Source organism: Sus scrofa, chromosome 3, assembly GCF_000003025.6.
Source record: "Sus scrofa isolate TJ Tabasco breed Duroc chromosome 3, Sscrofa11.1, whole genome shotgun sequence".
Lineage (NCBI taxonomy): Eukaryota > Metazoa > Chordata > Mammalia > Artiodactyla > Suidae > Sus > Sus scrofa.
This window is the reverse complement of record NC_010445.4, coordinates 91,840,899-91,912,987: the sequence shown is the minus strand read 5'-3', so window position 1 is coordinate 91,912,987 and position 72,089 is coordinate 91,840,899. Positions and strand designations below refer to the sequence as shown.

The following is a 72,089-nucleotide window of genomic DNA, read 5'->3' as shown; positions in this document are numbered from 1 at the left end:
GCCTGCCTACTATGTCTGTGTTGGAAACTGCAGTTTTATTCCCTCTGCCCATAACCAAACATAGCTATGTGATGGCATAGGACATGTGATTCTGGGACTGTTCATTCATGGACTTTGACTGGAAAATTTGGGAAGCTTTGCATTCATGGACTTTGCTGGAAAATTTGGGAAGCTTTGGCTTCATATGTTTAAGGAATTGGTCCAAGTTGGGCTTCTACTTGTTGGAGCCTGGGTACCTACCATTTGAGGGGCCATGAAAAGACTGTAGCTAGATGAGGAGGAAAAGGAAACATGTTTTGCTAAACACTGTGGAAGAGGTAAGGGAAGAATAAGGAAGTTGGCACAGATGTGACATGGTGGAGCAGACAGAATAGAAAAGAGACTGCATTTAAGCCAGTGGGTCCAACAAATGCTCTTTATAGCAAACACTGTTGGTAGACATAGGGGTGGGCAGGGCAGAATGTCGAAAGGACCTTCCTGGTATTGGGGAAAGACATGGAGGAAGAGGGAAGACCTGGGCTGCACCTGAAGTTGTGGCAGTGGGGTGGGCAAACCACGTGGGTTGGGACTCTGCAGGAGGGAGGGGAATGCTTAGATTTAGAATCTGACTTGGTTGCAGGGCGTGTATCTGTGGAATTGGGGTCCTGGATTTTTCATTATTGTCTTGCTTCTCCTCTTCAGTGTGTTTTGGGGTGTCTTCTGCTTACATAACTCTAATGGGTGGCAGTGGAGAAGCTGAGGGCCGTGGTGACCTTGAAGGACACAGGCCTCCTTCAGGGGCTTCCTCTGTGGCCCAGGATGCCCAGGGCACCCATTCCACCATCCTTACCTCCTTTTGAGCAAGGAAGCCCCTTTCTTTTCCTGGAAGGGATCATCTCTAGGAGCAAAGAGGTAATTGGCTAGTTAAGAAACAAATAGGTTCTTCTTGGGAAAAATGATATTTAATCAAGGTTTTCAAGGAAATAACCAGCAGTTTGAAACTAATTAAATGTACCTTGCTATCTGTTGTAAAGAGTTAGTGCACTTCAAGGAACACAATTATTTTAGGGTCCCAAGGAAGCAGAGATCTGTTTGAAGCTTCATATTGGAGGTAGATCCAGAGTTCTCTGAGGTGATGGGGAAAGAGACCAAACTAAAATTTTTCCAAACTTTGTGTGATTCGTAAGGGGAGAGGGACTGTCTTATTTTATCCATTTTATCCTCAGGCTGGCTTGTCAGACCCTAGATGTCAGTTTGGGGATTTAATGAGTTGGCATTTTCAGGCTAACATTTTAAATTACTCTTTGCTCTCACCAGGGATGGTGTGGTCTTGTCCTTCCTTCCTGATCCAGAGCCAGAAGTGTGAGGTCTGAGTCTTGCTTGCCTAACCTTCCTGAGACCAGCACTGGGCTTTGAAATGGGTGCCGTAGGCTGGACCACAGAGGCAGTAGTTGGGTGAGGAGAGAGTTTAGCAGAGCCAGGCTGGCCTCATCAAATTTAAGACACTAATCCTGTGTCCTTGTTCTAACAAACCTAGTAGTTCCTTTATTCTTTCTCACCTCACCATGAAATATTCGTTAGAGAATTATTTAAAAAAAGAGAGATGCAAATATACATTGATATTTATTTATATACCTACTTATTTACTTACTTGGTCCCTTAAAATATTTCTTTTTTTAACCAGAACTTTTAGGTGAACACCAATCTGTTGTTGAAAGACCAAGACTCCTCTTTGAGGACATGGCGCTGATTGGAATTCTGTATAGTCGGTGTTGATAAACCAGTTCTCCCAAGTGCATCAGCTCTGATTTCTAATTTTAGGTTTTTAAAAAATGGAGTTAAAGTTGTATTCACTTGCAAAATAGAATCTTAAAATTTTACAATTCCCCCTCCTTCCCCACTCAGTCTTTTGCAGTTGTCTCACTCACATCTAACTCAAGAACAGTTTTTATTAGCATGTTATGATTGAGTTTTTTTTTAGCATTCTGCTTTAGTTTTTATAGAAACAACGCTTCCTTTTCACACTCATGTTTTATCAGTATATGCAGTATTCATTGAATTAGATACTTACAATTAACACTTTAAATTACATTTAAATGATACGTGTTAAATGATACACTTAAATGATACATGTTAAATATGTACATTAACAGCATAGATGCCAAACACGTTTGGGAACAATTTACTCTTGGAAAATATAAAACATTTGATGCAAGGAAATAGTGCATTGCTTATTACTTAATAGCTTTGATCTTAGAGTGTGGTTTGTTTTCAAGGGGATAGAGGGTTAGCAAACTTTTTCTGTAAAGAGTCACATGGTAAATGTTTTTGGTTTTGCAGATCATGTAATTTCTATCTCTGTGAATTCAATTCTGCCATTGTAGCATAAAAACAGCCATAGGCAATATATAAATAAATGGATAAATGTGGTAATTTTTCTTTTCTTTTCTTTTTTTTATTGCTTTTTAGGGCTGCACCCACAGTATATGGAAGTTCCCAGACTAGGGGTCAAAGCAAAGCTACAGCTGCCAGCCTACCCCACAGCCATAGCAACACTGGATCTTAGCTGCGTCTGCGACCTACACCACAGCTCACGGCAGTGCTGGATCACCCACCTGCTGAGCAAAGCCAGGGATGGAACCCTCATCCTCATGTATACTTGTTGGATTCTTTTTTCACTGCACTACAATGGGAACTCCAAGGTGTAGTAATATTTTAATAAAACTTTATGAAAACAAGCAGTGGGTGAAATTTGGCCTGAGGGCATAGTTTACCAACACCTTATCTAGAATATTTGCAAATTGGTAAATTTAGAGAGTGATTCGAGCCACCCAATGTTTACTGAGTGCCTACTGTGTGCCCAGCCTTTCATATCTGTGGTAGACAAGATAAAGATGTGGCTTATTTTTCCAAGTTGTAATGTGATCCATGCCTTTGTACTGACTCATATGTGGGCTGGATTACTTTTCATGCCTCTATCTTCAGTTGGCGAATTTCTGCCTATTGTTCAACCCATCTCAGAAATCACCTCCTCCAGGGAGTCTTTCCTGTCAGCTGGGCCAAGACAGCCCTGATTGGGGTGCTGAGGCATCAGCCAATGCATTCCTCCATCATAGGGCTTATAGTGCCGTATTGTAAAAAAGTTTCTGTCTTTCTCCTAAGCTGTGACCTTGTGAAGGCTGAGATTCAGTCATGCACATGGTCCTTTTGTACAAAGCAGGTATTTTCAATAAATGTTTGTTGAATGAATGACAAAATCAGTCTGGCGAAGCATGAAATAGATTACTCGAGTAGGCTTTGCTGTTTTTTATGTGTATATATTTTAACCTTATGATGTTTTCCCTCTTTGTGTTTATTGACTAAGAACGTGGAGGGAGGTAGCTATTCTTAACAATTTTTCCTGTAATTTTCTCATAGAATCTTAAAGTTATTTATTATTTATATACATTAAAATATAAAAAATAAAAGTAATATGCATTTGTATCTATATCTATATCTATCTATCTATCTATCTATCTATCTATCTATATATATATATATATATATTTTAGGGATGAACCCTCCACACATGCAAGTTCCCAGGTTAAATCAGAGCTGTAGCTGCTGGCCTACACCACAGCCACAGCAATGCCAGATCCAAGCCTTGTCTGCAACCCACACCACAGTTCACAGCAATGCTAGATCCTTAACCTACTAAGCAAGGCCAGGGATCAAACCTGCATCCTCATGGATACTAGTCAGATTTGTTACCATTGAGGCCATGATGGGAACTCCTGTGTTTGTAGCTTTTAAAGTCAAATTGTATTACAAGATTCATGAAACTCTGCTAGTTGGCTGTACACAGCCATCCTCAACCCCTTTTTGCTTTGCTTGCTTCCCACCACAGAGGATGAAAACCTAGACCTTCCCATTACCAGCCTCTCTCAGCTGAATGTGGTCATGTGACCCAGTTCTGGCCAATGAGATGCAAGAGGGACTATGCCAGGACTCTTCCAGGAAAGATTTTCCCTTTTTAATTGTGATAGAAACTGTGAGGTATTGGCTTTTTTGTTCTTCCCTTTTAGAATCTCATTTTTTTTTTTTTTTTCTTTCTTTGCATGCGGCTACCAGGAGTAAACATTATAATCTCTGGCCTTCCTTGTGGCTTTGTGACTAAATTCTGGCCAACAGGTCAAAGCAGAAGTTTTGTGGCGGCTTTCATGAAATTTCCCTAAAAGAAAGCTCTCCTATGATGCCCCTTTATTCATTCTTCCTCCTCCTGCTGGCTGAAATGCTGACACGATGACAGGGAGTAACATCTGGAACCATGAGGGGGCCTTGGGATTGGAGGCTGTGCCTAGCGGAGCAGCAAGAAAGAAGGAACCTTGTTCTCTGAGGAAATAATGAGCAGAGCCTCCACAGCAGCCCTGAACTACCTACCTGTAGAATCTTCCATGAAACAATGCTCTGCCTGTTCTTTCTTTGAGTCTCTGTTCTCATTACCCAGTTAATCCTGTCACATGAGAACAACTCCTCCCTTGGTCATTGGCTGCTCAGTTCTCCATGTCCTGTCTGTGAAAACACGATGTTTGGAGCTTCAGCAGCCATCTTGTGACCCAGAGTAAACAAAGACGAAAAGTAGCACATTGAGGATGGCAGAACAGATAGCTGAAAAGAACTGAGCCCCTAGTGATGTCATTGAGCTTCCAAATCAACCCTGGGACCATCTACTTCTGCACATGTTTTTAAATAAACAACAAATGCCCTTATGTAATAAGCCACCATTAGTTTAATTTCCTGCTAACGGTAGCCAAAAGTCTCTTTATTAATTTAGCTTAAACAAAAGAGTAGTCCTTTGCCTCATGCCTTCTTGTCCTTATTCTGCCTCTTACAGGGAAGCACTTTCTCCTCTTAGCTCTTTTCCTCCGCCATTCAACTAAATACCTAAAATAAAAAGATGAGGATTTTTCTTTCTTAAATCACTCCTTTTATACACTTCCCTAATGTATCTTTTTCCATTTCTCAATATAGCTAGCTCACTATTTTAAATCATCATGACTTTGTTGGTATGGTATTACTCACAGCTGAGTCATACAGCGTTCTAAAATTTCATTTTGTTTGCAACTTCTTTTCTTGGCATTGTTAATTGACTTGCTTTTTCATTTGCTTAGTGTTCTGTGGGCCTATCAATAATTCATTCCCATATATTCCACTGGAGCTGTAAAACTCTCCATTTAAACACATGAAGTGATTGTTCCTTTTTCCTTTTCCTATTGCTCCTTTGTCCTCTGGGAACCATCTCTCCTGGGCTTTCCATGCAGCTCCCTGACGTGGACTGGTTGTTATATCTGATTGCTGCACAGGTTGCTATCTCTATTGCTCTCCTGGGACTCTCTTGGCCTCCTTCCTGTGCTGGAGTCTCTGCTCCTGGGTCCCATGTTGTATGAAGTAGAGAAAAATGCACATGTTTAATCCGTCAAGCTTTCTAAGAAAGATACTTTTTTGGGGTGTTATTTTTTTCAAGATCTTCCATGTCTGGAAATATTTTTATTTGACCTCCCCACTTGGTTCATAGTTTGGCTGGCATAGAATTCTTGGCTAGAGATTATTTTTCCTCAGAATTTTGTAGCCACTGTTTTGTTATCTTTTAATTTCCTCTGTTTTTGAGAAATCAAATACAATTCTTTCTACCTGATTTTTGTTTTGTTTTGCTTTTTGTTTTCCTTCCTCAAAGCATTTAGGATCTTCCTTAATCCCCTATATTCTAAATTTTCATGAGGATAATTTGTGTTTTGTTGTTGTTGTTGTTTATTGCATGAGATACTAGTTACTTTTAATCTGGAAAATCTTAAAATCTAGGTATTTTAGTTCCAGGAAAGTCATTGTATTATATCCTTGTTAACTTTCTTTCCTCTGAACTTCCTGTGCTCGATTTCTGGAACTTATATAAGTCTAATGTTGTATCTTCTGGATTGAGTGTTTTCTCTTTTCTCTCCTATGTTCCATCTCTTTGTCTTTTTGTTTCTATGTAAAATGTTTTTGCAACTTTATTTTCTAATCAATTGAATTTTTAACACTCTGTCTTCACATTATACAGCATTTTGTTCTTTATTATTATTTATTTTATTTATTTATTTAATTTGTCTTTTTAGGGCCACACTGCAATATATGGAAGTTTCCAGGAGGCTAGGGGTTGAATTGGAGCCATAGCTGCAGGCTTACGCCACAGTCACAACAATGCCAGGTCTGAATCATGTCTGAGACCTACACCACAGCTCATGTCAACTTGGGATCCCAAACCCACTGAGAGAGGCCAGGGACGGAACCCATGTCCCCATGGATACTAGTTGCATTTGTTACCACTGAGCCATGACAGGAAGGAACTCCTGTTCTTTATTCATGGATGCTTTGTTTTGATTTTTTTTAGCTTTGGTTATCTTCTTTATTATCGGTTAAGTATAGGATAAAAAATAATCATATATAAAGACAATATAGGACACACAATCTTAACACACACACATGTGTATGCACACATGCAAACATGAAGGAAATAAAGGATAACTCGCTCTCTTTCAATTCCACTTTTACACTACTGTCCTGTGCTTTCTCTAGGTATGTCAGGAATGCTTGTATCAGTATCTTAGAGATAGTGCTTTTTGAGTCTTTTTCTTCTATTCTCTGTAATTTTTTTTTTTTTTTGAGTTCTTTTTCTTTTGTTGCGATCTCCTCCTTTCAAGGTTTCTCTCAAATGGCTTTCCATTTTATTTAAGAAGAAAGTGCTAAAAAAAGATTGGAGGATGTACATAAGGGAATAAGGATTGTACCAAGTGATGGCTAATCATATGGAGACTTAGCTGTTTCACTGGAGGAACCTAATATCACCATCTACAGCTCTTTGTTCTTGAGCTGTGTGGTTTCTACATAGCAATCTTCTGTACTTTCTGCCTGGAGGTATTAGCTTCGCTGCCAGAGTTTTAGGAATTGGGGGTGGGGTAGTGTCTTGCTATTTAGGATGCTAATTTCTGCTTAATCTCCCCCTCTTTTGTAGGGTGTGTGTGAGTGTCTGTGCTTTGCCTCTTCTCATTTAACAGATTTGCTGAGGCATAATGTACATAACCCCTAGAGTTTAGTGCAGGGACTCACCACATTCTCTGTTGTGCAAGCCTCTCCACTGCCCTGGAGGAGGAGTCTTCAGTGGTTCCCAGGAACTCCAAGTCAGTTTTTCTGGGGTCTGCAGCACAAGCCACTTTCCTTTTAGTTCAGGTTTTCACTTTTCTGGTCTGCCACGTCATTTACCACTGCCCGTCTACTTGTAAGCACCCACAGTTTAAGCATTGCCATTATGGGATTTGAGAAGTAGAGAAAAATGTACATGTTTAATCTGTCAAATTTAACCAAAACCCTTATTGGTTGTATTTTATTAGCATTAACATCATCAATTCCTACTATTTAGATGTGGGTGCCTTGAACTGTTTGGAGATTAGGGGTCAAGAATAAAGGATATAGGTATATGTGTGCATGTTTGTGTCTCTTTGAGTATGTTTGAGGCTGTGTGTGAGATTCTCTGTGTGTTAAAATGAGAACAAGCAAGGAGTTCCTGTTGCAGCACAGTGGAAATGAATCCAACTAGTATCCATGAAGATGTGGGTTCGATCCCTGGCCTGGCTCAGTGGATTAAGGATCTGGTGTTGCTGTGAGCTGTGATGTAGGTTGCAGATGTGGCTCAGATCTGGTGTTGCTGTCGCTGTGGTGTACACTGGCAGCCATAGCTCTGATTCGACCCCTAGCCTGGGAACCTCCATATGACATGGATGTGGCCCGAAAAAGCAAAAAATAAAAATGAGAACAAGCACGTTAGCTGAGGAACTATAAGTAGGCCTAGAGTGGTGAGTATGAGGAACTGGAAGAGAGAGGAGAACAACAGGGAAGAGGAAGGACCTGCAAGTTTTGAAGTAATATTCTGCCTCAATGGAATATTTCCTTCCTTTTCTTAACCTGGTTCTTCAGCTCATCTCTTTAAACCAGAAACCATGGGAGCAGGTGGAACACAGGTTCAGTATGACATTTAACCTTGTTCCCTCCCCACTATCTTTTAAGCTCTCTCTACTTCCACTGGCTTACTTTGGACTTTCTTGAAGTTCTCTGGTTGCCCAAACGTCCACTTCATTCTTACCTTCCATGCCCTGCTCTCTGCTTCTGCCCCAGACTTGCATAGAACCCAAAAGAACAAAATGCCTTCTTTCCTTGCGTGCATTCAGTATCTCATTTAATTTCTATACTACCTTATAGGTTGTGGGTTTGGTCCCTGACCTAGTTTTTTCCCATGTAACAGATAAAGAAACCCATGTTTGGAGGGACATGGTCTCTTTCCTAGAGTCATAGAGATAACAAGAAGCGCAACCATGATTTGGATTTAGCTGCTCCGGTTTTAAAGTCCATGCTGTAACCAATACACTACACTGCTTCTGTGTAATTAATTACATGAATATTCATTCATATTTCTACATTAAAAATTTTATATATAGTTTGGATGCATTAAAATCAATTTGATAAACACATATTGGCATTTGATTCTGTGTAATATAGATCCTCACTGAGCTAGGAGTACAGCTTTTAAGAAGAAAGGTATAGTCTCTGCTTTCAAAAACTTACCCTCTGGGAGTTCCCATCGTGGTGCAGTGGTTAACGAATCCGACTAGGAACCGTGAGGTTGTGGGTTTGGTCCCTGACCTTGCTCAGTGGGTTAACGATCCAGCGTTGCTATGAGCTGTGGTGTAGGTTGCAGACGCAGCTCGGTTCCCATATTGCTGTGGCTCTGGCGTAGGCCGGTGGCTACAGCTCCGATTCAACCCCTGGCCTGGGAACCTCCATATGCCGCCGGAGTGGCCCAAAGAAATAGCAGAAAGACAAAAAAAAAAAAAAAAACCAAAAGAAACTTACCCTCTGAAATATGATATTTCTCAGTGTCAATGTGCTGGTATCAGGGAAGGCAAGACTTTGGGATTCTAGGCATGATGTGAAATATGGGTTTAGAACATAGCTGGAGACCATCAGCCAAGCCAAACCTTTTGTTGGTTCACAGGTGTGAGGATCAAGATAGATGATGGAAAAAAAGGGTTTACTCTAACCTATGACATGTAGTGCAGTTATCATTATTTATACATTAAGCATAAGGAACATGAGGACCATGATTTTGTGAGGCTTGTCTGAGGTCTAGAATCCAGTCTTCTGAAGGTCAGCCAGAGCTTTCCCTTCTCTCATTAACATTCTTTTCAGTCCTATGTATTTTTTAAAGATGCCACAGCACTTTTGTGAGGGGGGTAGTTTAGCTAACATTTCCATTTTATAGATGGAGAAACAGATGTGAAGAATCATGTTCAAGGATGCTTTTAATAAGTGCTATTTTAGGATGTATCAATAGAACACTTAGTTTCTGAGCAGTTGGGGACCATAGGGCGGGAGGAGGGATATACATCTCTAGGAAGGAAAGGCCAACATTGAGCTTCTACCACACATCAGACAGCCAGAGACTATACCAGAGGTTATGTATGATCTTGTCTACTCCTCAAATCAGTACTGTGAGGTTGGTATTTTTATCTTTGTTCAGATTAAGCTCAGAGAGGCTGTGGAACTTCCAAATAGTCACACACCATCCAGCTATCATTAAATGGATCCATTTCATATAACACCTGACAAAATTAATATTTGACCTCAGGACTGTGAAATTATAGAGCTCACAGTTATATATGCATTCTTAACTTTTTCCTCCATCTGCAACTAATCATTGAAATGTCCATGGCTTCTTATTTGACCCCAAAGATAAGCATCTCTGAAGCCATTTCACAGAGATTCCTCTGATTTAAAGAGCTCACTCTTGTCTTTTAGGCTCCATTCTGGAAAAATCATATATTTGAGGAAATGTCCCTTCAGTGGCTACTTTAATAAAGGCTGTCTTTTCCCACTTCATTCTGAGTCCATAGACAATATTTGTAATTACCCTGGTTGTTTCCCTGAGTTATAAAAGCCATACTATGAAAGGTATAAATGTTAAAAATTTTATTCATCTGCTAAAATCTCTGCCTCAGAGTATATTCTGTTGGTTTGGATTTTCCCAAAAGTATTATAAATAAACAATTTAAATAGAAAATGTGTTTGATATGGAAATTCAATAGTTATGAGGCCCACAAAACTTGCCAGATGTTTGTGTGAGAAGCTGGCAGTTCAGGTGGGTGAGTATTTATTACTTCCTAAAGGGCAATAAGAGCTGCTGGGAAACCATGAAGTTAAAAAAAAAAAAAAAAGAAAAGAAACCCTCATCAGTAATGGGGAGAGTGTAGTGACACTTCTCATAATTAGGAAAAAAAACTAAATGTGAGGATGCGCCAACACACAGGTCTCCTGTTTCAGAATATCTTTTAATACTAAGGATAATGACTTTTTTTCTTTTGTGTATTATGCCCTTTTTTCCCCAGGGAGTTCAGACTTTATGTTTAGAGGGTGACCTTGGTGAAGTTCACTAGACAGTTTTCGAGTTGGTGAATCCAAGGTCCATTTCTGGAAGCACATATTGGCTGTTCTCATAGATGAAGTTAAGCAGTTGATGCCCATGTTCAAGGGCAGCCCGAGGCATGCAACCCCCTCGAGACTAGTAGCTCTTGGTTAGATCCAAGTAGAAATTCTGCTCCCTTCTTGTACTTCACAAACATATTCCCCAACTTATTGTATTAGAAACACTTTCCAGTGGGCTCATGTTCTTGTTTCTTCTGCTTTAAATATGTATATTTAAAGTATATGTATTTCTAATTTTTTCCCCTAATTGAGCTGAAATGATGGGTAGTTCTGGACTTGCCTGAGTGTTTGTGTTTTTCATTTTTTTTCTGGAGAACACCCCAGGCCTATTTTAATGTATAGGCATTAATTGAATCAATTTTGAGAAATGCAAAAGAAATGAAACAGTCTTCTGTGTTAAAGTGATGTGATAAATATACTCCAACAATCAGAGAGGAAAACAAGGAATAAGTACAAGGGTCACTCATGCGTACAGTTAGTAGGTGCTCAGAGGTGTTTGCTACTTGGGTAATTGAGAGAAAACAGTGATCCAGGGGTGTGAAATAAAGAAAGAGGTTCAGGGAGGAGGCAGGATTTAAGTTGGATATTGAAAGTTCAGCTGCATTTAGTTGAAGTCCTACCTATCAGAGAGGAACATTGTATGAAGTGAAGTGAGCAGTGGCTTGATTCATGAGGGAGCAAGTGAGGTCTGTCTGAACCAATTAGAGGGCCAACTTGGGGAGAAATGAGGGCTGATTCTGTAAAATCTTTATGTTCCTTCTCTTTCCATAAATTGCCCTGTCCCTTGTTAGTCACTGTTCTCTCCTGTCTATTGACACTCCTAGGCTGTGGGTAGCTCCTGGTTGGCTTCATCTATCCTATACATGGCAGGGTCAGAGACCACCTGCATAGAGAAGTAACAATATACATGTAGAGGAGGTGACCTTGGGTCCTATAGGGTATGTGTGTGCTAATGGAGAGAGGAAGTGTTGAGTCCCTCAATCCCAGCACCAAACACTAGACAGCTTGTGTCAGCATTTCCTCCACATGCATTTCCTACTTGCAGAGTCTTGCATTGTATTTCAAAATTTTGCAAAGAGGTTTTTAGTGGCATAACAGGAATGCTTAGTTATCCCTTTATTGGGGAGTAAATTAGATGGTTATAAAGTTAAATAAAACCCAGAAAGTTCCTACTGCATTTTCTTAAAATCCTTTGTCAAAACAAATAGCCCTGAAATGAACATAAACATTTAAATGGCATTGACTCTAATGAAACAACAAGGAGCCTAATGAAGTTGAAGTACTGTGAAAGTACCGGGAAAGCAGGGCTGCTTTTATCTTATTGGAATGTTTATGTCCTTGCATGTCCCCTAATCACACTGTGGTAACGTCATTCTGAGAAAATGCTTTAGGAAAGATTGCTAATAAAAAACAAAAATGATACAGCTTCAAGTTAACGGTTCCTCATGTAATCAGACAATCGGCTGTCTAAGATATAGGGCACTGGGCTGGAAAAATATGCTTGAATTTGGCTTCCACTGTATTTTGGGTATGTGGATACTTGGCATCATTGATAAAGGGCCTCTCAACTGTTACCAGGACAGCACCAGCAACTTCTATATGTTGGAAACTGAAGTCTCTACCATTCTCTTGGAAACCATCTTTCTATCCACTGTTTCTTATTTCTGCTAATGAGTCTGCATTTTTCCAGGCATCCAGGCTTGGGGCTTTGAGTCATCCTGGTTCCTTTCTCTCCTCCCATATCTCAAGGTTGCTAAAATTTACCAATTCTTCTCTCACATTCTCCAGAATCTCTCATCCATCCCAAAGCTACAGCCACCAGCTCAACTCCTTTTCTTGATCCTTATCACTGGTCTGGGTGTCTCTCTGGCTTCAGGCTCAACCAACTTCCACTTCATCCTGCCCCCAGTGGTCAGATTTATCATCCAAACCCCAGGTCACTGTGTCATTCACCTGAGCACTGCCCATAGCATAGTACTGATAGTCAAGGTCCTTTACCAACCAATTCTAACCTGCTTTCCAGCTCCAACTCTTGACATTGCCTTAGATGAGTATGGGGCCACTGCTATGGTGAGACAGGCATTGCTCATTTTCCGCTTAAATATGGCTTGTTCATTCCCTTACCATTCTTTTGTTTTCTTATTCTCTTATTTAGGATGCTGCTTTTCTTCCTCACTGCTTCTGCAGTTTCTTGCAAGGTAATGGCTTGTAACTTTTTCAGCCACCTTTTTGAAAATTTGATGAAAGCTATCTTTTATCCCAGGAAAGATGCATATCCAAAGAATTCATTGACTCCTGTAGCTCAATTCATGTACCCATAAAAGAACACTGACCTTAGTTAGGAATTGTAGCTCAAAGTAAAGTTGAAATCCCCAGTCCTCCGTAAAGTCTTCCTAAATCACTCTGGCTAATGATGAGAACTCCTCTAACCCTTCCTTTCTCTCTTGAACTCCACTGAAATTGTCTCTTTTATTCATTTGGTACTTTTGAAGACCACTGTGTATTACTTATTTTCTTTCTATGCATGTGCTCTATTTCCACCAATGAACTAAAAGCTCCTTGAAGGTAAGGTCCTGCAACATACCTCTTGAAATTGTATATAAATCAATATATGTTGCTTTGGTCAAAGACTATAATCAGGCTTATGCAGGAGTTCCAGTGGGCAGTTTTTTCTTTGTCCATTCTGGTTGCTGTAGAGCACGTTGTGGAAGGGGCCTCTGATGTATAGTGAATCATGCAGAACTTGATGATTGAAGTGGTTACCAGAGCAGCCACCAGCCCTGATCTCTGATCTAGAAGGACTGAAGGAAACTGACCATGTTTGATATTGAAGGGCATTTGGGGATGCAGTATAGGCATTGGTACCTAGTATAAGATCTTGGCAAAATTATGAAAATGATGAGTGCATCCTTGGCATACTTTCAAGGCTTCTTCTTCCCTGAAATTATGTGTATACCTCAGGTACACCCTCTCCCAATCTGAGTCTGTACTCAGGAAAATATTTACTGGAGATTATTTAGACCTTAGTCAGAATGGCAGCCTTTCTACTTTTTCTTTCTTTTGACTTTTTTTTTTGTTAATGGCCCCACCCATGGCATATGGAAGTTCCTAGGCCAGGGATTGAATCCAAGCCACAGCTGTGACCTACACCATAGCTGTGGCAATGCCGGATCCTTTAAACCACTGTGCTGGGCTGGGGATCGATCCCATGCCTCTTCAGTGATCCAAGCTGTTGCATTTGGGTTCTTAACCCACTGAACCACAATAGGAACTCCTATACAGTCTTAATAACGCCATCATTAATTGAAGAAACCCTCATTTCCCAAGTTCCCCAAGTAATCTGAAGCATAAGCACTTTACCACACCTCATTATGTTTTCCAGTAGAGAAAGATATGCAATAGTAAGGAAAAGGTGGTAAGACTTTTAAAATCAGGATTAAGAGTAAGTATGGGAGTAACAGCTGTAGGAGTGCATGAGTGATAAAGCTCAATAGCAGCAAAGGCCATGTATATATTAGAAGTAGCCAAGAGTAGTGCCCCTCAAACTTGTCTGTGTGACAGAGCCCCTGGACACGTTGGTGCTTTATACGTACATCATGTTATTTATGGAACACCATAAGATATTGATATATTTTACCCCAACAGGCAAACAAGGAGCATGTTGCTACTGGAAATCCTGCCTATGCTATATGTATGTAATAAAATCTCAGTATCAAAAGCACACTTCCACCAATACAAAACAAAGCACAACACCTTAGTGGGGAAGATGGGGAGCTTAACCCCACAGCTTTCTGATACAGAGAGAGAAGGTCTTCAGATAACAAGCACGACGCCTCCCAGAGCAGTGAACCTGAGTAGAAGGGCTGAGGGCAAAGTCAGTGGTCATGGCCAACTGAGGTCAAAGAGCCCTTTCATGATTTTTATAAAACTACTTAATCCTCCTGGGATTCAAGCAAGGGAAGGTTGAATAACTCCAATGAGATTTCTGCCCACCAGGTGGGATTGAAAAAGATTTAATTTAATTTAGAACAATAAAGAAATATGATGTTTCTTGCACCTAAGTGCCATGGAACAATTCATATCACTATAGGTTTTTGATTCTTATTTCATAGTTGGGCAATGCTTTTGTAAAGTCTTGAGTTTAAGAATTCCTTCCCTTATTGTCTGGCTTAAGTGCACACCCTAGAGTTAAACTTCCGTGACTACATAAGCTGCCCTCTGTCTGGGTGTACTAACTAGTACATGGAAGTAGGTTGCAGTGGCTAGAAAATGATGAAGAAAAAATTATGCCATTTTTTTTTTTCTTGTGAATTGAGGAAAAGACCATCATAGATCAAGTTCAGATGTGGAGTACCTGGGTTCAGCTATCATTGGGTGGCAACAAAGTTTGAGATCTATAAAGAGAGATCAGTGATTCTCAAACTTTAGTGCACATGTGAATTGCCCAAGAACTTGTTGAAAATGCAGATTCTGGCTCAGTTGTTCTGGGTGCTGCCTGGGAGTCTGCATTTCTCAGGAGATGAGGTGCTGTGGTCCATAGGCCACACCTCAGGTAGAGTTGTCTGAATTTCTGTTTCATATCTACCTCAAACTTGCTCTTTGACCTTTAAAATTTATTTTATCTTTCTAGATAAATGTATAAGAAGAAAATTGGCTTAAACATTCCTGAGAAGGACATTTTATATTTATTTCTATCTAGCATGCATTATCCCTTCCTAAGAGCACTTCAGTTTTCTTCTTGGGAATTTACTTCCTTCCTTTGTATGCAGTCGTTGTAGGTAGGCAAGTCTCAGGACTTTCCAGTTCATTATGACAGCTAATGGAGACCTTCCTATCTCAGTTCCTACGACCTTCCTCTTATAGGCCAGGTATAACAAGTGGCCAGGTAGGCCCTAAGCTTTGTTGATTGGTTTCTCTCTCTCCTAGGACTTTGAATATTGAATAGAGTGAACCAAGTAGAGAGAAGTTGTTGAAATTCATCATTCCAGCTGTGGGTTCAGGGTTCAACCAGCAGCAAAACCTTCTACCTGTCTTTCCAAATTTGGTTCTCTAGATTTTCCTTCAATCTTGTGAGCAACCCCATAGCTTTTCAGAATTTATTTATTTATTTATTTATTTATTTGGGCATATAGAAGTTCCCAGGCTAGGGGTCAAATTGGAGCTGCAGCTGCCGGCCTACCCCATAGCCACAGAACACCAGATCCAAGCCACGCCAGCAGCCTATACTATAGCTCCTTAACCCACCGAGCAAAGCCGGGGATTGAATCTGCATCCTCATAGATACTAGCTGGATTCTTAACCAACTGAGCCACAACACAACTCCCAGAATATCCTCATTACTTAAGTTACCTAAAGTCCATATCTGTTGCGTACAACTAGAGATGAATATAGTTGTCTAAGCTCCTTCTGACTTGAGCATTGTAGATTTCAGGTCCTGAGCAGCTCATTGGTGAGGCTGATCACTGTTTTATATAAGAAGAGGAAAAGGCACAAGAATATTTTCTCTCAGGAAGATCAGTTTCTTTGAAGTCCTGGGCATGGTTTGGGTGTAGGTTCCTTGTGCCAGGGAGGGCTATAGATAACTTTTCAGCAAATTGGTAAGGGTAGGTAATCAGGTTTTCCTTTCGTGTCATTTGGAGACTGAGGTGCTGCCTATGCTTCAGAAGCAAGCAGTGAGGCTGCTTCTGAGGCTTTTTGGATCTGCTTATACTTGGAAATGGCAGGAAAGGTTTATATTGTGCTTGTTTGCTTTGACCATACTCTCTGCGCACGGAACTTTCTGAGGGGCTTCAAAGTTCCCTGTCTGAAGTTTTCAAACAGCAGCTAAAAGCAGGCAGAGAAGATTCTGGAAAGTCAGACCATCACTAAGTGGTAACAGAGCTTATAGCTCAGTCGCCTTCAAGTGTAGTTTGAAGAAAGGAGACACCTGACACCTTGCCCTCATTACAGGATTGTAATAAGAATGCTAAATGCCATGTGATAGGTCCCCCCTTCCTAACTTGCCCCAGAGCAGCCAGCAGCTCATTAGCTAATTAAAGCCACTCTTTCTGGTCTAGGGCTTCAGCTGTTATAACTGGCTCCTGTTGTCTGTCAGCCTACCAAGAATGAACTTGCAGTTCATCAATTCCTTCTTCACCTTTCTTATCACCACGCCTCACTGAGGTTTTCAGAGGCCAGTAAGTAACACCCTTCTATTCTCATTCAGTTCTGAGGAGTCAGAAAGATGAAGATCACATGCCAGCCTTATTGATAAAACTGTATTGAAGGTGTATAGCTTATACCACTGGCCAAAAGTCTTTCCAGAGCTTTACTACTGGTGCCAGTCTGGCTGTAGGTCCCTGCCAACCATGGGTAGCATCTGCTGTGCTAAGCTGCTTCTCAGAGAAGAGCAATTATATGTGTGTCACCTGCAAAGCTAAGGGAAAATGCAATCTGTATGATTCTGGGCTGAATTATGTTAGGGTTTTCTGTTTTATAGTTTTCAGTGACAAAATAATTTTCTCCCTTTTCAAACATCTTTTCAGGATTAAATTGACCTGTTTACCTCCTAGACAGTTTCTTCCTACTTCCATTAGCCTTAATCTCCCTTGCTATTTCGTGTCCCAGGAGCACAAAAACAAGTATCTACCCTGAATGTAATGTTACTAGAGTTGTTGATTGCAGTAAAATATGGCCTGCCTGAATTTTGAGGCCTTTACTTTGTGCAGTAGGACTGTCAACACTTGCGAGGGAAGAACTATTGTCTGCCCAGCTGGTGTTCCCTTGGCAGGGGGTGGGGTGGGGGCGGAGAGCCCTCTTTTCAGGTGCAGTTCTGCTCAGGCTCTTTAGTTTTCATAAAAGGATGTCTTCTATGAAAGACATATAGAGAGAATGTTCCCATTGGTGTATTGTTAAAGGATACAGATCTTTTCCTGGGATATCTATGTTCTAGTTCCTTGCCAGAGACCATGACATTGAACTCTGTTGTTCAGGTCTTATTGAAAGCTCAATTGCTAGAAATAAAACTCTTAGAGGATTATTGGAAGATGATCAATTTCTCCAGCAGCCCCAAATTTATTCCCAGATCAAACCAGACCATCAAAGAAATATGTACTTGGACCACGTTTTTTTTTTTTTTTTTTTTTTTTTTGGTCTCTTATAAACTGTGTTTACTGAGCTGGACTTTGGAGTGAATCAGTGAAGATGCTATAAGGAGAAGCCATATGAAAGTTGCCTGTTGTATTTTTTGAAGGACCATAGGTGAAGGAGCTTTCAACTACATTATACCACGGCTCTTTATGAGGACTTCTAGGAGACTTTTTTTTTTTTCCCCCAGATGTAAATACTAGGAAAATCTACCTTTCTCCTAAACAAATTGAATTTGAAACATCTTATGTTCATTATGATTCTTATAATCTATAATATTTCCCTTTTAAGTTTGGTTGCCATGACACAGGAGTAAACTTGAGACATTTTTGTGTATGGCATTCTGACATCCATGTTTTTGCATATTTGATTTGCTTATAGTTTCAAATTCTATTTTATCCCTATTTTATCTTTGCTCTGATCTCTTTATCTACTTTATTTCTTTACCAAATTATTTTAAGCTGCTTCAAACTCTCTTAGTAAGGATGAGATAGATTATCACTAAATTAGTTAATTTAAAAATTGTATATGGAGTTATAGTTCCTTTACAGAAGAGAATATTCTTACCATTGTTCACATAATAATTTTTTTGCCTTACTATCTGGAGTCTATTTCTGGTTGTGACCCTGGCCTGCTTTGAAGCTTCTTTGGTTCACTCTCTGCCTTAGGCCACCTAATCTCCACCCTAGGCCAGCTCTAGTCTCCTAGGCCATCTCACGGCATCCAGTTCTGTCAGTGACTCGCAGTCGCATCTCTAGATCTGATTTCAGTTCTGTACCACAAACCCATAGATTATATCATTCAAAAGGTCCAATTCTGAATCTGTGCTTTCTTTTTCCCTTCGAACCTGTAACTCTTCATGTATCCCTGATGTGTGAATAGGGTCACCATCCCCGAAGGCACCTTTATCTGAGAGATGGGAGGCAACCTAGACTTGCCCCTCCCTCTGTTCCTCCACATTCAGTTCATCTACAAGTCGGGCTGATTCTTCCTCTTGGATATATTGTTCATTCTTCCACTCTTCTCCACCTCCGCCACTAGTTCTGGTCATATCATTTCTAGCCTAGGCTATTGCTGTGCCCAGAACCACTCCCAGTTCGTTCTCTACACAGCTTCTAAAGTAATATTTCTGAAATACAGATCTAACTATACCCACTACTAAAAAACCTTCAATAGAACTCTGATTTAAGGGGATAACTTTCAAACTTCTGTATATTGCATAAACATACTACCCTAGGTTGTCAAGGATGATGATGATCCACCACTCTAATCTTACTTCCTGCCACCTTTCTCTTCACCATCCTTCCATATGGCTATTTTGGTTCATTCCCTTGGCTTTCTTTTTAAGAGTTAACTTCCTAGTGCAAGCTCTAAGTACAAGCTGAGTTGGTAGCTTACTCAAGATGAGATTGAGGGCAAGTAATGCTCCCTGCTCCTCTCTGCCTGTCAGGGTATTTGCAATTCCCAGGAAGAGTAATAGCTTAATTCTTCATTAGCCATAACTACTTTGTACTAAAAAATCAGTTAAATCAATTGTGGACTTACCTAAAGGACTGGGACAACTGAAGAAGCAGAGAATAGATTGGTGGGCTTCAGAGGTAGGGTGGGGGGGTGGGAAAAGTGGGTGAAGATGGTCAAAAAGTAGAGCAGAAGAAAAAGGAGTGGGACAAAACACAGGTACATTTGGATGAGAGCAAAAGAGAAGGGAAAGTTCTGTTCATGGGATTCTGGGCAACCATCTCACGTGTCTCTGAGGTAGTAAGTCGTTGTCTGGGGAAAGGGGGAGGGCACAGAATACAAGAAGGAGGGGCACCTATGGGCAGAGAAGATGAACGTGAATTATACCACAACTTTTCCAAAGATTAGAACTGATTCTGATGCTTCTACTGCATCCTAGTGGAAGGTTATTTATTTGATGGAATAATCCTGTTCTGTTTGTGAACTGTGAGGAGTTGAGGGTGGAGAGGCATGTGAGGAAGAGAGCTTAGACTAGCTGTAGGCCGTACATCAGGGATAATGGGATGATGAGAAGTCACACTTCTATGAAGAATACTTTCAATTTAATATGGCTCAACAAGTGTTTGTGGGATTTCTTACTATACCTTGGAGGAGTATTTATTGTCAAGGTGGAAGAAGCTCATCTCTAAGAAAAGTAGAATATATCAACATAATGTGCTAAGTTAAAAAAATCATTTTGAGCTCAAAAATGAATATCTTTTTCAGCTCTATCACCTCCAGAAGTGGCCAAGAAGCAGAAGTAGCCCTTTTGGCCACTGCTGACTCTCAAATACACTCCTAGCTTCCCAAGTATTGGCACCCAAACTTCCTGGGGGATAAAATGATTCCATGTCTTGGCACAGGGAAATTCAAGAATATTGTGTGATTTCTGGAAAAAAAATACTTTCAAGGATGTCAACTGGCTCTGAAGGGACAAAGGAACCAGGTTATAGAACCAAGTTTTAACCATTTGAGCATCAAAAAATCATAGGGGTTAATTTAATGTGCATGAGTATTTTGTTTTTCTATTAAGTGTCTATCTGTTCTTATAGCATAGAGATGTTAAAAATGTGTTCCCAAATAGCCCAGAGGAAAATACTAGAAACTACGAAGAGCAAGACTAACTGGTCAGTATCCAGAGTCTCACACAAAAATGACATAAAGCGTCCAAGATTAAATCGGTACAATGATAACCTACAGTAACTGAGTTGAGAGAGAGGTTGACATTGTGTGGGCAAGGTTCTCAATTGTCCAGATGTTCTAAGGAGGAGAAGTAATTGCATAGACTCAATTTCTTATCTCCTAGGAAACAGGACCTTTGGATGGCCTTACTAATCATAAATATAGTAATTAAAAATGTAAGCTTTTCTAATAACACTAACAAGCCAGGTCACTATAGTGTAATGATAGGACAAAGGTTCATGCTGATCAAGTGAAACTTAAAGAGTACAGCACATTATTTCAATGGGAGATATTAAAACCTGTGTGAAACTTGTGATCTTAGTCTTACCGATATAATAAAGTTAGATTAATTCCTGAAATAGCTTAATGAGATCCCATGTCAGATAAAAACCCCAAAACAGAATGAAACCAAACCAAAAAACAGTAAAACAACCCCCCAACCATCCCCCACCAAATAATCCCAAAAGGTCAATAATATAAAACTTGCAAACTCAGTTGACTAGTCTAAGATTTTTTTTTAAGAGGGAAGAGGAGTAAATTTGATATCATTACTTACTGCAACCCTAGGAAGATATAGAATTTAAACTAATGTTCTTAACATTTAAAGTAGTTTTGTTTAAATTTAATAACAAGTTCTATAATACCTACAATGTTTTCTAACAGCTTTGTCTACTAGTATTTTTTAAAGCATTTGTGAGAATATGACATATTGGATTTGTGATTGTCATTAAATGTTTAGGAACATTTGAGCAAAAAAGTTTGTATTCAATATTTGAATCTTAGGAAAATCTAATTCGTTATGTCATAGGCATTGATTTATTATTTGTGTAACTGAACTGTACATTTTAAGGACTTTTGATTCCTTCCTATTAAAAGGAATATTAATTATTTTATAGATTTATAAGTGTTATGTATTGGGAATGAAACAGTAGTTGAAGTGGAAGTTCTTCTCCATGAACAAAACCAGGAAAAAAAAATCTTTTTTTTTTTTTTTAATGATATCACAAGGCATGATTACTGTTCTCTAGTTTCTCTCAAATATATTGTGAGCCATGAGACTAGCCTGCAAGTAATTCTTTAGAGTTAATAGCTGTGGTGACAAAACAGAGTTCAAGGCTTGAGGCAGATGTGATAGATACTGATATGGGGCAAAATTGTGATGGATGACTTTTTAGGTAACTGGACCTATGTTTGTAGAAACTTATATTTGTCCAGAGTAGATATATCCAACTCTGCGGGGTTTCTTGAGAGAACGAAGTGAAGACACTGACACTATGGAGATTACAAGATTTGACCAAGTCTCCAGCTTACTGTAGCAGAGATGGCACTGCTACATCTGTACTGGGGAACATGGGGCCGTATATGACAGAGATGTAAGTGGCCAATATATGAGATTAGCAGTGCTAAATATAGAGATAGTAGCAATGTGTTCACTCATACTGAAGCTGATAGTTCAGTTAGGCAGATGAAATGAATTTATCAAGAAGAAAAAAGTCATTGTAAGAACAAAGTTCTAATGTGTATAAGGAAGAAGGTAAGAAAAAGAGCATTTCTGCTCTCCAAATAGGTAATAAACATGAAAAGATGCTCGGCCCCACTAGTAATCATGGAAATAAAAAACAAGTTGTAATTTCTCATGTATGACACTGATACATATTTAAAAGATTGTGATATTCACTGTAGGCAAGGATGGGAGGAAATAAGTCTTTCATACAATGTTGGTTGGAGTGGGCCATGCCAAAGACTGATTTCTTAATATCTTTCAATTTTTTTCTTTTCTTTTTAGGGCTGCTCCTGCGGCATATGGAGGTTCTCAGGCTAAGGGTCGAATTAGAGCTGTAGCTGCTGGCCTACACCACAGCCACAGCAATGCCAGATCTGAGCTGAGTCTGTGACCTACACCACAGCTCACGGCAATGCCAGATCCTTAACTCTCTGATTGAGGCCAGGGACTGAACCTGCGCCCTCATGGATGCTAGTCAGATTCATTTCTGCTGAGCCATGATGGCAATGCCCCAAATTTTAATTATACTCATGGTTAAACCAGAATTCTAATTCTAGAAATTCTAAAGAAATCCTTTTTCTTGTCTATGATGATATTGATCCCAGATGGTTAGTACTATATTATTTTCTAGTTGTGAAAATTTACATTGCCCAAAGTTTTCTTAAGAGATTAAATACAATATGGTACATACACACTGTGGAAAATCATGTGGTGATTAAAAATTAAAAAGTTAAAAGTATCTCCAAGGACAGGAGAGATAGGCAAATCACTGAGAAGTTTTGTTAAGTGACAAAAGGCATGAAAAATATAAATAATGATCCCATTAGTACAAAAAACAAGTGTGTATATGTTTACATATGATGGTAATTGCATAAGTAAACAATTCGGAGGGAATCCTTAATTGTCATCAGTGGGTATTTTTGGAAAGAAGATTGTGTGTTTGGAGGTGGGATGCAGATAAAGGACAATATTTCATTTTATACTGTATATTTGCCTCTATATTTATAACTATATCTGTGTCTTCCCAGCAACGTCTATGTTCATGCGATATCAGTCTCTATCTGTATTGTGTTAATCTTTGAGTTATACCATATACATACACGAGTACTATACATATGAGTACGTATAGTACTCATCTTGTATAAATTACCTTTTTTTATTTTTTATTTTTGTCTTTTTGTCTTTTTTAGGGCAGTATCCGCAGCATATGGAGGTTCCTAGGCTGGGGGTCTAATCAGAGCTACAGCTGCCGGCCTATGCCAGAGCCACAGCAATGCCAGATCCAAGCTGTCTGTAACCTACACCACAGCCCATGGCAACGCCAGATACTTAACCTGCTGAGCGAGGCCAGGGATTGAACCTGCAACCTCATGGTTCCTGGTTGGATTCATTTCTACTGCGCTACAACAGGAACTCCTGAATTACCTTTTTTTAAATAAAGCGTTTCTAAGGCCCTGGCACTCCTGTCCAGTCCTGGTTGCACGCTAAAGAATATCATCACTCAGAATAGAGCGAAATGAATGACATGAATAGGCTTGAAAGGAACAAATGTCTGCTTCTTGGTCCTGCTTCCTTCCCTCCTTACCCATCTTTCCAAAGCGGCATGTACAAGTAGAGAGCATCCTGCTACATCTGTAGCATCCAACCTTTTCCCAACTTCCAGAGTCAAAATACACCTGAGATTATTACTCCTTAAAGTAAATTATGCCAATTTGAAATGTTTTCTCCAATGTCTAGTTTTCCTGTGCTTGGCTGATCTCCCAGTGCTGCCCAGGATGCTTGCTTGCTCTCTCCAGGTGGAACAGTGGTTTGTCTTCAGCTCTGCTTTGTACTTGCTTAGTGGAACCACAAAGGAGATCTGGCTTCATTGTGGGGCCAGAACTGTAGACCATGGACTCAAAGCCTGTACTTCATTTGTCAAATAAAACAGTTATGCTAAAAGAATCTATTGGGGATGTTGGATTTTTTTTCCCTAGGAAAAAAAGATGAATAGTTGGCTTTGAACACTTGCAGCACTCTGCATTGGCTCACATTAATTGGAGGTTGACGCTGGTATGACACTTGTGCCTCTTGGGATGCAAGTCACCGCTTTCACACAGAAAGGTTGTTCAGTAGAGGAGCCAGAAAGGACTAGCCACCAGGTGCTGGGGACCGTCCCCTAGCTTTTCCACTGATTATTCATTTATTCAACAGACATTGGCTTTCTCAATTCTAGTCTGCTCACGAAATTCATCGCTAGGCATGTATCAGAGCCCACCATTTCTGTGATTTTCTCACACCACCTTCTCTCTGGCCTGTTTTGATTCATTGTCTTTGGCTTTCTTTCATCTTCCCTGGCTCTATTCTGCTATAGTCCTGCACCCCTGCTCCTGATAGTGGTTTTTCTAGGACCAGCTTGCTCTGAGAGATTGCCTTAACACAATTGCCCTGACTTAAAGCTCTCCCTGGATTATGATTTGCCTTTGGTTTTCTGGCTTTGTCTTGGCCCATAGACCCAAAATAGGCTTGGCTAACCTTTTAGGATTTTCTAGGCAGCAGAGGGGACCAGATAACTCCATGGTCAGGCATTGTGCTGGGTCCTAGGTTGTAGATGGGAGAAATTAAGGCTATAAAGCTTAATTCATCCATTCACTCATTCATTCATTAGTTAATTCATCATTCATTCATAGGATAGAAGATTTACAAAATATAAAGAAGAAAGGGTTTGGGATAGTAATCAGGTAGCAATTTAATAGGGAATTCAGAGGCCTTACTCATCAGGGAGTCAGCTTTGTGAATTGCTTGGGAGGCAGATATTCTAGACAAAGGGAAAAGCAAGAACCATGGCTCTGAGGTGAGAGCTTGCCTGGAAAGTTGGAGAAGAGTAAGAAGGGCATGGTTAGAAGTGAGAGGCAACGAAAGTAGGGGTCCTGAGGCTCAGCAGTGTAACACATGGCCAGAGTGGACAGTGCTCTGTGGTTCTTTGTCATGGCTTCAGTGAGCAGAGGAGAGTTTTTGCCAGTGGGGAGTTTTGTGGATAGAAGTGGACACCCACTCAAGGCCAATATGTGGACCATCTCATTTGAGGTGATGGCAAGACTGAGTGGGAACAGCCAACTCTTCCCCTGGGGAAAATGGAAAAGTATGGAAGTATGAGGAGTTTTCCAAGTGGATGGACTAGTATGGGCAAGGCCTAGCATGTGTGGCATCATGACATCTTTGGAGAAAGAATGATTTGCTGTGGCTTGAGGCAGTAGTGTAACAGTGGAGAAGCAGGAAGGGAGCAGTGAGGAGACTGGTGAGGCAGGTGATGCCAGCTCAGAAGGACCTTATATGATGCAATAATGTGGTTAGATTTAATCCTACAGTCATGGAAACCATGAGAGATTTTCAAATAGGGGAGTGTGACGTAGCTGTTGTGAAAGTTAAAATGATTTTCACTCTTATGACTTAAGTTTTCATGTCATCTATGAATAAGGCTCAGGATTTTAAGAAAGAATAACTGGGACTGAGTTTTCATTTCTTAAATAATCCTATATTTCCTGATGTATAAGGTGTTTTTTTTCCAAGTACAGAGTTATTTATTAGAAGTTTATTATTATTTAATCATTGGTACATTAAATACTAATACCATCTTCTGAATCAGCAATGCTCTATAATATTATGCTTTTAACAAAAACATATTTATCAAAATGTGAAGTCCACCCAGGCTAAATATTTGTATTTGAGGTATATTTGAAGATAACATTGACCAGACCACCCACACATTTGAGTGAGCACTTAGCTCCATAGAAGATGGATGTTATAACACCAAATAAAGATGAAAAACCTTTCCAAGAAAATTGGCATATAAAATGATATTTGATTTTGAATATTTGATTTTAATTTAGAATCCACTTAGTATGGTTTTAGCTTTTTAGGACTACATTGAAAATGAAGGGCTTCTCTGAGGAATAAATAACATATACAAAAGAGCACTGCAGTCTGTAGAGCGCCCACTATCTCCATGACCCAAAATGGGATGGGTGGAATCAGCACAATAAGTAGGTGGCGTGCTCAAGTAGGAAATGAATGGCTTAGAGGTTCTTCATCAGTTGGAGTCTTGGTTCTACCACACACTGGTCATGTGATCTTGGACCAGCGCTGGACCATTCAGAGCTTCAGTTTCCCCGTCAGCAAAATGGATTCATTTTTACTTCCCAGGATTGGTGTGTAGACTGGAAACAATGTGTATAAAATACTTAGCCCTGTACTTAATCCAGAGAAGAAGCTCAGTAACTGAGAGCTGTTATTTTTCTCAGAGTGATCGTGGTGAATACATGATGAGCTTCTTTTACAATGGCCCTGCCCTGGGCAAGTTACTGCGCCTAGTGCTCTTAGGACAGTGCTGTCGATGCTATTAGAATGCGCAATCTGAATCTGAGCTGCTTCTTTAGTGGTGAGGATGGGTTTGTGCTGATCCTGTACCTCATCTGGACCTGTTTGTGCCCATGGCATGCTGTCCATATGTAGTTGAGGGCATGATCTGAATGTGTAAAGGAGGTGGAGCTCATGGGCCCCCAGGCTCAGGGCTGACATGATGTCAACTCTAGTCTCTGCCCAGTTAAGCTGCAGAGCTTGGATTACAGCCATCAATTCTGATAGGCCAAAGGGAAATAGGGGCTAGAACATGGGTTCATGGAACTCGCTCATAATATTCTGCTACTGAGGGAGAGAAGGCTTATTTTGTGACTTTAGGAGAACAATTGTCCACGTTGAATACTTTTTTTTTTTTTGTCTTTTTAGGGCGGCACCTGCAGCATATGGAGGTTCCCAGGCTAGGGGTCCAATCGGAGCCGTAGCCACCAGCCTATGCCAGAGCCACAGCAACACCAGATCTGAGCTGCGCCTGCGACCTACACCACAGCTCACAACAACGCTTCATCCTTAATCCACTGAGCAAAGGAATCGAACCTGCAACCTCGTGGTCCCTGGTCGGACTTGTTTCTGCTGCGCCATGATGGGAACTCTGATTGAATTCTTCAAATAATTTCTCATTTCCCTGCTCTGTTTTGTTTCAGAGTATACAGCTTCCTATTTAATGGAAAGGAAAATTACTGTCCAGCTGCAATTTCTCATTTGGCAGGTGCCCAGCCATTTTCTCAGGATTTGATAGAATATGATCTCTCATTTAACCTGTTTCCTAATATTGCCCCTGGGCAAGACTGGGTTGAATCAGACCCTGGTGCAATCATTATCTTGGCTGAAGATTCACACCTACAGTTCTTCCTACAAATTGTTCAGTGCAACCACAGTGGACTCAGAAAAACAGTCAGAAAACAATGCACCTGCTAAACGGAAACTAGGCTCACTGCTGTTTCTGACAGGACCGCCTTGCTTCTGCCTTTTAACAATTTTCCACAGTCATTAGTCATTCATTCATTCAATAAATAATTAAGCACTTAGCATGGTACAAATGCAAATAGTATAATCAATGGTCTCTTCCCTCAGGGAACTTACAATTTAGTTGAGAAGATAAGATACACGTAAATAACTAGGCTCTAATATTGCAGCATATAAGTAGATGACAAATGGTAATGGTCAGCTGTGAGAGCAGGGGAAAAGAACTTTTGACAGGAAGTATTTCATGGAGTGGGTGGAATGGTTTGAGTGGTGAGTTGAAGGACTGGTATATGCAGAGATTGAAATGAGGGGGGGTAGGTGAGTATTCCAAGCTTGAGTGGTGGGAGAATTAAGAATGTTGTGCTCCATAATTGCTTTTTGAATTGAATTGGAATAAGCATCATTTGGAGTAATGCAATAGCAGTCCAACAGCTTTAAACTTTTAAAGAGGCAGCTTAGAGGGAGACCAGTCAGGAAGTTAGTGCAATAATAAAGATGAGAGAGAAAGTGATTTAGATGATCTTAGTTGTGATGGAGTTAGTGAGAAAGGGTAGGATTCTAAACATATTTTAGACTTCCTGGTCTCCACTTCCACATATTCTGTCTTCCTAGAAGCTCTGAATCCTTCACTTTAGAACATACTATTGAAAGCAGTAGCATTCTGTATGTGACCAGAATACCATCCCTCACCTCAGCCATGGCATGGGTGCCCTTTGAGTTTTGGCCCTGTCCCATTTGCAGCTGTAATACTTAGGGTCATAGACCCATAGAAGGAGAGAACTGGGGCATTGGGCCCTACAGTCCCCTGGTTTATGGATGGGGACACCAAGGCTCAGGGAGAGGGGAACTGACTTGCAAGACCTGACAGGTAGTTAGTACTAAAATCACATACTAACTGAGTCCAGTGGTTTTCCTAGATCATCGCTCCCTTATGACAGAGATGGGATAGCTGCACACCAGACTTCTTCCCTCTTGCTCAAACTAGCTATATTTCTCAATTTCTTTTGCAATTAGGTGCAACCATGCGACTGAGTCCTGGCCAGTGGAGTGTAGGAGGAAGTATGAATACTTATCCTCAGGCCTGGTCACTATAAAACTCCCTGCTCAAGTCTCAACCTCTTCCTTCACTTCCTAACAAGATATTGCTATCTCAGGCAATCTTGAAAGCAATGTTTGAAGATGGTAGAGCCTCCTTTACCCTGGAACCTTAAAGGACTTCATGGAGCATACATGCCTCCCACCCATGATTAAAAATTCTCTTGTGCTGCTGAGATTTGTGGATTTGTTTGTTGAGGTAACTAATATGAACTAAAGTGATTATATCTTGCCATCTTGAATCTAGAGAAAGGGACTTCAGTAAGACCACCTAAGAGCTTCATATATGCTCCCTGCAGCTGATTGGCACCATGGACCTGAGTTTGACTCTTGTCTTAGAAATAGGGAGGACATGACTCCTTGGCAAGAGAACAAGGATGGATGGGTTGAGATTAGCCTGAACTCCCAGTATTTGTCAGGGCAAAAGGAATGTGGACTAGATATTAATCATATGGTAGAGAAAACCAACCCCAAGCTATTTTTCCTTTTTTTTTTTTTAGGTTCATATGTTTTAAAATTAAGGTATAATTGATTTATAATATTATATATTTCAAGTGTACAACATAGTGATTAAAAATTTTTATAGATTATACTCCATTTAAGTTATAAAATGTTGGCTATAGTCCCTATGCTGTGCAATATATCCTTGTAGCTTATTTATTTTATGCATAGTAGTTTATACCTCTTAATTCCCTACCCTTATTTTGCCCCTTCCCCTTTCTATCTTCCCACCGGTAACCACTAATTTGTTCGCTATTTCTGTGGTCTGTTTCTGTTTTGTTACATTCATTTGTTTGTTTCATTTTTTAGATTTCACATATAACTGATAACTACAGTATTTGTTTTTCTTTATCTGACTTATTTCATTAAGCATAATACCCTCCAGGTCCATCTGTGTTTTTGCAAATGGTAAAATTTCATTCATTTTTATGGCTGAGTAGTATTCCATTGTGTATACATACCACATCTTCTTTATCCATTTTTTCTGTTGATGGACACTTAGGCTGCTTCCATATCTTGGAAGCCGTAAATAGTTCTGCTCTGATCATTGGGGTGTATGTACCTTTTTTTTCTTTTTAAAAATTAAAGTATATTTGATTTACATTGTTGTGCCAATTTTTACGGGCATAGTGACTTATATATATATATATATATATATATGTATATATATATATATACACACACATACATATATATATATACATTCTTTTATTTTATATTATTTTCCATCATGGTCTATCACAGGTTGCATATAGTTCCCTGTGCTATACAGTAGGACCTTATTGTTTATCCATTCTAAATATAATAGTTTGCATCTACTAACCTCAAACTCCCAGTGTATCTTTTTGAACTAGTGTTTTCATTTTTTTTTTTTTTTGGATATATATCCAGGAGTAGAATTGCTGGGTTATATGGTAATTGTATTTTTAGTTTTTTGAGAAATCTCCATACTGTTTTCCACAGTGGCTGCACCTTCAGAAAATGTAAATGTCAATTTAAATTCCTGACAACAAAAAGTTTCCCTTTTCTCCAGATTCTCACCAATGTTTGTTATTTGTGGTCTTTTTGATGAAAGCCATTCTAATAGGTGTGAGATGATATTTCATTGTGGTTTTGATTTGCATTTCTCTGATGTTCAGTGATGTCGAGCATCTTTTTGTATGCCTTTTGGCCAGCTCTATATATTCTTTGGAAAAATGCATATTCAGGTCTTCTGACCTTTAATTAATTAATTAATTAATTAATTTTTTCTTTTTAGCGCTGCAACTGTGGCATATGGAGGTTCCCAGTCCAAGAACAGTGTATCTTTTCAACTGTCTGTGTGGTCTTCAATTTCTTTTAGTATCTTATAGTTTTATGAGTACAGTATAGTTTCTTTTACATCCTTATTAGATTTATTCCTAGGTATTTTATTCTTCTTGATGTGGTGTTAAATGGGATTGTTTCCTTAATTTATCTTTCTGATAGTTCATTTCTAGTGTACAGAAATGCAACAGATTTTTTTGTATATTAATTTTGAATCCTACAACTTTACTGAATTCATTGATGAGCTTTTGTAGTTTTTTGGTTGCATCTTTAGGATTTTAATCATCTGCAAACAGTGACAGTTTTACTTCCTCATTTCCAATTTGGATTCATTTTTTTTTTCTTTTTATTATCTGATTATTGTAGCTAGGACTTCTAATACTATGTTAAATAAAAGTGGCAAGAGTAGGAGTCCTTGTTTTGTTGCTAATCTTAGAGGAAATGCTCTCAGCTTATCACCTTTGAGTATGATGTTAGCTATGGCTTATCATATATGACCTTAACATTGAGGTATGTTCCCCCTCTACTCACTTTGTATGAAGTTTTTATCCTAAATGGATGCTGAATTTTGTCAAAAGCTTCCCCAACATCTGTTGAGATAAACATATGTTCTTATTCTTGAGTTCGTTAATGTGGTGTATTACATTGATTGATATGAGGATATGGAACCATCTTTGCATCACTAGGATAAATCCCATTTGATCATGGTATATGATTCTTTAATGTGTTGCTGAATTTGATTTACTAATATTTGATGGAGGATTTTTGCATCTATGTTCATCAGTGATATTGACCAAGTAATTTTTTTTTGTTATATCTTTGCCTGGTTTTGCTATCAGGGTGATACTGGCCTCACAGAAGGAGTTTGTAATATTCCTTCCCCTGCAATTGTTTTGAATAGTTCAGGAAGTATAGGTGTTAAGTCTTCTCTAAATGTTTGGTAGAATTCACCTGTATAGCCATCTGTTCCTGGACTTTTGTTTGTTTGGAGTTGTTTTTATTATTGTTATTAATATTACTGATTTAATTTCATCACTAGTAACTGGTCTGTTCATATTTACTATCTCTTCCTGATTCAATATTATGAGATTGTACATGTCTAGGAATTTGTCTGTTTCTTCTAGGTTGTCCATTTTATTGCTGTATAGTTTGCAGTGATCTTTATGATCCTTTGTATTTCTGTGGTGTCGATTGTAATTTCTCCTTTTTCATTTCTGATTTTATTTGTTTGGCTACCTCTCATTGTTCCTTGATGAATCTGGCTAAAGGTTTATCAATTTTCTTTATTTTTTCAAAGAACTAGCTCTTAGTAGCATTGATCTTTTCTGTTTTTTAAGATTATTTCATTTATTTCTGCTCTGGTGTTTATGATTTATTTCCTTCTACCAACTTTGTGTTTCGTTTGTTCTTTCTCTTGTTCTTTTAGATGTAAAGTTGTTTGTTTGTTTTTTTCTTATTTCTTAAGGTAGCCTTATATTGCTGTAAACTTTCCTCTTAGAAGTATTTTTGCTGCATCCTATAGATTTTGGATCATTGTGCTTCATTTTCATTTGTCTCCAGGTATTTTTGATTTCTCATTTTATTTCTTTGATGATCCATACTTGGAGCCATTTTTACTCCTGTTTGAATAGACTGCAGAGCAAGGAGACATTGATGATGGAGCGAGTTGGGTTGTAGAGATAATCAGAAAATCTGAGATAGAGGAAGAAGAAGCAACAGCAGAAGAACTAATGGCACCACCCCATTATCAGAGTCCCAAGTCAGGAGACCCCAGCTGGAGGATCTCCAAAGAACCCAGAAGTCACTCACAAAGAAAGATTCAGATTTAAACAAGCTGATGGAAGAGCAGGACATCATATTAAAATCATACCAGTCAAGTAAGAACCTTCTGAGTCCTTTCCATTCTTTCTCCTTGGTATTCCTATTCCAGAGACAAAACAGGAGATGAAGTCAACCATATACCCTTTCTCCAAGGCAAGAGGCCTACCTATCATGGGTTTCTAGCTGGTGAAGAAGTGGAAAGGAGTCCTAACTATGAATGAAGATAGAAAAATGGATTACTATACTGGAGTGTAAATTCTACTTTCTCAATTGAGGCTGTACTTTACCACTTAAAGTGACTAAATTGTATCTTGTTTTCTAAAAGGGATTAAAAAGTCAGAGGTCCTGCCAGAGTTTTCATCCAGTGGAAGGGAAAAAACCTCTTTGATGATAAACACCATAGGAGCAGAGGGAATCAAAGAATGAAAGTGATTCATCCATCAAGTGGTACTTGTTCAAGGTTATATCAGTGGTTCTAAGTATTGTGATAAGCTCTTGGAATGTAGTAAGGACTTGGATGCTAAGGAAGCACATGGGAGGGGCACTGAACCCAGACCTGCTGGAGATGATACCAAAGGTGAAAGCTAAGGGAAGAAGCAGATGTGAGGTGGAGAAAAGGCGTAGAACAGTGAGCAAGCTAGAAAAAGGAAAAAAGACACTAAAAATTGGAAAGCGACCAGAACACAAGAAGTGGGGTGGTACAGAAGCCAGGTTAGGAAGCCAGACGGAAGTAAATATGTTGAGAAATTCGGATCAACTGGAGGCACTCTGGGAAAGCTTGGGAGGTTTTTAAACAGAGGAGTGACATGATCAGACTTGTGTTTTAGAAAAATCACTCTGTCCTATGTGTCCAGGGGCAGGACCTAAAACCTACTACATGGAACTTCTTCCCTCAGTTTCTGGACTTTAGTTACATAGGTCTACTTTCAGTTCTGCAAACACACCAAGATCTATCCTACTTCAAGTCTTTTGCACATGCCCTTCCCTCTGACTGGAGGACTTTTCCTCCATTTCATGGCATTTATTCATTTTGGGTTATATTTTATGTGTCATTTCCTTAGTAAAAAGCCTTTACTATCCACTCTGTCTTTATTTGTTTTCTGTTGCTGCTATAATGAATCAGCACAAAATTAGAGTTTTAACAATGCATATTTATTATCTAACTGTTCTCAAGGTCAGAAATCCAAAGTCAAGGTTTTGACAGGGCTAAATTTCTTCTGGAGAATGTACTTCCTTTCCTTTTCCAGCTTCTGTGGGTCATCTGATGTCCTTGGCTCATGACTTCTTTCTCTATCTTCAAAGCTGGGGACAGTGGATTAGGTCCTTTTCATGCTCCCATCTTTTTGGTTGTATAATGCCCTTTTCCACCTTTAAAGACCCTTCTAATTACATTGGGCCCACTCAGGTAATCCAGGTTAATCTTCCTATTTTAAGATTAGCTGATTAACAATATTAATTATATCTTCAATCTTAATGCCCCTTAGGCCTGTAACCTAACCCTTTCACAGGTTCTAGGTATTAAGATATAGACATTTGGAGGAGGGTGAATATTCTGTCTATCACACTATTTAAAGTAGGTCTCCTTGTTTAGCTTTTGTTTGCTTTCATGGCACTAATGGCAAATTCGAATTTACTTATTTCTTTGCTTGTTTTCTTTCTCTTTCTCTCATCAGAATGTATTCTCCTAATAGGGCAGGAACTTTCTGTCTTTATTGCCTTTATGTGCCTGACAAATAGTAGATACTCACTGATAGTAGTAAATATCAGTTGAATGAATTGACAAATGAGTGAAGAGTTGTTGGAAGGATGGATTGTAGTATTTCAGTTGGAAGGGGAAACATTGAAGAGGGTGATGGAGACTCAGTCATCAGGGGAGCAGCTAAGGAAGGAAGATGGAAACATGGGAGGCTCTGGACTGAGAGTAAGACATTGGAACATATGATTTCATAGATTAAAATCCCTAACAGCACTTTTAATATCTAGGAAGGTTATTCTTGTTTGTTTGTTTGTTTGCTTTTCTTTTTCTCTTTTTTATCTTTGTGTCTTTTTAGGGTCACACCCGCAGCATATGGAGGTTCCCAGGCTAGGGGTCTAATCTAAGCTACAGCTGCTGGCCTACGCCACAGCCACAGCAATGCCAGATCTGAGCCGAGTCTGTGACCTACCTACACCACAGCACATGGCAATGCCAGATCCTCAGCCCACTGAGCAGGGCCAGGGATCGAACCCTCAACCTCATGGTTCCTAGTTGGATTTGTTTCCACTGCTCCATGATGGGAACTCCTAGGAAGGTTATTCTTAACTATTTTGGGGGAAAGTTAGGGTGTCTCTTGAAAGTAAAAAGTACAGGCTCTCTCTCAAGGAAAGTATGTAACTAAAAAACACAAATTTTGCGTCTGTTTCAGGAGACCTACAGCTATACAAATGTTTAGTGATTGAGGGGGTGACTTGGAGGTCAAAAATTACAATATAAGGATGTTAGAGAGTAATAGAGGTAAATGGCATGAGCCTTAAAGTATATTTCCTCCTAGTACTCTTTTATGACACCTTAATTGATGCCAAAACTAGTGCCAGCAAGAGGCTTGCAAGCAGAAGTCATATGGGTCACTTAGAATTCATTATTGGGCCAAGATGCAGCAGAAGGAACTGAGGTTTCCTCCTCCTCTTTATTTTAGGATGGCAGCTATAACTCATGCTGTTAAATAGTGAAAGAGCTACTCAAGTTGTCAACCCTGTTCTCTTGAGACCACATGCTCTTTGAGGATGAAGCTCTGGGGAGAATGGATAAGATAGTTGCTGTCATAGACTTATGCAAGGGAGATGGTAAATGTTGAGTCTGGGACCAGGGTGGTTTCTCTGACAGCTCTTCTGACAAGTTCATATCTCAAAATGCTTACCACAAAGCAGAAAGTGAAATCTGATGCTTTCATACAGTCACAATGAAAGAATCCTTTATTGTTTGTTAACTCTACAGGGTTGGGGATGTTGAAAATGAAACAGAGATAGGCTGCTGCTGGATAACAATATCAGTTGGATTTACATCTTTGGCCCTGTTCTGGCCATTTAGAACCTTGTTGGAGAAGGTGTGGAATCTAGAACTGAGAGGGGGGCCTCTAGGAGGACCTTGAGTATTGAAAGAATCTGGATCTTCACACTGCTCTAGGATGTACCCCACCACCCCTTTCCTATGGGACAAAACTGAAAATTCCCACTCATTCCTAGTGGTAGAGACCACCGGTTATCCCCTAATATCCTTTCCCCCTTTCCTCTAGATAAATAGAACTCCTGACTATTTTGAAGGGCCAATGGCTGTCCAGGATAAAAATTCCATTTTCTAGCTCCCATGTAGCTCAGTGGGACTGGGTGACTAAGTTATGGCAGGTAGAATGTGAGTGACTAGTGTAACTTTCAGGAGGGAATTTTCTTTTCTCTTCCTATCTCCTTACTAGAATCCAGACATATTGGCTTGGGCCATGTCAATCTATTAGAACATGAGAAGGGAGTCTATTGGATGTGACAGAGCATCATGATATCCATGATAGCAGCCATAGGAAGCCCTACTAGCCCTGTGCTACCTACCTGGGCTGATACATGAGAGAAATATACTTCTGCCTTTCTTAAGACATTGCTATTTGACATTTTGTTAATCCAAGCTGCCTAATTGTTTACCTGATGAGGAGGGTGAGTATCTAATGATTCTATGTAGTAAACTTCTTTCTGAGTTTTGTTCTTTGTTTCTGGGAATCTGGCTTATGCTGGTTTGGAGGTCTTGTTCACCAAATGCAAGATTCTTTTATCTGGGCAGGAATGAGTTCACCAATTTGAGGGTTGAGACAAGCCATGTTAGGCTCCTTACACCATTTGGGACCTGGGAAAAGTGGTGGTGGAGCTGGCTGAGTGATTCCAGGAAGTCAGGTGGCTACTACATAAAGAAAACAAGTGCAATCTAAGGAAGCCCTTATAGTGTCATGCCACGTGTTCAAGGTCAATGTTTATTTGCTGTATATCTTACAGAAAAGACCATCAAGGGCCAAGATCCCTTAGAAGAGTCACTCCTCCTCTTGTCATTACAGAACATCATCTGGTTCTGTCAGAAGTTCTGGGCAAAGATCAGAGGAGCAGGAAGTAGATATTAGAGGTGATGGTGAGCCATAAATACCAGCTATAATTTTATGGCCAGTTGGGGAGGTGAAGTTATAGCCTCTACTTGCATCTTCTTGCTTACTGTTACTGTATCCCTGACACTGTTTCAGACTGGGCCTCCAGATAGTATCCTACTTCATGGTTTCAGGAATAAGTTGGGCCAATTGCATTCTCTTCCTGGAACTTGAGCCAAGGTACAAGAGGATAGAAGGCTCTCAGTGCTGAATAACCACATGGTAATATCCTTGAATGAAGGTCTGCACGTTCTATGTTTGGGATTTCCAACACTTCTTTGGTTTGTCTTCTCAAGTCCTGACAGTTCAGTTCCTTCTGCAATGTTATAAGTGATCTCAGGATCCTTCCAATTTTTAATTTACAATAACCAGTGTAATTTTCTGTTGCTTGCAACCAAAGAACATTAACACAGGATCCATAAATTCTGAAGCAAATGTAGGCTTCACACTTATCTTGTGAAGTTCAGTGGTACCCACTTCACAGAAAAGGGAAGACACGTGACTATCTAAGACAATCCAGAAAATTGGGGGAGCCAGTACTAGAATCAGATTATTTGACTCTTTGTTGAGTATTCTTTGAACTTGTCTATATTGTGCTCAATCTGCTTCTTGTAATAAAATACAAACAGTTAATCTTTTTCTCCAAAGCAAAGTGAGTATTAACAGGATGGCACAGGTTATGAAACAAGGGAAAATGTGAAGCATATTTGTCCATATTGGGCTTGGAAACCAACAAGTGAAATTTTTTTTTTTAAAAAAGAAGAAAAAACAAAACTTTCAAGTGTTGATTAAAGACAGAACAAATTGTCCCCAAATTTTACAATGTAAAACAAGTCCTGAAAATTAAGTTGACAAGCATATACAACAGTGTAATTTTTTCTTAATTAAACTGATAAAGATCCCTAGTTCCATATAAATCAATGAAAAACAACACACCTACAGTGCTCAAAGGGAGGACATTAAGACTTACTGAAAGGAGCATGAAAGGAAAAAAAAAGCATAATGAAATAATCCATACTTTGCTGACTTCCTTTCCTTGGGGTAGCTGATTGGTTGGGAGTGCAGAGGGGAAATGAGAAGGAAGAGAGAGAGCAGGTTCTACAAGTTAATTTCTAGAGTTACCCCTAGTGGAAGGTATATCAAACAGGAACAATGACAGGCTTCTCCCACTTTTTAAGAAGGCAGCCCTTATTTATATATTTGGTTAGTTTTTTTTTCCTTCTATCTATTTATTTTAGGGTTAGGGCATAAGATTACCCTTCAGGTCCAATTCTATCAAAGAGACTATTTCTTCCACCTTTTGAATAAATGGAGCATAAAGTTAATATAAAGATTAAAAAACATTAATTCTTGATTATTGGGAAGTCCTCATGATAGATTTTCTTCATAAACCTGTTGACACATTGCATAAGATAAATGTGTTCCTATAATGTTGTGTAAAGTTAGTTTTCACAAATGTAAAACATTTTTAAAACTTCTTTATATATATATATAAGAAATTGCTTAGTTTCTAATAGATTGATGCAAAATACACATGCCTCCTGTCCTCACAGACTCATTGGCAATTGGTAATGGCACTGTTTCCCAATGAGCTAGTTAAAGCATCAGAATCCTTCTCAACACAGCCTCAGGGGAGTTCCTGTCATGGCGCAGCGGTTAACGAATCTGACTAGGAACCATGAGGTTGTGGGTTCGGTCCCTGCCCTCACTCAGTGGGTTAACGATCCGGCGGTGCCGTGAGCTGTGGTGTAGGTCGCAGACGCGGCTCGGATCCCGCGTTGCTATGGCTCTGGTGTAGGCCAGTGGCTATAGCTCCGATTCGACCCCTAGCCTGGGAACCTCCATATGCCGCGGGAAGCGGCCCAAGAAATGGCAAAAAGACAAAAAAAACCAAAAAACAAACAAAAAAAAACACAGCCTCAGGGAACCATACCAGCCTGTCAGAGTGGGCCTGGGAAGTCACATCTGTTTGCCATCTCTGAATTAGTGAGGAGGGAGGTTTTGAAGTCAGGTGGATGAGGATTTACAGCATCCTTATCTACTGTGTACCCTTGGGCAAATAACTGGACTGCTCTGAGCCCCATTAGTAAGAATGGGGCGTATGTTAGAGATTAAAGAAACATATATGCAGCTGGATTATATTTTGAGCTATTAATTTATGCCTTTTCCAGTTTTTTGTTTTTCCTTCTTTTTTTTTTTTTTTTTTTTTTTTTGCCTGCTCCGCAGCATATGGAGTTCCTGGGTCAAGGATCAGATCCAAGCTGCAATTAGAGCTGCGGCAATGCTGGATCCCTTAACCCACTGCCATGGGTGGGGAATCAAACCTGCATCCTAGTTCCGTAGAGATGCTATAGATCCCGTTGTACCACAGTGGAAACCCCTCTTTTTCTATTTAGATTTCTCTTCTCCCACCATTAAAGCACAGTGCAGTGTCCAAGAGGAGCTAGGTGGTGGGAAATGAAGGAGAAGTAGCCTTCAGAGACTCTCTAGCTTTTGTGTTTTAAAAAACTGAAGCCTATGAGAGAATGTAGAGGTTCCAGGGGAGGTAGAAGACAGAAAAGGAATTGTGGAAGAAACAAAGTGGTTAGAAAACACAACAGGCAGGGAGTCTTTCCTCAGGTTCAAAGGAGACTCTCCAAATTTCTTACATGTCTTTGGGCAGCGAGGACCCAGGTCCTACTTACTGGCAGGACCCCAGGAAAAAGTGGCCGCAGGTGTGTGAGACTTGATGGGGTTCTCTGCCTCAGCTGAGGGGCCAGGCCTCCCCCCGCCCCCCAGTAATGCTTTCAAAGATGGAAGGAGCTACTGGATCTGAAAGGCCATGTCAGCTGGGGCAGTGCACCTTGGGCATCTTGTGTGCACAGGTGACTCAGTCCAGAGGACCCTCGTAACATGTACTGTGGTACCTCGGCACCTTGTACCATGACCTCTTGGATTGGCAGACCCCAAAAGATGACTGAGGTAAAGTTTCCTGTCATCCTGGTAGGATAAGACTTCCAAAAAAATTAGTTTATAGAAAATAAAAAGTTGCAATATTTCTTGCACCCTTGAATCTGAACTGAAATTCATATCTACCACCTCTGTAAAGAAGCTGTGCAAGGGCCCACAGTAACGCCTTCAACTACAATTAATTAGGACAGCTATTAAAGAAATCCTCTTGGAAAAGTGAAGCATTCATTTACACTGTGATTAACCATCCTAGTAAAACCGTATTTTTCTCTTCATGTGATTTTCTTTACTTCCCTATGCCCTCAGTTCAGACCCACTTACTCCCTTCCTTGCTCCACTCTGTGCCCGAGGAGCCTGATCTTTACACCCTTATGGGATAGCTCATCCAGGCTCTCTGGTTGGGCCTGAGCAGCGCGAGGCACTAGCATGAGCTGGGGGACGTGAGAGAGAGAGGAGCTGGAGCTTTCTTACCAGCTGCAAGGGTCTGGACACGGCTACGTCCCTGGCTGACCACAGCCCCTGCTGGTGGCCCCTCCTTCATCAGGCTAGAGTTGTACTACTTTCCCCTCTGCCATTTCAGGCCTCAGGGTAGGCATGGCTTTTTCCTGTTGTTAGTTTCTGGGAGCTCCACACCCCTTGCTGATTCTCTAGCCCTTTCCATTCCTCCGAGGGCAGTCGTTTCTTTAAATTCGCTTCAGTTGAAACATCTAAGTAGTCTTGTTTCCTGCCAGGACCTTGACTGATAACATAAGCAAGGTTATTCTTTGGTTGTTTTCCCAGTGGTAGGAATGGTTATAGCGATCTGGTCACTTTGTCCAACTCAAATTCTATTAAGACCAACAGCTCCTATCAGTCGGCCTGAAGGCTGATTGGGACTGTGGGTCAGTCAGTGGCTGGCCCCGTGGGGGCACTGCTCAGTTAAAGATTAGGAAAATGTGATCTGGACCTTACAAGGTGTTGATATCATTCTGAGCTGGGTTCAAGGTTCATTTATATTTAGGACTTATTTGCACTTGGATACTATAGATAACCTCTCTGAGTATTAATTTCTTCATCTGTAATGTATGCTTGATGTGGACATTCACCTCCTGGGTTGCGGTGAGAGTAAATGAGATGACGAAAGTCCTTAGCGCACATGCATTAACTCTGAGTATATGCATGTGGTCAGAAGCATTGTTCTTTGGCATTAGCAATTAGCCCCTGTAAGGTCAAGCCATTGTTTTAGCTGCCTTAACATTCTGCTGTAAGCTGAAAAGGTTGCAGGCTCTTCCATCCTGGGGATGCCTACCATAGGCTGAAACTGGCAGTTCATAGCTCTTGTCTTATCTCCTCAGGACAGAAACTTCCAGGAACAGAGAATGGATTGGATTCTAGGTGGTGACTTGCTGGATGAGAGATTTCTGAGGCAATATGGAAAGCCCCAAAGGCATGATGTCTTCATCAACTCTGACAGCTCCAAAGCCTTTTTATAGATTTTATGGTGAGACCTCAGGCCTAAAATGACTAATGGTTGAAGAAACAACTCAGCTTCTCAGTAATTCCCATAACTATGCAAATGATCTGCAGCCTAGACTTCCCAAAGATGGCAGATGGTGGTGCTGTGACCCAAGAGTTGGGGAGGAGGGGGACTGCATGACACAGCTGGGTACTAGGTGCTTGAAGGGATGGGGGATCATGGAGGTAATAGGCAACTTCTCTAGGAATTTCTCTAGAAGTAAAGTCTTTGAGGAAACCTAACCTTTAGGCTCATTTAGGATAATAATGTAGCTTCCATGGCAAAGTCTTTACTGGGCAGGAATAGCAATCTATTAATTTCTGTTAAAAATAGGATATATGGGTCTGATGATTGTTAATCTTAGCTGCACTTTGGAATCATCTGGAAAGCTATTAAAAATACTTATGCCTGAGTTTCACCTCTAAAGATTCTGGTTTAATTCACTTGGAATGGGGTCTGGGTATCTAGTTTTTTCAAATTTTCCCAAATGATTCCAACTGCAGACAGAATGATAAACCACTGTTTGGGACATTTCGATGTCTCAGTTTGAGAGTGAAGGTCTCAGGTATGGGCGTTAAGGGACTCATCAGTGGGGAGAGGGTAACTCCCATGGAGCAGATATTGTACATTCTTTGCCTTTTAATCCCATCATCATTCTCATGGCATTTCCATCCCCACATTGAAGATGAGGAAACAGATTCAGAGGTTTAACATTCCCAAGTCACAGTCCTGGTAAATGGCAGAGCTAAAATTAGAACCCATGTCTTTCTGACATCCCAGCTATGTACTTCTACCTTTGGAGGTCTCTAATACATTCCTTCAGAGTTAATTCAGTCTTTGTAGGCAAGTTGGTTTTCTCAGGATTTGTTATTATTTTCTAGCTTTTTGCTAAATCAGAAGGCTAGAAAAAATTATATACTCAAGAGTCTCGTGTTGACAGCTCATAATTTTAAAATAGTCCACTTCATTTAAAATAAGCCACCACGTCTTTCTCCTTTTCGTCTGGGATTTTATCAAAGGCCTTCCCTATGATTGCATGGCATACACGACTGTGTAGTGTGTATGTTTGAAAATAAGTTTCTCACTTTGATAAACATGTTATGAAGAGAACATAGGCAAAACATTCTCTGACATCAACCTTATGGATATTTTCTCAGGTCAGTCTCCCAAAGCAACAGAAATAAAAGCAAAAATAAACCAATGGGACCTAATCAAACTGACAAGCTTTTGCACCAAAAGGAAACCAAAAAGAAAACAAAAAGACAACTTACAAAATGGGAGAAAATAGTTTCAAATGATGCAACTGACAAGGGCTTAATCTCTAGAATATATAAGCAAGTTATTTAAGCCAACAGCAAAAAAGCCAACAACTCAGTGGAAAAATGGGCAAAAGACCCAAATAGACATTTTTCCAAGGAAGATGTACAGATGGCCAATAAGCACATGAAAAAATGTTCAACATCACTGATTATTAGAGAAATGTAAATCAAAAATACCATGAGATACCACCTCACACCAGTCAGAATGGCCATCATTAGTAAGTCTGTAAATAACAAATGCTGGAGGGGGTGTGGAGAAAAGGGAACCCTCCTGCACGGTTGGTGGGAATGTAAGCTGGTACAGCCACTATGGAGAACAGTATGGAGGTAACTTAGAAAAGTAAATAGAGAACTACCATGTGACCCAGCAATCCCACTCTTGGGCATATATCCTGACAAAACTTTCCTTAAAAAAGGCACATGCACCTGCATGTTCATTGCAGCTCTATTCACAATAGCCAAGACATGGAAACAACCCAAATTTCCATTGACAGATGATTGGATTAGGAAGGTGTGGTATATATAGACAATGGAATACTACTCAGCCATAAAAAAGAACAAAATAATGCCATTTGCAGCATCATGGATGGAACTAAAGACTCTCATACTGAGTGAAGCAAGTCAGAAAGAGAAAGACAAATACCATATGATATCACTTATATCTGGAATCTAATAAATGGCATGAATGAACCTTTCCACAGAAAAGAGAATCATGGACTTGGAGAATAGACTTGTGGTTGCTGAGGGGGAGGGGGAGGGAGTGGGGTGGATTGGGAGCTTGGGGTTAATGGATGCAAACTATTGCCTTTGGAATGGATTAGCAATGAGATCCTGCTGTGTAGCACTGGGAACTATGTCTAGTCACTTATAATGGAGCATGATAATGTGAGAAAATAGAATGTATGCATGTATGTGTAACTGGGTCACCATGCTATACAGTAGAAAAAAAATTGTATTGGGGAAATAAAAAATAAAAAAATTAAAAAAAATTAAAAAAAAAACATGTTATGAGACTTCCTCCCTTATTCTGAAGTAGCCAGGGAGTTACAAATAGACTCAGGAAGGATTTGATTTGAAAACCCACAGCCTCATTGTGTGTGTGTGTGTGTGTGTAGCTGTGTACATGTATGTACATATACATATGTGCCTTTATATTCACTAGTTCCGTTGTGGAAGGAAGTGGGCAAGGTGAGGTTGGTGCTTGAGATTATGAGTAGCCAGAAGGCAGAAATGAGATAGCCCTCCCCAGATCCATACATCCCATCACGGTACCAAGAACAACTCAGTTCACTGGAACATTGCATAAATGAAAGTTTGGCCAACCAAATTTTCGAGGAAACTGAGAGTTAAAGATTATAAGCTGGAACACACAGGTTAGAATTCTTGTTCTGATACAGCTGCATAAGTATAAACACACCTATCATGGTCCACACCTCAGCTGTCTTATATGTACAACAGTGATTTAAAAACAAGAACAGTCGCAAAACCCAGTCTCATAGAATCATAGACAAATATAGTTAGCATGGTACCTGGCATGTAATAGAAACTTGACATGTGTTAAGCATGTAATAGAAACTTGACGTGTGTTAAGCAGTTTTAATAATCTTGATTATTAGAAATCTCAAAGCCTTGTTTTTATTTACTGAGAATTTGGCAGGGTATGGGGGCCAATAGTTCCAAGTCAGAACACTCTTTGGAGTTATTGGGGAAGTGCTTTCAGGAGGGGGTGTGGCTGGAACAGTCCTGGAAGGATGAGGAGGATTCAGAAAGCCTTCTTTTGAACCTTAGCTCTGCCCTTCACAAATGCATCACATCAGCCCTCCTGGGCCTTAGTTTCTTGAGGTAAAGTGGGTAGAGTGCACTCTCTGGCCCATGGACAGGGCTTTTGTGAGGGTCTAATGAGATGCCGCTGTTACAGTACTTGGTCAACTGTAAAATGCCATGTGAGCAGTCATTCATGTAAGATGCAAGTAAGAGATGGAAGTCAGTGGAGGCGGGAAAGTGTCCTGAGTGTTGGGAAGGGCTGAGCTGGGGAGGAATTGAGGCAACACAAAGATCTCTCTTCTTTCCAGAATTTCTTCAACCCTGTGGTCCCTCTGCAGGGCTCTTCATTACCAGCATGTAGATCCTCCGCAGGAGCTCAGCCCCCAGAAGGTGTTTCCTCTTTTGGAACTCCTTGTTACCTACTCCTCTGCACTGGTTAATAGCGCCTGCCACCCACTGCCACAGTTCGTCACCATGGCCTGTCTGTCAAGTGCTGCCAGGTTGAGCCCCTCATTTCAAACTGGCCATCCAGTGGGCCTTTGCCAGGACAGGAAGGATGCTTTCCTTTATCATGGCAATTTAGAACCAAAGTAGGAAGTGAAACCAAGCCTGCAGAGAAGCTGGAATTTTGAGCAAGATGGGTGGGAAATCTCAGCTCTAGGCAAAACTCTTATCTCTGGCTTTGATCAGCTTATGTAACCTTGGGTGGATTGATGATCATCTCTGTGCCTCAGTTTCCATTCTGCAAGTAGGGAAATAAAATAAATGATTTCTCAGGTATCTCCCGCTATCTATTCTCTTTAATGCTCTGTGGCTATCCCACTGAGGCAGAAATTGCCTCGCTGGCTTCTAACCATTAACTGTTCTTCCAGGAGCCCAGGAGCATGTGGTGGGAAAAATGCCCTCAGTGCCCTAAGAGGAAGCCATTTCCAATCTCTGTCCACTGATGGAGGCCATGGATACCTGTAATCGCTGTGCCATTCTTGTTCTCACCTCTCCATAGTAGCCCTCTTCTTTAAGGGTCAAATGTTCTTTTTCTTTCTTTCTTTTTTTTTTTTTTTTTTTTTTTTTTGTCTTTTTGTCATTTCTTGGACCGCTCCCGTGGCATATGGAGGTTCCCAGGCTAGGGGAGTCTAATGGGAGCTGTAGCAGCCGGCCTACACCACAGCCACAGCAACGCAGGATCCAAGCAGCATCTACAACCTACACCACAGCTCATGGCAACGCCGGATCCTTAACCCACTGAGCAAGGCCAGGGATCCAATCCGCAACCTCATGGTTCCTAGTCGGATTTGCTCACCACTGAGCCATGACGGAACTCCAAGGGTTAAATGTTCTTAAAGGGAATCATTTCAGGACAGTGGCTGAGCTGAGCTGGGAGGGTGACTGGGTTTATAGAATAGAGTTGGACTTGGAGGAGAGCTTAGGGCTTCCCTCACCCATGCGGGACCTCAGTTCCTCCTCCATCCATCCGTATTTTTTTCTACAACACATGTGGGACGGTGAAGACCAAAGTCCAGTCCTCATCTATCTTTTTTTTTTTTCTCCCTAGATACTCTGACAAAGACCAGGTTATAACCCAAACATACTTTTGAATTGAGATACCATTTGGCAACAAATCTTTTGTAAATGATGGCATTGACATTAAATCTCTGTTAGAGTAATTTACTCCCCACAGTAATTTTGACTTAGTTTGTTCTACACAGAGGGTTATTTTAATCATTCTTTCAGCTGTTATTGATGAGGGCTCTTGGAAAAAGATTAGAAGATTAGTTTAAAATTATCCCCAGTGAATTTAAAACAATAACAGGGATGTGAATACAGACTGAAACAAATCAAGGGCTGTCATAGATGTATTAAAAGTCTATTGTTTGATAAATTAGGGACATGATGGCAGCACTATTGGCAAGGCTCAGATACATCTTCTCCTACTCAACTTGTCCCTCATGATGATCCTCCCTCTCCCCCTGCTCCTATCCTCTAGTGGAACACGTCTTTGCATCTGTGCCTCTGTTCTTCCCCTTCTGTGCATGCTTGGTCCATATATATCTCTCCAGTCCAAAGAGTCTTTTTCATTCCCACCTGTCCCTGGAAGCTTTCTTTTCTTTTTCAAAATTTGTTTTGGGGTATACAGTGGCTTTACAATATTGTGTTAGGTTTAGGTTTATAGAAAAGTGAATCAGTTATACATGTACATATATCTACTTTTTTTCCCATATAGATTATTACAGAACATTGAGTAGACTTCCCTGTGCTATACAGTAGGTCTTTGCTAATTGTCTACCATGTGTTTAGTACTGTACGTGTGACCACCCAATCTTCCCTCCCCTGCCTCAGTTTCCACTTTGATAACCCTAAGTGTGACCTCTAAATCTTTGAGTCTGTGTCTGTCCTAAAAACACATTCTTTTGTATCATTTTAAAAATTAAATTCCACATATAAATGATACCATATGATATTTGTCTTTCTCTGCCTGGCTTCCGTCACTTAATATGATAAACTCTAGGTCCATCCATGTTGCTACAAATGGGATTATTTTGTTCTTGTTATGGCTGAGCAATATTACATTGTATAGATGTACCACATCTTCTTTATCCACTCCTCTATTGATGGACATTTAGGTTTCTTCCAAATCTTGGCTTTTGTAAATAGTGTTGCAGTGAACATTGAGGTGCATGTATCTTTTCAAATTATGGTTTTCTCTTGATAAATACCCAGGATTGGTATTGCTGGATCATATGGTATTTCTGTTTTTAGTTTTGAAGAAACCTCCATACTGTTCTCCATAGTGGCCGAACCAATTTACATTCTCACCAACAGTGTGGAAGGGTTCCCCTTTCTCCACACCTCCTCCAATATTTATTGTTTTTAGACTTTTTGATGATGGACATTCTGACCTGTGTGAGGTGTACCTCATCGTAGTTTTAATTTGAATTTCTCTAATAGTTAGGGATGTTGAGCATCTTTTTGTGTACTTTTTGGCCATTTGTCTGAAGCTTTCTTTAGAACCAATGTTGCTACCTTCAACTGACAGGTCAGTATTACCTGTAAAAGTGTCAGCTATTTTAGGAAGGATTTCTATAGGTTTCTCAAGTTATTAATAGTGATTCTGAGAAAGAAAATGAGGGTGGGGTGTGAACAAATTTCTTCAGGGAATGTTGAGTTAAAGGTAAAAAAGATTTATTGGTTTGCTTATTTGTTTTACAAGACTTATCAGAGCCTTTAGTATAAAATTGAGCTTTGCAAATCTCTCAATAGAAAGCCAGAGTATGTAGTTTTTTCCTAAGTCCCTTGCTTTTCCTCCAGTAATGGGGATGTGTAATATAAGGATATCTGGGAGAAAAAGGAAACTATGACTATCTCTAAAAAAATAGGGCAGTCACACTGTTGGGCCTTATGAAGATGGAGATATGTTAAGAAAGGGGGAGGCTTCGATGAGGTTCCAAATTGTTCACATCCGTAGTTCATGGACTCTGTTGTCTTCTCATCAACAGGATCCACATACTTGCTGGAGTATAACCTTCACTACCATAATGGCCAATTCTCCAAGTATTTCCAATTTGAATTCATGGGAAAGTTTCCTTCATCTGAACCAGCTAATGACTAACACCCTGGTTGGGCAGAGTCTTGTGCCAGATTATGCCAAAGACCACTAAAAAGAATGTGAATGTGCTACCCTGTGAGCTCTAATGCAGTCAGCAGTCACCTCTATGACATCAGCTTTAGTATCACTTCCCTGGAGCAGGGGTTGAGGTCAGGGTGCTTTAATGGGAGGGGAAGCCTGGGAGGGAATGCAGTCTTACCAGTGGTATATCTAAGATAGTTCACCTTCTGAGTGCTGTGCGTGTACCCCACACCCCCTGCCCTTTCCTCTACATTCATGTCCAGAGACACCACACCTCACAAGATCTATCAAGTCTACCACTGTGCACCCCTCTCCCCTGCACTTGGGAGGCAGCACCAGTCACGACAAATAGTGCATGGAGGTGCTCAGTTGTCCCGGAGCCTCATGTGAGTGTCAAGTCCATAGTCTCTTGATAATTTGCTGAAGGCGAAGGATCTCAGCCTGGGGAGAGTCTGTGTATTATGGCCTCGGTGTGGAAATACATCTCTTGTCTCCCTCATAGTGAGTGCACTGATTGCTCAACTTACGGATGAGTGGATATCTAGATGGTTCTTGCAAATGTGCAGCAAGGTGGTGGTCAAACATGCCTTTTTCTGCCAAAGCAAGAAATTTCTCTCTAGGTTTGGAGGAAAGAAAAGTGAATTATATTGTAGATCCTCAGGTAGATGTGTGCTTCACTTTGGAGCAGGCTGTCAGGAATTCAGATGAATCCACTGCCTCTTTGCTTCTTTGCTTCCATATGGTCTCGGCTGACTCTAGGAAAGCATACTGCCAGCAAAAACCCAGCTGCATGTGGTTGTTCTCTTTTTGAAAACAAAGCCAATCAACCCAGCATTTATGCTTTGTAACAGAACATTTTCGATTAGTCATAGTTTTGGAAAGGTTGGAAAATGTGATCATATATGTGGGTTTGAATTCATGGAGGAACTTCAAGTTCTGTCACGGGTAAAACCATCTTATGTGTCATCAACTATCTATTCCTGGTTTCTGAGTGTGGTGGGATGTTCACTGGGGGTGGTGGGTGAATTAGCGTCAAGTGCCAACAAATACAGGATGGGACCAGGATAGCTGACCAAGGCAGCAGTAGTCAGCAGTGTAGGCTGGGGGATCCAAGGCATTGTGACCATTGCCTATCCAGCCTGACTGCTGTCAGTGTCCAGATAGTCTGATTTACAGGTTCAGAGGTGGTGTCAGTATTGCTGGGCTGTGGTGATTCTGGCTGATTCTCTAGGGTAAGTATGTGCCTAATAGAAGCCGTATAACAGAGCTGAATGTATTTGGGAAACAGATTTGTGGTTGAATTTTGATTTTGCCACTTACTTGGTGTTTGCCCTTAGGCTTATTTTTGCTTAAATTTCTTTGAGGTTCAATATTCTTGTGTGAATCAAAATAATAATACCTACTTCCAGCGTTTTTTGTGCATATTACAAGAGATGATGTATATAAAGGTTTGGAAAAATACCTGACACCTTATTAGTTATCAGTAAATCTCTCTCTCTCTCTTTGAATCAGAATAGAAGAGGATTTTCCTCTTTTACTTAGTAGACTTATTCTGGCACACACATTTCTCCCCACTTGCTGTCTCATTCCTTGTTCTATATTCTTTTAAAATTATTATTATTATATTTTTTGCTTTTTCAGGGCCATACCCATGGCATAGGAAAGTTCCCAGCCTAGGAGTCAAATCGGAGCCACAGCTGCTGGTCTACACCACAGCCACAGCAACCCAAGATCTGAGCCACATCCACAACCCACACCATAGCCCGTGGCAATGCCAGACCCCCTGACCCACTAAGTGAGGCCAGGGATTGAACCTGCATCCCCATGGACTCTAGTGGGATTCATTTCCACCAAGCCATGAGGGGAACTCCTATATTATTAAGCAGAAAAGAAATTACAGTTTTCTGAAGGTGATGAACAGGCAGTTAAAACAACAATCTGAAATCCTGTCTCCTGCGTTTCACCTTTCCTTTTGGGTTCTTATAATTGGTATTGCTGGTACTACCCTGCCAGCCTCAGGAGTAAAGGCTCTTCCCCATCCTATGACTTTAAATTACTTATAACAAGCATGAATATCACTCATAAGTCAGCGCTGAAGTTTGGCTTAGATATGACCTAGGCAAACATTCTATGGGAAGACATCTTTCCCAAGAGAATAAAAATTCTGTCTCTTGATTCTTTTAGTACAGCTGAAACAGCTGGCATTTTCAAGCACTACAAAATATCAGGGAACAACAAGTAGGAATAGCTTACCTATTTATGATTCTGCCCTACGTCCTTTTCAGGCACTGAGGCCTTGTCCTGTGATCCTTCCTGATAATCTATACTCTAGGTGTGCATGTGTGTGTGTGTGTGTGTGTGTGTGTGTGTGTGTGTGTGTGTGTGTGTGTGTGTGTTGGGAGGGTGTGGGTACAGGGAGCTGGGGAATAGTGAGGGACGGGTGGATTGGCACAGCTTTGCAGGCATGAGCTCCTCATTCCCAGATCCTTGTTTCTCTTCCCTTGCAGGTGACAACTAATGCCTTCCTCCAAGGTAGATCACAGCCACCTTAGCACTTTGTTTGCAGTCCCCCTGAGGGGTCAGGCTTCTGGTTTAAGTGTCAGTCTGTCACATCCCCAACTAGTTAAAGCCAAGAGTGACTTGGCTTGTGGGCGACTCTCACCCCTTTCACATAGGGAGAGTCTTTCTTTCTAAGATCTGGCTACATAATGGTCACAGCAGCCATGTAATAACAGTAACCACACACAGCAACTGATGCTCCTCCTGTGATCTCTGGAGTAGCTGACAAAGGTGACAGAGAGGAAATCCAATGTGGAGTCCAGTCAGAGGAGAGGCTGGCAGGGGTTAGGGTGGAAGGTCAGGGGCTTTCCTGTGGGAAAGCTGAGGTTAACAGGGAACCTGGACTCATGGCCTGATAGTCACCTCAGCACCCCACAACCCAGAGGGCAGGTGGGGCTACCTGCAGCCTGATGCTCATGTGCAGGCACTAAAAATTGTCACCCCCAAGTTAGAGGCCAGGTGTATGGGAGCCAGACCATGCCTGGACTCCTTTTGATGGTGGGGCAGGGGCTTATATAGGGTCATCAAGTCTGGCTTTTGTAGGCACAGGCCTTGGCAGGACTGACCTTGAACCTGAGGAAGCAAAGCTTGTTGAAGGTAGCTGGGGAAGACATGCTAGGATAAAGACTGGGACCTCTCTCGGTCTTGCTGTCAGCTCTCTGGGTCTCCTTGTCTCTCACCCTGGTTTTAGTCTTTTTTCTCTTTTCCCATTTCTTCCCTAGATTCATAAGAATCCTTTGGGTGCCTGTTAAAACTACAGTTTCCTGGGACTCATCTCCAGTGATTTTGATTCAGTAGGTCTGGGCTGGGGTGCCGGTGATCTGAAATTCTGACAGCCACACAGGCTGATTCTTAAACAGGGCTCATTGGGCCCCACTTGACAAACATTACCTTCACTCACTACATAAAATCTAGAAGTGGGTTTTGTTTACCCTTATCTGAAGTGATATGAAGACAATCTATTCTGAAGCATGTCTATACCCCACTGATAACTGTTGACTAAACTTGAACTTGCACTTGACTTTCTGATTACATCCTGGGCATTAGCCAGGAGATAAAGTTAATGTAACAAAAACTATAATTTCAATTCACCAGATACATGCATGCCTAGGCATACAGTTCACAGCTCTCTGCTTGTCTGTGTGCACACACAGAGTTCATTTATCTTTTTGTTTGTTTTTTGAGTTCATTTATCTCAACTCTAAGTAGCAAGATTGCCATTCAGGAATTAAAACCCATTTCTCTTAAGTTGATAGTAGCTGCTGCTGCTCCTGACTGTAGACTGAATGAACAAATGGAAATGCTAATGCTCTTCCTCGTCATTATTGCTGCAGTGTGATGTTTTCTCCCAAACCCTAAAAGCCTTTGCAATGTTTTTATTTAATGAGGATGTGAATCACAAATGTTTCCAAAGTAATAAGCTAATGTCTCTGCAGGGCCTCAAAGTTTAACTGTTTCTTCTCTCTGTGTGTGGGGCAGAAGAAATGTTTAAGGAGGCTCAGCTGATTCTCTATGAGTGTGTGGTGGGCAGCCTCTAGTTTCCTTCCTTGTGACCCTTGCTGAGGATGGTTCTAGAGAGTCAGAGCTCTTCCAGTGGAAGGCTAGAAGGCTAGCTTGCTGCTGTAGCCAGAGGTGGTGGTACTGCTGGCTGGTCATGCTGATCCTAGGTTAGCCTCAGGTTTTAGTTCTGCATTATTATTGTTGCTGAAGGCTAGCACAGCATACTTATTCACTGGGAGTCCTGTTATCTGGGATCTTATTCCTACCTGTCACTAGCCAGCTGAGTGTCTCTGAACAAGACACTGAATGTCTCAGTCCTTGGCTTTCTCATCCATGAACTGGGGATGGTACTTGTCTTACCTGCAAAGTCCTTGAGAAGGTCAAAGGAAACTGGGTAGGGGACTTGTGTGGGAAGTCCTACCCGAGGACTTATCCTCACACCTATCTAAGTCCAAACGGTGCTATTATTTTATGTCTGGTTTTTATACAAAGCCATGGTGGAAAAATATAGTCTTTACATTGATGTCCAAATTTCAGAAACCCAGTTCAAAACCACCATTATTTTGATAAAGTTTTAAAAAGTAAAGACCTCAGCATATGGAATCTTCTCTTTTTTTCTTGACAGGGCTTTATCTCTTATTTTTAAAAATGATATGGTGACCAGGAATCTTTCATATGGGTGATATATATAATGTATGTGGGATCCCATTTATCTGTACCACAAGTAGTCAGTCTTATCTAAAGCATGTTGCAGAATCATAGCTCCTAGGAGACCAGGGGGTCCAGTGATGACAGAAGAAGTTAGGAACTTGCTGTGGCACAGCCAAATTTGTCATCAGTCATCTAAGATGTCCAGTATCAGGGGATACCTGCAGTGGGAATCATAAAACCATGAATCAGCTAGATGGGAGGTGGTTCTACACACACCCTTTAGACAGCTTACACATGGCTGCGATTCAGCTTTTATTATGAGTTGCCATTTTTCTGTTCTACAAATAAGGTTCACATTGGTGACTCAACCAAACTAAAGAATTATTAGCATGCTGAATGTGAAATTGCCTAGGAAAGTTTAAAATAGGAGATAAATGTAAGGTATTATTTTGATATTTCTAAGAGTTCTGCATCTCAATTCATTCTTTTTAAAAGATTTATTTACCGAGATATAAATGCATTCCATAAGCAGCACACATCTTAAGTTGCATGTAAACTTATTCTTTTTTTTTTTTTTTTTTTCTGCTGTATCTATGGCGTGAGAGAGTTCTTCAGGCCAGGGATCAAACCCACACCACCACAGTGACCCAACCTGCTGCAGTGAGAATGCCAGATCCTTAACCCGCTGGGTCACAAGAGAAGTCCCTTATTAATTCTTGAAATTTTAAAATTCTTGAATCTTCTGTGCCTTATGTACTTGACCAAGAAGGTATTGTTGCAGTAGGTTATATATCAAGATTGGATTCATTCAGGCACTAAAGCTGATATAATAATATTACTGGAATAGGAACTGACTGCTTGCATACATCTCTCCAGTGAGGAATGTGTGTGTGTTTCAGTGCACTTATGTATGAGTATGAAATATGAACACATAGATAGAAGCATAAAAGATGAGTTATATAGGCGTGTGTGGAAGGGGAGGAGTGTGTGTGTGTGTGTGTGTGTGTGTGTGTGCATGTCTAATACGGCTCTTCTTCTACAAGGAATAGAGCCCCAGGGAAGAATAAGAACAATAAGGGCACAGGTACCTGGCCCTCGTCTGGAATGGAAAACACCTCAGGGTCTGGATACCAGGTTCCTTACCATTACCTGGGCTATGTGGTTTCTCCTGTCTACATGACATCTTTCCCTCCCTCCGTATGACTGCTCTGCCTCATCCCTGTCACCAGGTCCTCTGTTTCTGACTCGTAGTTTCTTTTTTCCTCATAACTATGTGACTTACACATGGCTTCAATCAGCCTTGGCCTCCCTCTATATCAAAGCTTTTTTTTTTTAAGTTTTGACTCCTACTAATAATGGAGCAATCTTTTCCATGTTTCTTAGTTTAAATTTCAGAGATAGGCCGGCCTGCTGTTTGTTTGTCTTTGGTTCAAGAGTTCACCTCTGGCCAGGGTGGGGGGCGGGTAGGGGAGGCACTTTTGGGACAAAACATGGCTTCCTACGTCTTTCCCTTGAGCAGAGAGTATAGGTTGGGCAATGTTACTTAGAATGCCTGGGAATTGACAGCTTAAATGTAGTGGAAGGGGAGACTGTGGCCAAGCAGTTACTTTGGGGGTTCCAGTGGATTTGGGGGCTCTGACAAGAGAAGGAAAGAATAGAAAAAGAGAACGTGTGCTCATGAAGGAGATGAAATTTCTCCCACCTATTTGGTAGCATCTGGACTTGTCCTACGATGAAAAGTCATGAACTGAGATGGGCAGCTAAACAGGTCACCATGAGAGCATGGCTTATAGATTTCCCAGAAGGTACTATAGCAGAGAGGAGCCCATGTTGTGGGAGAGGTGTGGGCCTGGTAGACCATGCTTCTAAGAAGAAGCCCTGACTCACAAAGCATCACACTTCTGCCGGTTTCACAGCTGAGTGAGGGCAGGGATGAAAGAAATGGTTATGAATACCATTTGCCTGTGGTCAGAGGCATTTACCACCTGTACATGTGAGTGCTTTCAAAGACATGAAGCCGCGTGGGGTGGGTGCTGCGGTTACAAGAGATGCCTCTTCCTTTCCCGGGTCTGCTCCCAATCCACAGCGGGGCTGGGCACTCACAGCAATGAGACGACCACCTGAGTGATGGCTCCTGTGAGCCAGGAGATGTGGATAGCAGAGTCAGTTCATAACTTTGAAGTTCTGGCCAAGCCTGTGTTTTTCTCTGCAAACCCCAGGGAGCTCAGTGGGAAAGCCTTCCCTGGCTGGCTCTCCTGCTGGACCTTTGCCCAGGGAGGGTAACGGTGGGTTGTTCGGCAAGCATTTTCCTTAGTAATTACAGGATGGATTTTGGGCTTTATGCATAAGAATGGAGGAGGTTGGCGTAGTGAGGAGGCTCTGTGATTTTCATGGTGGGTTGAGGAGGATTTGGAGACAGGGAAAAGTCTCTGAAGGGAGCAAGGACTCCTTCAACCTACAAACCGCAGTGATCGATAAGCAGTGATTAGCCATAGTCATTATTTTGAAAAAAATGCTATGTAGTCTGTACTGACATCTTATCTACATTCCCCCCTTTCCTGCTTTGTGCTGTGCCTGTTCTTTCTTTCACAGATCATGTTGCCCACACAACCTTCACCTGTGTCTTATAGCTGCACTGGTTTGGTGACCAAATTCAGTATAAGGTATCTTACAACTGGGTCGACATGTATAACTAACTGTCTGTTTGTTCACAGTCACTTTTTTTTTCTTTTTAAGGCTGCAGGTATGGCACATGGAAATTCCCAGGCTTGGGGTTGAGCTAAGTCTGTCACCTACACCACAGCTTATGGCAATGCTGGGTCCTTAACCCATTGAGCACAGCCAGGGATTGAACCTGCGTCCTCATGGATGCTAGTCAGCTTGATTTCCAGTGAGCCACAATGGGAACTCCCACAATCACTTTTGAAGGAGTTGAGTGTATGGCTCGTCCAAGCTACCCCACAGTCCCCCGTTTATGTTCCTAAGATCCTGCTGTCCTCATGTCCTTCCTTGCACAGCCCACCACAATGCACCCAGCCCTCTTTCCTCCAGTTCTCAGCTTGTGCTGAGGGGGACCAATAGCAAGTTATTTCTGAGGAAAGTGAGCATGGACCTCTCAGTTATTAATCTTGATGCAGAAAAGGCTGGGAGACTCAGCGGAAATGAATCTGATTAGTATCCATGAAGATGCAGGTTTGATCCCAGGCCTCACTCAGGGGGTTAAGGATCCTGCATTGCCGTGAGCTGTGCTGTAGGTCACAAACACGGCTCAGATCACAAGTTGCTATGGCTGTGGTGTAGGCCAGTGGCTACAGCTCCCGTTTGATTCCCTAGCCTGGGAATTTCCATATGCCACAGGTGTGGCCCTGAAAAGACAAAAAGAAAAAAGAAAAAAGAAAAAGAAAAGGTGGGAGAGCCATTAGACCACAACATAAGTCTTACTTCAGTTGCAGGAGAGAAGCAAGAAAAACTGGGTGGAAGCATCCTAGGTTGTCATGGGGACTAAGGAAGGGTTGGCAAGGGCCTCTAGGAGTCCTCAGCCAAAGTCAGCTGTCTGAGCACCCCGTGTTTTTCTAGGACTTAATGTCCCTAAAGCACTTGATCATTGGCTGGGAGCAGCCTGGAGGGAGTGTGGCTTTAGTACAAACATGGCAGTGGATTTCTGTGGCAGCAGCTGGGGCCCTTGACTGATCAAGCAACCTATAGCTGGGGAGGCTGGGAGGCTCACTTGGCTGCCTGTATGGGCAGTGATAAAATTCAACACTGTACGTGAGAAAAATGACTGTGTATTTGTGGCCTGAAGAAGTCTCAGAAGTGACCCTTTTTCACTTTTAAAAGTTATTATTTGACATTTCTTTATTTCTAAAGCTATATGCTTGGGATACTTATAGAAACAGACCCTGCCCTCAAGGATCTTATAACCTGGTGGGGGCTGCAGCCTAGGATGCTCTGTAATGAATGTGTGAACATGGAACACGCAGATTCACAGCCCGGTGATGACGCTGGTGGTGGGACAGAGTCACTGGATTACTGGAGAGGCTTGAGCTGGATTTTAAGGACCAACTCTTCAGGTAGAGGTGGGGGAGAGGATTCCATTAATATTCAAAGAGGCATGGATATGGGTTGACACTTAATTTTCATGTGGAAAACTTAACTGAGTTATTTTGGTACCATGTGTGGAAACTGTGGGGAGACAGATTTGGAATCAGTATAAGCAAGAGCTTTCTTTCTGATGGATAGAGCTTTGCAAAGGTGGGTGCATTTCCAGTGCTGCTCAGATCTGTTAGCGAGGGGGGTGGCGTCAAGCCTGAGTGGGTGCCTGTGATTCTTTTTTTTTTTCCTTTTTTTTTTTTGCTTTTTAGGGACGCACCTGAGGCATGTGAAAGTTCCCAGGCTAGGGGTCAAATCAGAGCTACAGCTGCCGGCTTACGCCACAGCCACAGCTTGGCCCAGGATCCGAGCTGCCATCTGCAACCTACACCACAGCTCACAGCAATGCTGGATCTCCAACCCACTGAGCAAGGCCAGGAATTGAACCAGCATCCTCATGGATACTAGTCGGATTCCTTTCTGCTGCACCACAATGGGAACTCCCAAGGGTGCTTGTGATTCTGAAGGTGATTTTAAAGGCCTTTCTGTCCTTGAGAATATGCGATTCAAAGGACCCCTTTCTGCCCTACATTACCTGGAAAGCAGCCCCAGGATAACCCTCTGCATCCCCTCCACCTCAGGCTCTGAACTGGTCTGTAATTTCCTCTTAGTCAGGGATTGGAACAGAGGGCCCTATATCTTTGAAGGGCCAGTTTCAATGCCCAACCCAAGACAGACAACAAAGACAGTGCCTTTCTTTGGCTAATCAAAAGAGAGATTTCCACCATTCTTCCAAAGAAGGAAGCCAGGCCATGAATATGAACAATGCACTGTAATTACTACTGCAAAGACTCTCCAAAACGCCATCCTTCCTGGAGAAGCCCTCCCAAGAGGCTTGATAAGTATCTGAGAGAAAACGGGTTGCTAATTAGCAAACAAGTTAGATTACATATATTTCTGACAATAACCATTTTTCATAGAGTTGGATTCTCATTGTTTAAATCTGATAGCCAAACCCACAATCAAAATGATGTTCGTTTTCAGAAGAAATATCAGAGAAGTGATGTTCCACAGGTTATTCAAGAGACATTACTTACTGCTAATTCTGAAAACTGGGAGTTATGGATAAAGCGAAAGTGTTAATTCCTGCCCAGACACATGCTGGTTGTGGGGCCTTGGAAATACGTCCGTCTTCCTGGGCCTGATTGTCCTCATCTGTAAAGTGGGGATTCAAAACCTACCAATACCTGTTAGAGGTTTTTGCTGAAAATGGCAGGCACAGACTCTGGCTGATGGATGCAGGAAACATTGTTTTAGAGGATGGAGATAGCTCCCAGAATCAATGGGAAAAGTGGCAGAAAGCAGGAGTGCTAGGATGGAGAGATCCCAGCCGAGGTCAAACCGGGAGCACTCTGGTGAGGACACCCCACTGGAACTTCCTTCTCTTGCTTGCTACTCTTCAGTCTTTGCTGCCCCTGAATGACCATTAACTGTCTCTTGTGTCTGTGAGTCACTCTTTACAGATTCAGAGACCCAGGGAGGAGCATCTGATTGCTGTATCCAGACCCTATGTTAGGCCCAAGCTGGTGAAAGCTGGACGAAGAATGGCTGCTCTTTTAGCCTCTATGGTGTCTCCCAAAAGTTCCAGAGAAGGGAATTCCCCTCAACAAGAAGGTTTTTGGATACTGAGTGGTCAAAAACAAAATAAAACAAAACAAATGGATAACAGTCACTCTATTACCACACCATAATTTGTAAAATTGATTGTTGTGGCTCAGTGGTAACAAACCCAACTAGGATCCACGAGGATGTGGGTTTGATCCCTGGCCTCGCTCAGTGGGGTAAGGATCTGGCATTGCTGTGAGCTCTGGTGTAGGTCACAGATGTGGCTAGGTTCCCACCATGCTGTGGCCATGGTGTAGGCCAGTAGCTAAAGCTCCAATTAAACCCCTAGCCTGGGAACTTTCATATGCCACAGGTGTGGCCCTAAAAAGCAAAAAAAAGTAAGGGAAAAAAAAGGAAAAATAAACTGATGGTTATATGGTCAACTAAATCATACACACAAAAACGCTCTGCAAATGCCGGGAGTTACTGAAGTTGGGATTATCATCCTTCCACCTGTTTTTTTTTTTTTTTTTTTTTTTTTTTTTTTTTTTTTTTTTCTTTTTTCTCCCAAATGCAGCTTGTTTTTTCTTGCTTTTCCATTTCTTTGTTCCAATTCACCTTTCCTCTCCTGGATTGGCTATCACAACGTCTGGCTCTCCCTTCTCTTCTTCAGCACTCTAGTCCTCCCCCTGTTAGATTTGTAGCATTGTTGCATTTGAGCTCTTGGAGGAATCAGTGAAATGGTTTTCACCCTGGGTTCCATGGAGTGCTAGGGTCTAGCTTAGAAAGAGCTGTCAGGGGTTGGTAATGGGGGAGATTGAAGGCTATTGACCTCTTTCTAGCAGGTTGAGTTTCCCAGAAAGTCAACCCAGAGCTAGAGTTTAAAGCAGAGGATGCTTAAGGAACACCTTGGGATCAGTACCTATGTAGGGGTGTGGGAAAACGGGAGTGGACAGAGGGAGAAGTCGAGCTGTGATGCAGCCCAACAACAGTGTCAGTTGACTGAGAAGGAGTCTGGAACTGAAATGATCCTTCATAGTTGTCCTGAGTTGGGCCAAGATGGCTGGGTCATCACTGAATGTGGACTGCCCAGGGAAGGAGGTATGAGGGAGCTCTCTGAAGCTGAGGCAGTTCTTGAAGCTTCAGCTTAAGACTGTCTGCTGCCTTCAGCTGCAGCAACTATGGCAACAAGTTCTTCCCTAAAGGGGGGTTCTGGGTAGCACATGGAAGCATCCACAATAGGCCGTATTCCTCCTTCCCTGCCCAGCTTCACCAAGAGAGAAGCAGCTTTGCTTTGACCTGTTTTATAGTTAGTGTTTCTATATCATAGCCCCTTTGAAAGATGGATTCTATTGCTAAAAAATTTGGACATGAGCCATGGACGACAGCCCCCCCAACCATCCCTGCCGGCTGTCCCTGGTGACCGTCTCAGCCGGTCTCGGTAATTCAGTTTTCTCCCCGAGCCTTGCCCTTTTCACTTTGGATCATGAACTTCAAGAGGTTCGATGAGAAAAGAATGTGTCCAACTGCATCCAGGTGAAAACCCCCATCATTAAGGGTATTAAGAACCAGCTGATAGAGCAGTTCCCAGGTATGGAGCCATGGATGAATCAAATCATGCCTAAGAAGAACCCGGTCAAAATAGTGCAGGGCCATGAGCACATAGAAATCCTTACGGTGAACGGAGAGTTACTGTTTTTCAGACAAAGAGAAGAACACTTTTATCCAATGCTGAGGCTGCTCCACAAATACCCCTTCATCCTGCCCTGACAGCAGGTCGATAAGGGAGCCATCAAGTTCGTGCTCAGCAGAGCCAATATCATGTGTCCAGGCTTAACCTCTCCCTGAGCCAAGCTCTACCCTGCTGCCATGGATACAGTGATGGTGATCATGACAGAAGGAAAGCAGCACACCCTGTGTGTCTGAGTCATGAAGATGTACGCGGAAGAAATTGAGAAGGTCAACAAGGGAATCGGGATTGAAAATATCCATTTTTTTAAATGACGGGCTATGGCACATGAAGATGTACAAGTGAGCCTCGGAAGAAGGGCGCCTGCGCTCCACATGGACCTTGTGCTGGGCTCTGTGTCTGTGTCTGTGTTATGGCGTGCAGACAGCACATCAGTGGTTAGCAGTTCAACAGACCCTAAAGTGGAGAGGGGAGTAAAGGTTTGGAATAAATAAAAAAATTTTTTTTGGACATTACTCTTTTTTTGTCTTTTTCTTTCTTTTTTGTCTTTTTTTGTCTTGTTTTGTTTTGTTTTTTGGTCTTATTAGGTTCCCAGGCTAGGGGTCGAATCAGAGCTTTAGCTGCTGGCCTGCACCACAGCCACAGCAAAGCAGGATCTAAGCCGCATCTGCGACCTACACCACAGCTCATGGCAATGCCTGATCCTTAACCCACTGAGTGAGGCCAGGGATTAAACCCACATCCTTATGGATTCTAGTCATATTCATTTCTGCTGAGACATGACAGGAACTCCTGGACATCACTGTTCTTGTCCAGCCCTCTTATTTTTTAAGGAAGGAAATCGAGGCCCAGCTTCGCTGATTCCTAATATACTCTCCTTTCTATTACACCAGGCCTGGCATCTCTTTATCTTTGTTTCATTTCTTTATATCTAACACCCCTAAGGATGGACTAACTGAATGTGGCAGACACTGCTGGTTTCCTAGTAATAGTTACACTCTATTTCTTTCTTCCTATAGAACCTCATTTTTTGCATAGTGGCATGTGTTCAGTTAAAAATCCTCATCCTCCTTTCCCAGCTTAGTCTACAGCTAGTGGTATCCATATAGCAGTTCTGGCTCATGGGAAGTAAGCTGAAGCCCTCTGAGGAAGCTCTTCTTGCTTACTATAAGCGCTACCACTTCTTGCTTCCCCTTTGACTTCTTCCTGCTGCCTGGAATGCAGACACATTGGATAGAAATCCAGCAGCTATTCTGAGAGAATGAGGACAAGTTTCATATTCTAAGAATGGCAGAGCAGAAAGCTAGAAGTGCCTGAGTCTAGATAGGTTTGTGGAGCTCTCATCTCTCTCTCTTGGACATATGTGAGGGAAATAAAAATTCATATCTATTTAAGGTGTTGCTATTTGGAGCTTGGGTTGTCAAATCCAGTCTCGGATGGATACATTAAGTTAAACAGAGAAAGCAGGATCTTGGGCTGTGTTCAGATTGATATCTTCAATTGCTCTGGTCTCATAGTCATCAAAATCTCAGACCTGAGAAATCCATGGCTTCCTGCATGAAGCCTTAGTGAAGGAACAGGACAGTGAACTAGGAACTTAGAAAACTGGGCTCCATGAAAACTGGGTTCCAAGTCCATTTCTGCCATTTACTAGTTGTGTAGTTTGGGCAGGCTGGGTAGCTTCACAGGGGCTCAGTTCACCCTATTGTAAAGACAGAGAATTGAGGTAAATCTCAAAGTTTCCTCCCTTTGTTCCAAGTTACTGTTTCTCTCTGCCGATGAAATGAGTCTACAATGGAAGTAGATCTGTGTAGAGTCACAATTTGGGGCAGTAGTTATAGGTTAGGAGGTTGTGGGTGGGACAAGTGTGAGAAATAGCTTTGTTCTTAGAGGCTATTTCTTTCTATGTATAGTCCAGTTTACTAAGGGTTTCCTTCATACAAACGTTTTCAGATTTTTTGCTATTGGCTTACTCAGAGTAATTAAGCACAATTACAAAATTAGTGCAGATCTCTGTAATCAGGTACTAACAATGTGTAATTAAGTAACTACATCTTGTAATTAGAGACTTGAAAATGCAGGGCCATTTTAGAGTCTCTGTCCTACTTTGTCAAAAAGTTGTCCCAAATCTACACATAGAACATTTAAGACATTTACTTTATCCCATAGTTGAATGGGTGCTTTTTATTCCTGTAAATTATTAACAACACCCCTTTCCCCTGTTAGGTGGTAGTAACTTTGTATTTTATTTTCCAATCAAACATCTTTTTTGGTCACAGAATTAAAATAAACTTTCTTCATATTTTAAGAGAAGTATGTGTGACTTGAAAATCAAGTAGGGGGTTTGAGAAATGAAAGGAGAGAAATGCTGGTTTCAATTGAGAGCACATAAAATAGAAGCTGGCAGGCTTGGGAATAGCGATTTGAATTCTAGAAAAGGAAATCCAGAATAGCACTACATGAATAACACTGAAGTCTATATCATCACTCGTTAGAAATGGATTTTGACTAATTTTTCCAGGTATTTTATGTGCATCAAAATTTTTGGATGCATAATATTTTTATTGTTTGAGAAATTCATTATGGGGGTTCCAAGATAATGTAAATGCTCCAGATTTGTGAGATCCCTAGTTTTTTCAAATGGATTTGCCAGAATGGTTCTCCAGAGAGCACCCCAGGAAGCTTCAAAGGGAGTCTTCTGCTCCTTTTCCATTCTAAAGAATAGCACATCTTGTTGCCGTGGTAATGGGCTAAGAGCTGGGTGCAGTCACCGTATTGGTGGCATAGAAATCCATAAATAGCAACTCACATTTGAGGCATATAGAAGCAAGATGATATGGTCTCTAATTCTTCCCTTCCTTAGAGGGTTGTAAATTCCTTAGAACTTAGAATCCCTAAGAGGTAAATGAGGTGCCCTAGACTGGGAGTTAGTGTATACTTCATTTTGGTGCCAGGTTCGCTTTTGACTAGTCTTATGATTTTTCTGTTTCCTCACCTGGGATATGTACCTAAAAATGGTTCTTTTAGTTTATCTAGTTATGAGGGTCCAATGGAAAAAGGATATGGAAAAGAGAAAAGATAGTGATAAAGCATATCTTTGTGTGAGGTGTTCTCTTCTATGATTATTTTGGGATATGGGCAATTTTGGGGTGTGCTTACATTTTCTTCGTGTATATCGCTGCTCATTTTACTTATTCAGTGTAGCTTTTTAAAGCTGGCAGGGTATTCTGATGAAACACCCCCTTTTTGTAGATGAAACCAAGGCCCAGAGAAATCAACTGATTTGCCTAAAGGTCAAAGTTGGCTAGTAACGGAGCCATTTTAGAATGAAATTCTTTTTTTTTTTTTGTCGTTTTGCCATTTCTTGGGCCGCTCCTGGGGCATAGGAGGTTCCCAGGCTAGGGGTCTAATCGGAGCTGTAGCTGCCGACCTGCACCACAGCCACAGCAACGCAGGATCCATGCAGCATCTACAACCTACACCACAGCTCATGGCAACACCGGATCCTTAACCCACTGAGCAAGGCCAGGGATCAAACCTGCCACCTCATGGTTCCTAGTCGGATTCGTTAACCACTGTGCCACTATGGGAACTCCTGGAATGAAATTCTTTTGACTACCCATCAAGTGCCCTCCCAGTCACTCTTATCACACATGGCTAGTGTTATCCTTGGGGCCTGACTGGAATTGGGGTACCATCTACCCTCAGGGATATATCTCTAGGAGTAAAGCAGACCCTTCCACACTGACATTTTCCCTAGAAGAGATCTGGATGTTGATGCTTCTTAGTAGCTCTTTTCCTGAAAGATAGGAGGAGGCTAGAATTGCATTTGGTGAACTGAGACAAAGCTTTCTCAGGTGAATTATGGAAACTTGTGATAAAAAAGAAAAGCATAGGGTGAACTGGCTCTGTCCTATGCAGAATGTGAGGGTGGTATTATGGGGACTTCAGCTGAGAATAGAGGGTGCGAGCTTGTTAGGGCAAGCATGAAGGAGACATTGATGTCAAGTAGTTTTTATTCTATGCAGGAGGTAGTTTTGTGACTTTGGATAGAGCAGGTTGGTGGTGGATTCCAATCTATAGTGTATACACACTCTAGTTGTCATGTTCTTGTACCACAAATTAAAATATGCACATTCTTCAGCTTTTAGTGGTTACCATTTGCTAATTGTTAACTGAGATGATTGGGTTTGATGGTCTGCTTACAGTTGGTGGAAATAGTGCTTTTTCTTTACTATTTGATAAAAGAACTCATTTTTGATGACTGAGTCCACTCTGTGGAATGGATACAAAATTTACAGAGGAGTTAATGTAAATATAACTTATAGGCAGAACTATAATTGTGATATAGCATGATTTTTATTACCTTATCTCTCCTTACTAGGGAATGGAGAAAATTTGAGACATTTCTAGTTCTATTCAGCATTTCTTCTTTCAATACTTTAATTTTAAATTTCTTGTCTTTATTTCCCTGCAATTTGCATCTCATATGATGAAATTGCCTTATAACTTTTGATTAAGTGATTGATATCAACTAAGGAAACTGTTCAGTGTCTTTATGTATAGTTATCAAAGTTCAAACTGGATTTCTAAATGGACCACATCTCTGAAGCTCTAGCTACCTTAGTTCATATTCATACTGTTCCTAATATCATGCTAAAACTTTTAATTCACACTTATAAACAATGCCATTTCCCTAGTATTGGGAAAGCCTATTTTTTTCTGTATGTCTGCCCAGGGCTGAGCTGTTCAGACCTGTGCTGTGGCAGCAAAAAGTTTCCTAATACTAGTTTTTTTTTGACTAAATGAGAACAATGACTGGAAGTGTAATCACTGTCTATAGAAGTGCATCAAATTATATGAAATTCTTTTATTATGTAGTTTTGATGAACAGCGACATCATATATTTTGTCCACCCTGGGTCAACAGCATTGTGTTCTCCATTTAATTATTTTAAATAATGTCTAAGTAATGTTTAATCTATGTTAAGTCAGAAACTGTGAAGGGTCTGAGATTTTATTGCACATGCAAGCTAACAAGTTACCCTTCCAGAGCATGTTGTGTGTACGTTTGTGTGTGTGTGTCTGTGGACTAATAGAAAATAGAATATTTCTGGGTCAGACACAAAGACAGTTCATTATGTACGGAAAACCCTGCAACTTCTTAGCACTAGTTCTCCAAGCCCCAGTCTGCACACGGGGATATGCTGAGGGCCAGACAATAGCTGTGCGTGGGTGGGTATGTTACAGGAGAGAAAGAAAGCTGTGAGGAAGCTCTGATCTTTCTTACATAGGGCCTCTGGCAACTACCATCCTTCACTTCTGAGACAGAGAGAGAGAGAGGCCATACTTTTTTTTTTTTTCTTTTTAGGGCTGAACCTGAGGCATATGGAAGTTCCCAGGCTAGGGGTCGAATCAGAGCTGCAGCTTTGAGTCTACACCTCAGCCACAGCAACACTGGATCAGAGCACATCTTGCTGCAAAGCTGGATCTTTAAACCACTGAGTGAGGCAGGGATTGAACCTCACAGACACTATGTCGGGTTCTTAAGCCTTTGAGCCACAGCGGACACTCTGAGAAATGGTTCTTTCGTCTCTTTAGACCTTTCTTTAGTAATCCCGTCTTCTTCAGGGTGGGAAGGAGGAGCCTTTACCTTTACTACCCTGGAATGTTTCTGGGGAGGGGTCTTGAAGCCTCACTGTGTTGGTCTGGAAACCAATCCTTCTTCTGAGCTGAAGGGATACCCTAGCTCTAGTTTTCAAAGTTGTTTGCTATTCACACATCCTGGGAGAGGTAGTTTGAGATGTGCATTAAAACCAAACTCATGGAGAATTCTCCGTCCACAGATATGTAGACAGCATCTTTCTCATAAACAAATTAATCAAAGAACAAAAGCACATAAATGTTTGAGGCCCCTGATGAACTACAGGATACAATTTTAACTTTTCAGCTTGGTATCCAAGGCCTTTCTTTCTTTGGCCACCTCCTAACAACTCTGATCATCTGCTTGGACGTAACTGTCTTCTCAGAGCAGGCTTTACCTTTCTACATAGTCTGTCTTCATGGCCCTCGTTCTCACTACCCCTGCTCTGGGTGTGCCCTCCCTCATCTCCTTTCTGTCTTTGCCATATTTAAGAACGAGTTCATCAAGGCTACATCACCCATCAGGCGCCCATCCTGTCCAGTTTTAGGACAGGTGCGTATTCTTATCTGAGCTAATACTAAAGCCTGACATTCATTCGCTGCAGAGGGAAGAGTGTGACCTGATTTCCTTGCAAGCAGGCTATCACCCCCAGGGCTTGACTGTTTTAAGGTTGGATCCTGGTTGGGAGTAAAGTGGCCTGTGGCCTGGTTAACCTGGCACCTCAGTCCCTCAAAGGCCCCTTAGATTAAAAGCAGGTTGTTGAGAAAGCCAAAGTTGAGGATTGCATTCGCATCCACTAAATTCAGGATCAAAATGTGCCGCAGCATCTTTAACCATGCCCTATGTCCAGCTCCAATCAGCCTTCTAGAGAAGGGCTTTTCGATCATGAGAAACACCTGAGGATACTTATTTGGTAGGTCTGGGGAAGGACCTGAGAATTTGCATTTCTAAAAAAGCTCCTACACTACTGCTACTGGCCCATGGAACAGGCTTTAAGAGGAAAGGTTCTAGATAATTTTTAGTGACCAGGGTATGTGTGTGCATACATGTGAGTCTCTGCAAATGCGGTTTATCTGGAAAAAGAATCCATAAAAGGAACTGATATTTCTAAGCATATTATATCAGAGGTAGGGTTTTTTTCTTTTCCATTTTACAGCTGAGAAACTGAGATTAGAGAGGATCTTTCCGATAATAAGCAGAAAAGCTGGACTTCACATTCATTCCTCCTCATTTCAAATCTTGTCTGTTCACCATATCAGTCAAGGTATTTCAGGCCTTTTGACTAACAAGTGGAACTCCTAATTGGAATAATCCCCCTGGGCAGGCTGCAGGCCCCGAATAACCACACAATGGTTTAGCTGAGATGTGCTGTGGTGCAGCCAGTCCCTTGTGTGGTCAGCTTGGTTCTAGTTGAGGAGAGTGCCTTGGAAACCAAGGTACCTTATAATCAGAAGCGTGTTGGAAAGTTCACAGAGTTCTTCATCTGCTCAGTAATTTTTCTTGAATTCAAGAAAATTCAGACCACATTATCCTCTGTAATTTCCAGAACCTAATAGCTCTTGAAAACTTTTCCCAGTGGTTATTCATTGCTCTCCTGATTGGGACATTTAGCGTTTAACCAAATGGTGGGAGGTGAATTCCAGGAAATAGCTTCATAGGGCTGGGCAGAGGGGCTGCCCCTTCCTGGCCTCCTCATCCCCCCAACCCCACCCCAGCCCTACCTAATCCTGACCACACCTGTGGTCTCTGTGTGGTCTTGGGGGTGGAGTCAGGCCAGTGAGCCAGGGGCAGGGATGTTTCAACCCTCATCTTATGGTACCCATTTCACATAGTGGGAGCTCCCTAAATGTTCAGGACTCCTGGTCACCCATCCCAGGAAGGCCCAGCAGGAACAAGTGAGCTCTGTGACTCTCAGACCTGGCAACATGTCACAGTCACTTGGGGAACTTTAGAAAAATGCTGATTCCCAGCCTCACTCGGATCTAGTGATTCTGAATCTCTGTAGATGGTGACCTGTCTTTTTAGAAGAGCTTCTTGGTTGATACTGATACAGGTGGTTCTTTGACAGCCTTCAGGACCCTTGGATGCAGAAGGGAAGAAGCCCTCATGCCACTTTGGCAGTCAAAGCTGACTCCTGTCACCACTTATTCCTAAGCCCATAGGCAGATCATTTTCCCCAACCTAGGCCTCCGTTCTTACACCTACAAAATCAGGGGTCAGGTTAGGTAACTTATTTGGCTCCTCATGGTTTTAAGTTCCTAATACTCAGCTGTGGTGGGCTGTGGCCCTATAGAAAGCTCCAAGTGGCCTTAGAATCACAGTCACCTAAAGTTCTTCTGAGATGTGGCTCCTTGTTTAGTCTTGCTTGACCCCTGTTTGGGTGTAAAACAGAGTTCTTGCCCTCCAGGGCACTGTAGGACAAACCACTGTGGTATTTGTGCCACTTTTAGGGCCCAACTCCTTCCCCACTAGTCATGTGGAGATACTAGATATTACCATTTTTTCAGGGTAGTAGTATTTTAACTGGTTTAATTCAGTTTGGCCTTAAACTCACTCAGCATCATGACAAGTCTAGCACTCTGCTAGAGTCCTGTAGTTGAATGGCTTTCCATCTGGCTGTGGCAACAGGATGTCAATACCTCGAACAGGATTGGGATTCTGGATGGGACTGTGGGTGTTCAGGGGTAGGAAGATGGGAATGCTCTGGAAGTGTGGGAAGCTTCATGGAAAAGTTGGTGCAGTTTTAACTGAGACTCTAGGCATAGGTAGAAGTCCCAGATGGTCAGAGATAAAAGAAAGGGGCTACTATAGGAAAGGAAGCATCCTGGACACACATTCTGGATTCTTTCTAGATAGGCAGGAGACTAACTGGAAAGGATGGACTGGGGAGTATAAGATAAGCGGGGGGAGGGTGAAACATTGACACATTGAAGAGTTTAGACACTGTCCTGTGGCAACAGGGAGTCATGGTAGGCTCTTGAATGAAGCAAGAATGTGATATAAGCACTGTTCTGGGAAGATAGCTTGGAGTAGTGTGTATGGACATAATGCTCTAGAGAGGAGAGGAAGTAATTATTACTCCTATTAATTCCTATCAGTCAAGGAGTTTATGTGTGGCTGTGGCTACTGTCCTGGGAGCCCACTTCTGGGGCTGCCCTTGATTCTTTGGTGTGATGAAAACTCTTCACCTTAGGTTGAGTTCTCCTGGTGCAACATGACCTCAGTCGGTTCAGTACACATTTACTCAAACACTTCTTTGTTTGCAGCATTCAGTTAGGCTCTGTAGAGGATATAATGGCAATTAAGACAGGGACCCTCCTTTCAAGAAGATTATGATCTAGTAAGTAGCTATGTTCCTGACTTCTAGGTCCTGGACCCATGCCAGTGAGGTTCAAGAATTGTCTATCCTGCATCGACTCCCTTATCCATTCTGTAAGGACCTTACTTTGTATGAGGAGGTACAAGGCACAAATGAGAATTCATCTAAAAAATTCTCTCCCTGCTCTCATAAGCCTTGGAGTCTTTATGTGGATTTGGGATCACAAAATTAACAATTACCTGCTGAATATCTCTCTACTCTAAGTGAAAAAAAAGCCAAAGGAGGAAGAGAAGGTGGTGATGACAGAGGCTGGAGAAACCTTTGTTACTGAGCAAAAGGGCTTTTGTGGCCATGGGGCAGAAAGCCAAACTCTGACAGCGGGTGTTTGCAGCAAAGTAAGGGTTTATTGCAGGTGCCAAGTGAGGGAATGGGAGACAAGTCTCAGACCCACTCCAACTTGATCTCGGACTGAGGGGTTTTTATAAAGGGGAAGAACAAAAAACCTGGGATTGATCATCTTCTTGTGATATTTCTCTGACATTTCTTAATCGTGTTTGGGGAGCCAGGATGCCTACGGTTTACAAGTCACTGGTCTGGTGATCCATGAGCTGGGGGCTCTGTTAGCTCCTCTTGTCCTGGAGAAACAGCCTGAGTCTGTAGTTTAATGATATTATTGGCAACAGGAATTTTATTTATTTATTACAAAAATTTTGTGTGTGCTCAAAAACCCAGAACTCCCTGATGGTTTGGGGGAAGTTTTTTAAATTATTAAAGTATAGTTGATTTACAGTGTTGTGCCAGTTTCTGCTATACAGCACAGTGACTTGGTAATGTACATATATACTTCAAAAAAACCTATTCCTTTCCCCATGGTTTTTATCAGGATACTGGATACAGTTTTCTGTGCTATACAGTAGGACCTCATTGCTTATACATTCTAAATGTAGTAGTTTGCATCTACCAATCCCAAATTCCCAGTCCATTCCATTTCCTCCTTCCTCCCCCATGGCAACCACAAATCTATTCTTTATGTCTGTGAGTCTGTTTTTGTTTTGTAGATAGGTTCATTTGTGCCATATTTTAGATTCACATAGTTTTTGTTTTGTAGATAGGTTCATTTGTGCCATATTTTAGATTCACATATAAGTGATATCATATGGTATTTGTTTTTCTCCTTCTGACTCCCTTCACTTGGTATGGTAATCTCTAGTTTGCATCCATGCTGCTATGAATGGCATTATTTATTCTTTTGTTATGGCTGAGTAGTAGTCCATCGTATATATGTACCACATCTTTTTAATCCATTGACCTGTTGATGGACATTTAGATTGTTTCCAGTCTTGGCAATTGTGAATAGTGCTGCTATGAACATAGGTGTGCATGTATCCTTTTGAACATGTTTTGTCTGGGTATATGCCTAAGAGTGGGATTTCTGGATCATGTGATATTTCTATTTTTAGTTTTCTGAGGAAGCACGATACTGTTTTCCATAGTGGTTGCGCTAACTTACATTCCCACCAACAGCGAAAGAGGGTTTTCTTTTATTCATACCCTCTTCAGCATGTGTTATTTGTAGATTGACAACAGCAATTTTGGTCATCTGACTCTGGTTGATTAGTGTTCAGTCAGCACAGGATGGAGGTTAGAGGCAACAAGAAAGGAAATAAAATTTTGGATAGAGGGGTTAACCATAAACTTGGCAGGGGGTCTTGATGTTAGGGGAACTCAGTCTCTCCTTCTTGGAGAGGGCGAGACTTTGTCTAGCAAGGAGAGTGGCACTGTCCTAGAGCAGTGATGTGAGCCACAAATGTCATTTTAAGTTTTCCGGTAGTCACATTAAAAGAAAATGAAAAGAAACAGGCAGAATTAATTTTGATATGTTTTATTGAAGCTACTAAAGAATTATTATTTCAACATGTAAGAAATATAAAAATTATTAATTAGGCATTTTACATTTTTTTTGGTACTGAATCTGATGTTTTTAGAGGTGCATTTTACACATACAGCTCATTTTGCTTTGGACTAGCCACATTTCAGGTGTTTGGTAGCCACATGTGATGGACATCACAGAACAGTGGGTAGGCAGGCAATTCTGTGTAGTTGTGTTACCTGCTAAGTGGAAGAAGGCACTTTGCAGGGTGGGCTAGGTGGGTAGAGGGACGTCTCAGTACACCTGTTGTAGGAAGGAAAAGCCCTGAGCCCAAGAAAGCAGACGTGCCATGGGAAAATGAGAAATAAAAATAAGTTCCAGGGACTTAAAAGACTCAGTGCGGGGAGGTATCCACATTTTCTGACACAACAAACACATTCTAAATGGCTTTGGGAGAAAAGAGGCCCTGAATAGGAGCTGCGTTTCCAGAGAAATGAGAGTCCTTAAAGCTGTCTGAATAGAAAATAAGGTTATCATTATGCCTTATCATTAGAAGAGAGAAGAATATTAAAAGGACTAAGTTAAGCTTGAATAAAAAAAGATAAATTCCAAGTAAACTGGCATACAGTTTATCCATGACTGGATTTGCTGTAATAAAGTCAGTGAGGGAATAAGCTGGGTGATTTACAGGGAGCCTGCTTCTGTAAAATTTACAAACTGCTGTGATAAAATGTCACCTTTTATGATGCATTCCACCCAGGCTGCATATATAAAGGGCACTGCAATGGAAAGAGTTGCAAAAACAAAGCAGTAGCCTGGCTCCCCAGCTGCCTTTGTCTGCTTTTCCAGCAGAATTGGAGATTTATGGAAAGTCGACCCAGCCACTCGCCTTTTACGGTTGTGGATTGCAAACTGCCAGTGAAATGGCATCATTTCCTTTAGTTTTATTTTGCCACCTCAGGGACTGCTTTCAATAATTTAGATGAAGAAAGCTTGGGGTGGGGTGTAGAAGGCTGGAATGAGGGAGAAAAGACCCCTGATTCCAGGGGTTTCCAATCCTGTGGGGAAGGCAAGCATGCTCTCAAGTGATTTAACACAAATATAGCAGGTATGAATGTTGAATACAATCCATGTCATAATCCTTTACTTTTCTAGATCAAAATTTATCCACTATGAATCTCCATCTGCCTGTTTGGTGGGAAATTCAATCTCAGTCATTATTTGGTTCCCCTCTACTCTCTGAGATCACAGATGCATCCTGGGTTTACATGGTACCCCAAACAAGGGAGGGCCAGATCCTCGGGCCATGTTTGTCCATCTTCACGTTTGTCCTTTTGCCTATACAGTGGCCCTGTAGAGCATGATCCTGTCCCTCTGGCTCCCAGTCATGATGTTCTGGAAAAGTCACAGAGATAATCCTCCAGTGCCTTCTCCAGTGATAGTAGCCATCCATCCAACAGCCCCAATCTCCTGTCCCCACCCATCCAGGGTGCTGCCTCTAAGTGAGGCCACTGACATATCTTCTTAACCCCTGTCTCAAAGGAAACTTCATTCTCCTCAAGTTGGTGGCTTGTCCTGCTCCCCTTTTGGCCTCAAATCCATGCCTCCTTTTCAGCAACCTCAGCTCTGTCTTCCTCAGTGGGTCTGAAATATAAATTCTGTGTGTGCAGGCATGTGTATAAAGATCAATTTAGATCTTGAAAAAAAAGTGTTGGCTCCTTTGTCCAGAGGTGGATGTAGGGAAAACGCTGTTCACACCAGTTAGTTAATGTCTTTTTTAACAATTATTTCGGCTATACTAGGGAGACAAGGATCTGTGCTATAATGGGGCTAGAAGCAAAGTACCTGGGAATGAAAAGGGTGAGAGAGATTACTCTGAGCCAGGGGAGGCTCCAAGGAGGAGGTGGGATCTGATTGGAGCCGTGAAGAACGAGAG

At 41.3% G+C, this 72,089-nt stretch overlaps 1 pseudogene; it reads left to right on the top strand.

Annotated features, from left to right (window-relative positions):
* LOC100519422 lies at positions 58,204 to 59,844 on the top strand (annotated as a pseudogene).